At 40.9% G+C, this 72089-nt stretch overlaps 1 protein-coding gene across 4 annotated transcripts; it reads right to left on the bottom strand.

The window, feature by feature from the left end:
* Positions 1-7929: 7929 nt before the first annotated feature.
* Positions 7930-14971, bottom strand: MRPS33 (mitochondrial ribosomal protein S33). Of its 4 annotated transcripts, none has more exons than XM_080818536.1 (3): positions 14899-14971; positions 12196-12374; positions 7930-8689 (listed from the first exon to the last, which is right to left on the bottom strand). In XM_080818536.1, coding segments are annotated over exons 2-3 (153 nt in total). In that variant the 5' UTR covers positions 12348-12374; positions 14899-14971; the 3' UTR covers positions 7930-8688. The 4 variants fall into 4 exon arrangements, with proteins under 4 accessions (XP_080674662.1, XP_080674661.1, XP_080674659.1 ...); XM_080818535.1 differs by having other exon boundaries at positions 12133-12374; XM_080818533.1 differs by lacking the exon at positions 14899-14971 and adding an exon at positions 14118-14877 and having other exon boundaries at positions 12133-12374.
* Positions 14972-72089: the final 57118 nt, after the last annotated feature.

A 72089-nucleotide genomic window follows, 5' to 3' on the forward strand; every position in this document is an offset into this window, starting at 1 on the left:
GGCATTTCCAGGCAGAGAGAATGGACTGCATGAGTAAAGGCAGAAAGACTATATCCAGGTTCCTGGTACACCTTTAAACACTCTGCAGGTTAATGCATATCTAAACTAGTGATTCTCCTGCTTTCAGGTGCGTACAAACCACCTGGGGATCTTGTTAAGACGCAGATCCTGATGCAAAGGGTTTGGAGAGGGCCTGTGGCTGTGCGTGTCTAACAAGCTCCCAGGGGGTCCTGGCAGCACACTTTGAGTAAAAAGGCTGGAACACTGTCAACTGTTGTCTCCTTCAGCTGTGCCCGCTAGTTAGGACAACCTAAGAGCAAGGTGGACAGCACAGATCTGCCTTTCGCTGGGAACAGTTAATTAAAAATATTAGAGGCCTCTCTTTTTCAGAAACAGATTCTTCATTGTACCTGAACCAGCCAGGGGTGTGAATAAGAGTGACTCACCCTGTGGAGGTGACACAGGAGCAGGCAATGCAGGAGAGGGAGGGGAGGGGTCCAGGCAGGCCAGTCAGGGGCTGTGGGTCAAGGACGGCAGAGGGCAGTGGTGACCTCCTTGGTCTGAGGGTCTTGGGTGGGAGACAAAGGGGAAAGCAGGACACGGAGGGTTCGCACAAGTTTTCAACTGATTGGGGTTCCTGGAGAACAGTGGCAATTAGGAAAACATAGCTCCAATGGCTGTTCTGAGTTAGTTTGCTGCTTTGTCAGGTGCTTCGTATTTAGTAAGAACATAGCTGCATCCGTCAGCATGCTGTGCTAGGAATTCGTGCTCTTTCTAAAAAAATAACCTTTTGGGGACTCACTGAAGTAATACTTGTTCTTTGCGAAACATTTGACAATGTTTTTGGGTGGTCTTTGTTGTGTAGAAGATCTGGATTAATTTTCTTTTATTTAAAAAATTTTTAAATTAACATACAATGTGTTATTTGTGTCAGGGCTATAATAAGACTGTGATTCATCAATCTTACACAATACCCAGCACTCACCATAGTACATACTCTCCCCAATGTCCATCACCCAGCCACCCCATCCCTCCTAGCCCCCTCCCCTCCAGCAACCCTCAGTTTGTTTCCTAAGATGAAGAGTCTCTTATGGTTTGTCTCCCTCTCTGGTTTCACCTTGTTTCATTTTCTTCTGGACTAATTTTCTTCATTCCTATTTTCCATACATCACCTGGTCACCCTGCCCTCCTTGGGGACCTGATGTCTGAGTGGCTTTGCCATGTGGCAAACAGAATCCTGGAGGGCCCACCTGTTGTGCTAAAGACAGACTGTGATCTCCAAATGAGATCACTGAGCTTTTCTTCACTTTCATCTTCCCTGCTATTTATGCTGGTTGTGAAATGCAATGGGAGACTTCATAAGACTAATAAAAGAGGAGGAAAGATCAAGTGATTATTTTTCACAAGAAGAATAATTCTGGTCATGCCTTCTTTTCTGTGATGAAGTTTACAACCTGCACAGATGGTCTCGAACAGCCCACATGTCTGTAATTGAGCATCCGGGGATTGCGATATCCTTGCTAGCTCTGTAACCTTGGACCTGCCCCCACAAAGACCACTACAGAGATAAGATCATTCTAGATCATACTAGAATAAGCGATTATTAACCCTAAGGACTCGCTAAGAATAAAATCAGACAAACATGTGCGCTGGTTGGAGAATTATAAAATCAGAAGCAGAAGGAGGCTGATGATGCTATGTATTACAATTCAAGGTTGATTCAAGACATTGTTGATATATTTACAAGCACAAGGTCATCTGGATGCTTCTATCTCATGGTTCACTAGGGATCTTGGAACCAGGATTTTTCTCTTTGTCTTTACGGGTTCCATCAGAATGCCAAAAGTAGGGATTCTCATGCTTTAGATTGTGTGTTTATCACCTGGAAGGGCTTGTTGGAAATGCAGATGCCTAGGCTGCATCCCAGCATGCTGACTCAGGAGTCTCTGGTGGTGATCTGCTGCGGGCAGGCTGAGCCAGTCTTCTGAGCCTTAAGCCTTAACTTGACTGACAAGGGTAGGTCTTGTGCCCCTGGGAAAGACAGTTTTGTTTTCACTCCCACTAGTCTCCCACCAAAAGCTAAGAGTAAAGACTAAAGAAAGGTAAAATGTCCAAAGAAAGAAACACTGAACAGACAAATCCCAATTTTTATATTCTTTGTATATTTCTAAAAGGTTGTATACAAATCGGATTTATGTGAGTTCATTTTTACTTCCCCTTCACTGAATCCTAACATGTCAGATCCACTTTTGATATACCCGTGGCAGTGACTTTGCCACCCTGACTTTATTTTCCAGCTTCAAATAGTCTTTCCACCAAGACTTTTTTTTTTTTTTAAGATTTTATTTATTTGAGAGAGAGAAAGAGAGAGAGCATGAGAGGGGGGCAGGTCAGAGGGAGAAGCAGAGTCTCCACTGAGCTGGGACTAGGGATCATGACCTGAGCCGAAGGCAGCTTAACTGGCTGAGCCATCCAGGTGCCCTTCCACCAAGAATTTACCTACCTGTGAATTGAAGAAGTGCAGTAAGCACAGGTGGTTACCGGCTCTCACAGAGATACAGCCCCTCCTTTTCCTAATGCTCCCCTCACCACGCTGATGGCTGCTGCCACCCCTTCTCTGTCAGGGGTTCACACTGCTGGTGCTTTCCTACATCCTGGCTGGGATTTGCACTGTGCCTGCCGCCTTGGCTCTCCCTGCACTCTGCCCACAAGCCCCCTCAATGGTCCCTGGCTGACCTGTTACATGGCTAGAGTCCCAGAGGGACCTAGCCCTTCCCACTCCTTCAGACCAGTTGCCCTAGTCAGCTGGTCACCAGCCTGGTTCCATTCCGCTTTAAGCCAGTGATTCTTTTTTATTTTAAGATTTTATTTATTTAAGAGAGAGAGCAAGCACACAAGAAGAGGGAAGGGGCAGAGGGAGAAGCAGGCTCCCGCTGAGCACGAAGCCCAAGGTGGGGCTCCATTCCACTACCCGGGGATCATGACCTGAGCTAAGGTCATGACTGAGCCACAGGTGTCCCTAAGCCAGTGATTCTTAACCTCAGCTGCACAGTAGAGCCACCTGAGGAGCTTTTCAAAAATACCAGAGCTTGGGGTGGTTGAGCGTCTAACTCTTGATCTCAGCTGGGTCTTGATGTCAGGCCCTGTGTTGGACTCCTCCACACTAGGCATGGAACCTACTTAAACAACAACAAAAACAAAACCCAATGCTGAAGTTATTTCTCTCCCTGCCCCAACTTGGATTGGTCTGGAGCAGAACCAGGCACAGGGTTCTAACCTCCCCCAGGTGATTCTCATGCATAGGCACGACTGAAAACCACAGCTCTAAACTTAAGTCCACCTGTAGAATGGGGAAGATAATACCCATCTCGTACAGCTGTTGTTAAGAATTAGGTGGTATAACTTATAGAGTTACACATGTATACACACACATATATATAGTATAGTATATACACATGTATATAGAGTTTCCCAGCTAATGGGAAAGCACTGGACAAATGGTAGTTACTGTTATAATCATCTTCAAACTCAGTTCATTGCTACACTGTCAGGTCAAAAGGACACTGGGAACTTTAGGGATCATTTGGTCATGGCTCTGAAGTGGCAAGGCCATGCTCATTATAGCTCTTGTCAGCCAGAGTTCCATTGTTTGTGGGTCTTTGCACATACCATCTGCGGTAACCCTCTCTCTGCTTGAAGACCCCACCTCTAACAGTGTGGTGGATTGGTGGTACAGGCTTTGAAGTCAGGTGGCTTGGATTTAAACCTCAGTCTGGACACTTAGACTTGTGTGATCCTGGGCACAAGACTTAAGCCTCAGTTTCCTCATCTGTAATATGGGGATACTTATCATATGGAAGTAACATCAGGCCTACAAAGCTCCATGCGGGGGGTGTGGTAGGTGCTCCAAAAATGCGGACATTACTTGTATTCATTGCTTCCTTTCCCGGCTTGTAAAATCAATCCTGATGATTCCACTGCATTGATCTCTCTATTAAGAATTTACATTTGGGGGTGTCTGGCTGGCTCAGTGGGTTAAAGCCTCTGCCTTCGGCTTAGGTCATGATCCCAGAGTCCTGGGATTGGCCCCGAATCGGGCTCTCTGCTAGCAGGAAGCCTTCTTCCCCCTCTCTCTCTGCCTACAAATTGACATTTGTTTGGTGCTTAATGCACTGATCTGTTCTTATACTAGATACACTCAGACTTTTAGATTTGACCTGTGTCCCAAGACTTAATTTGTTGAGAATGCTGTTTTTATGCTAAACTCAATAGGTCAGTTAGTGTTGGCTCTTTTGGGAAGGTATTTTGGACTAAGCACTGATTTAGATGGTCAATAACGAGCTCTTATTTTCTGTAAAAGACAGAGAAAACTCTCCATCAGTCAATCTATCCTCTGTCTCAGAAAGCACCTTTATGTAGAATGAAAAAGGCCTTAGGATCTACATTGGTTTGGTTCTGGTTTCTACTTTCCCATGAACTTATAATATTGCCAGACCTCCAATTAAGTGAGAAACTGCATCTGGGTAGTTTCTGTGGTCACTTCTTCCCCTAGTTTCACGGTCCTCCTCTTTTGCTGCCTTCCTGTCATTTAAAAAACATTTCAGTTTTAAGTTCAGCATAAATGTTTTACAGGTTTCCTAGTTCTTGACATCCCGGGCTTTATGGTTTATTTCCCTGTTTTACTAAGTCTTCTTGAATGTTTTTACTGTTTTATTGATTCTTTTTCTAAAAGAAATGTTTTCTTTTGAACTTGTGAGTACTTAAGAAAAAGGACTGTGAAGACAAGAGTTGGCAGTTTAAAAGACATTTCCCTCTATCTGTTTCCTTTGAAGTTTGTTCCTGCCTCTAAATCTCTAAAATTAGGCACTTAGAAGCTTTGGGGGAAATGTGTGAGGAAAAAAGTAAAGGGTGAAGAGGGTGGAATTTTTAATTTTGACTTACTCTTTTCCAGAAGGTGCTTTACAAGTAAAAGCATTTTGTTTATATGCTCATACATATTTAGATATATGTACACACATAGATATGATGCTTTTTAAAAAGTGTGTTTCTGGAACCCAAGATTATGTAAATAATAAAATGCATCTCCCACCTACTGCTTCCTGAACCTGCCGTGTTTCATGTAAAAGTGGAGAATTATGTATTTTTATTTTTATTTTTTTAAAGATTTTATATATTTATTTGACAGACAGAGATCACAAGTAGGCAGAGAATCAGGCAGAGAGGAGGAAGCAGGCTCCCCGCTGAGCAGAGAGCCCGCCCCGGGGCTCGATCCCAGAACCCCGGGATCATGACCTGAGCCGAAGGCAGAGGCTTTAACCCACCTGAGCCACCCAGGCGCCCCGAGAATTATGTATTTTTAGCATCTCTTTGTCAATACTACCTCAGAAGAATCTATTGGTAAGACGTAGTAATTCTTACACATCACACAAATAACTGTATATGAAAACATCTGATTAATCTTTCACGATTCACGTGGTACTTTTCACAAATCTTACTATTCCATGAATCTAGTGAAGTGTTAGTATGATTTTGCAGAGATGGAAGGAAGCTCAGTGAAGATAAGTGACTGAAGGTCACAAAGCCAGTAAGTAGAACCGCATCCCAGTCCGTGACTTTGAAATCCCAAACCCAGTCTGTTTTACTGAGCCACATCGAAATCAAGGGCAAAATCCTCCATGCACGCCAAACATTTGAGGGAAAACACAAATAGTTTTGGGCTTGACCAGAAGAAAATCGTTACACATCTGGCTAGGCTACACCTACAGCTAAAGATTTTTTTCCCTCATTGCACTGAGTTCTTGTCTTAAACGTCAGTTGCTGGTGTCCTGACCTGGGTTGCTTTTGTGACATCAAGATTACCCCCTTTCTTATCCTCCATGTTCCATCTGGTCCTCCACGGTCAGTACAGGCTATTTGAAGTTAGGTAGCATTTGCTGTGACAGGTGTGTTTCAGGGTACAGCTTACATACAAATAAATTTTAGTCGGAGTCTCTGATTCTCAGTAGCACGCTCATCTGCTGCTCATTTGTCCGCACGCTTCCCTGTCAGCCCGTGCTAAGGCCCCTTGCAGGTTCAGCGGCTGTCAGTAAACCAACACGCGGATTGCTTGTTTTCGGACTCAGGTCAACTATTGGTACCTGAGGCAGTTTCTCTTTAAAATACCATGCTAATTCGTTGAAGGTCCTCTCACATTCAGGCCTCTCCACGAGTTGGAGATGGCATCATTCAGAACATCCATTGGGTGGTTCTTTACTTTGCTCAGGCTGAGAGCCTGTTTCTCGGCCCGACGTCCTGGGTTCATCTTGTACCCATCTGGCTCAGCTGCACTGGCCAAGAGTAACAGAAAGTGTGCACTTTTCTAAGCAAGTCCCTGGCATCTTGCCTATGCCTTACAACACAACCGTCCTTCACACAATCCTGGGGACTAAGCCTATTTGTCTGTGTCCTCTACAACTAGCACGTGGCTGGCACAGGGCAAGCACTCCGAAAAAAGTTCTAAATGAATGGATTCTCGGGCCCCTGCTGAAGTCACATCTGTCAGACACAAATTACCCGATTTTAAGTAGTTTTTAAGAGTGTAGTATGGGCCTTAGTCATACCATCTGGATCATGTATCTTTAAAACTATAATTTATCAAAACATATATAATGGGATTCTTACTAATTCAGGGATTATTTGCAGGGCAATTACTGTCAGCACTTCTAATGCTGCAGGGAAAGGAAATCATAGCTTCAGGGGCTGCTGTGTGTCCTCTTGCTGTGCACTCTGCTCTTTTCCTGAGAGGCAGACACAGGGTTAAAAAGTACTTTAGCAGGACAAGGTGCGTATGGTTAACATTCCTGTACTATATGCTTAAAGATGGTTAAGATGGTAAATTTTACAACAGAAAAGAAAAAGTACTTTAAAAAATTTACTAAACAGTGTTAGATTTTTGGAACTTGAGAAAAAAAAAATCAAGAAGCCCTCATAACCTCATTGAAAATTCACTGTTAGAATTCACTTAAATGAGCAGCTAGCTATTTGTGTATATACAAGAATCCTCTCTCAAAGAAATAACACTTCACACACTGGCTAAGTTGGTTAAGTCCAAGCTTTTTCACTGAAACTGCAAAGCTCTAGGTCACCTGGGTGGCACAGTCAGGTAAGCGTCTGACTCTTGATATCAGCTCAGGTCATGATCTCAGGGTTGTGGGATCAAGCCCCACCTCGAGCCCCACATGAGGCTCTGTGCTCAGCATGGAGTCTGGTTGTCCCTCTCTCTCTGCTCCTCTCCCCACTTGTGTACATGCATGTGCATTCTCTCTCTCTAATAAATAAAATCAATCCTTAAAAAAAAAAGAACTTGGAAAGCCTTTCATTGTCTGGCCTCTTGTTTCCAGGTGAAACACATATAGTCATCTTTTTTCAGTTCCTCAAATAGGATGCTTTCTTGTACTTTACACTTTGCCCATCATTTTTATCTTTTAAAAATTTTTAATTATTAAGATTTTTCCTATTTTTAAGTAATTTTTATACCCAGTGAGGGGTTTGAACTCACAACCCTGTGATTAAGAGTCACATGCTCCTCGAACTGAGCCAACCAGGCACCCTGATGATTTTGTGTGTTATTTTTTAAGTAGCTCTGTGCTCAATGTGGGACTTGAACTCACAACTTAAAGATAAAGAGTTGCACGCTCTACCGACTGTGCCAATTGGGTGCATTAATTTTAAGCCAACTCTACACCACATGTGGGGTGACCCCGAGATCAAGTCATGCTTTACTGACAGCCAGCCAGGTGTCCCCTCTTCTCTTATTCATCCTGCAGAACTCAGATGAAATGCCATCTCTTTAGGGAGGCCTTTAAACTCTAGAGGTTTGAGTCTCTTGCTATCTCTGGACTGAGCCACTGATTGATCCACACTCTTGCAGAAGTCTGGATTTTTCCTCTGTAGCATTTAATACAATTTTATTTATATAATGATATTAGTCTTTCCCACAAGCCCGAAAGTTCCATGAGGTAGGGGCTGTTTTCTCAGCTTGCTAACCATGGTATTACTAGGGCCCCAGCAGGTACTCACTCAGTACTCTTATTGGGTAGATACTTTCCCGCAAATCTATCTTAGAAGATACTCTCCAAGGAGGAGGTGGAAAGGAGGTACATGAAGTTTGTAAGCTTGGTGGTCAGACAGTGGCTGAACGGCTAGAGGGATGGAAGAGTTTGGGGCTGGTGTCGTGGGGAAGCAAGAAGGGATCCTGGGGAGACTAAAAGATGCTCATTCAATGAGTTTTCCCCAAGTCCCCAACATCCCATTCCCACCCCAAATGAGTCATTCTTCAATCAAGTCTATGCAATTCATTTCTTTAGAGAAAGAGGTGAACCTCAGGGTATAAAACCAAGGCCAAAGTAACTTTGCAGAATTCGAATGTGTGCAGGAAACCAGTCACTATTCAACTGGATGGGACTTCAACACAGAAATGATCGTGTTCCTCCAAATCATCTTCAGTTTCAGAAGCTTACATTCCTCGAATATGTGGAAAGGTAAATACACCTTCTTCTGCTGTCAGTTGCTGAGAAAGAGCTTTGTTCTCCTGATGGACCAACACTACTTCTTTTTTGTTGCTCTTTTCCCTTCTCCCTTCTTTGGTTTCCCCTTGCCACGAAGCTTCTTTAGGCGCAACTGCTCATCCCTGAAGTCCTGGTGCTCATCTCTGAGTGGAGAAAGAAAAAATAATTAGCCCGTATTTTGACCTGATGGGAACAGCACACCAACCTAGCCCTGTTCCCTCAGGCTGCTCTGCTTATCAGTCCCTGACTTCTCAGGGCACATGCTCAGCTTGGTGAACAGAAAGGACAGAGAGTCCCCAACATACACACGAGTTGTGTTCCAAAAGTTCACTTCTAAGTCACAGTGTCCCCTCGCAGAAACAATGCCACAAGCGACTAAAACTGCAGTCCAGTCCATATAAACTGACGCAACAATGAGACAATGCTAATAATTACCTCAAATTTCCCTATAACGCTAACACTGACCACAAGGAAACAGAAAGTGGGTCTCAGCCTGAAGAGCTACACAGAGACCCTGAAAAGCCCCAGGAATTAACACCTATTATGAGGGGAAGAGGTCTGAAGGAAGCTACCTTCATGGCCGTGGATAATCCAGACAAAAAGGCTGCTGGGGAAGGCTCAGGTAGAATGAAGCCAAATCGACAGACATGTACTCTAGAGATCAAGGCGGCCAGGGCTGTTTGTACATATGGCTGGGGTGGACTGCCTGTACTCTAGAAAAACGACCGCATTCTAAGATTAAATGCCTAGGAACAGTATATAGCATTTAAATATGTAAGGTTTGGAACCCATTTCAACCTGGGTTCCGATCACAGCTCCGTCTACCATTTAGTAGCTGTGTGACCTTGGATAAATGATTTTTCCTCTCTGTATCTTAGTTTCCTCACCTGTCAAGGATGGATAATAATGGCATACAAATGAAATATAAGAGGGAGTTGTGCTGGGCCCAACTGTTAACTCCTTAGGTAGTTTTAAAATAGACTGGTTTTGTAGGGTACACTGTTCCATTCCGTGAACACGATCGATATATATGACCTCTTCTCAAGTAGCTATGAACACCCCCAAATCACCTATTCTCAACAGAGCAGCCAGAGTAATTCTTCTCAACTGTGACATCACGTCACTCCTCTGTTCACGGGCCTAGAGACGGTTCCCCATTTCACCCAGAGCAAAAGCCAGGACCTTGTGTCATGGCCCTCAGAGCCCTTCATGATCTGCCTGTGGCCTTACCACCCTCTCCCTCTTGGTCGCCTGCACTACTCCTAGAACCCGCCAAGAGAACTCGCACCTCAGGGCCTTTGCTCTGCTCTTGCCTCTGCCTGAACAGTTCTTCCCCAGATCCCACTTGTCTCACTCACCACCTTCAAGTGCTTAAACCTCTTCTTCTCAAAAAGGCTGACTTTGTCCTGTTTAATACTGAGGCCTGTCCTCTTCCCGCCCACCAGGTGCCCTGTGAATATTCTTCCTGCTCAGGCAGCTTTACTGTTCCTTCCCCACGACACACTCAGCTTTATAGCATACCACATCATTTACTCATCCAGTACGTTTGCTCTCCTCTGCTTCCCTCCCTCCTGTTCCCATCAACCCTCTGCCAGAAGGAGCGCTCCAAAGGCAGGGGTCTTTGTCTCTGATACAGCCAAGCACCTGTGTGTCTGAGGGACCAAATGAGTCAGTGCTTGGAAGAACCTGTGCCGCCCTCCCCGGCTTGCAGGTGTTTGAGTAATATTTGCTTTACTGAAGATTGTCTAGTTTCACCCTGCCTGATGCCACAAGAGGCCTTCCATTAGAGCCACCATTTACCATAACTAGTGACAAATACATGAAAATCATTGTGCTTTTCCATGGATAACTAAATGCTAAGTATTTCTCCCCTCCATCCCCAAAGATAGTCAGGGTTTATTTTTCAAACAAATGGAGAGTGGCACCAAACAGGTAAACTAAAATAGCTGAATGTGACTTTGTGAATGGGTTATACTTTTCTACTCAGGATTTCTGCCTTCCAATGATATTTTACTTGGGGTCATAATAAAATCAATTTTTATTTTCTGAGCTCAGACTAACAGCAAGGGAGAAAGTCCCAGAGCGAGACCAGAAATTCAAAATATGTTATGGATTATAATCTCTATTATAATATATTAACTGAGAAAATCTATTCTATTTTGCTCACTGCTGTTCTCCTAGTGTCCATCTTAAGTGTCTGTACATGGAAGGTACTTAAAAATATCCACCGGATGGATGAATGTACCAATTTTTAGCTACGTGGAATTAACTATTAATTTCATTATATTAGAGTGAATAGTACCAAATTAACTTTTGTATTGCTGTCCTAAGACAAGTCCAATTAAAACACTTTAAATCTTAAAAAGTAGATTTATTTATTTTTAAAATATTTTATTTTTAAGTAATCTCTACACCCAACACAGGACCCCAAGATTGAGAGTCATGTGTTCTACTGACTGAGCCAGCCAGGCACCCAAAAAATAGATTTAACTTTGCACTATTATGCACTGTTTGAATGCTTTTATAGTGAGCATGTATCAGTTTGGTAATTAAGACTTTCTTTTAAAGAAAATGATCACATAGGTATTTGATCTTTTCTCTTTCTAGAGGAATAGATAGTCCCGAGCACCCATTTCCTATACATACACAAACATACAACACATGGTGTTAAGAGCCTGTGCAATCTATGTATTACTCTTTTGCAGGGCTTGAGTTCATGTCTCTGAGATCAAGACCTGAGCTGAGGTCAAGAACAGGGTACTTAGCTGACTGAGCCACCGAGGTGCCCTCCCATATTATTCTTAAAGGTGAACTACAACTTATTTATACCAAATTAATATATCAAAAAGGGTACAAACTGGGGCGCCTGGGTGGCTCAGGTGGTTAAGCAACTGCCTTCAGCTTAGGTCACGATCCTGGAGTCCCGGGACCGAGTCCTGCATCAGACTCCCAGCTCCACAGGGAGTCTGCTTCTCCCTCTGACCTTCTTGCCTCTCATGCTCTCTCTCAAATAAATAAAAAAAAGTTAAAAAAAAAAAAGGGTACAATCTAAAAATGCCAGAAAAAAGGTCGAAAGAAATAAGAGCTCCAATAAAACTGCCACTTGGAAGAAAAGAGGCTCCTATAAACCAGCTAGGAAGGAGACTGGTTGTGGGGCAGGGACTCTCTTCATCTGACCAATGAGAACCTGTTGCTCTGGCAGCCTGCCAGGGGTGGGGGGTGGTGGTGGTGCAGGGAGGGGGTGAGGTCTTCCTCTGCAGCATTTGGATCAATTTTCCTCTGCATCATTTAGAGTGCTCTTAAATTAATAAATAATTACACATATATGTAGCTCAGTATCTCGTCAATCTTAGTCCAGTTTTAGACATAATTAAAATGTCTTCCAATACATGTAGGTTTCCTTTTTAATTTTTTTCAGTGTGCCCATTATGAGCATTTTAAAAGCCTTTCCCCCCAAAACTATGCCTTTTGAGCCATCTGGGCACTATTAGAAGAATCACAAAACTGTAGGGAAAAAAGCCTAAATTTTTCCTTTTCTGATCTACTAGAAAAATCATACAGGTTACTGTGTGGTTTTTGCCATTACCTATAGAGGCCAAGAAAACGCAGTGTCCCCATGAGTGCAAAATAAGTGTTGTGATTTGGGTACCAGTCATAAGTCTCTTTCCTCTTGGCCAGAGGCTGCTCACTGAACAGTTTCACCACTTTCATGGATTTGGAATCAGTAGGCCTGGCCACTTCACCAAACAGCCGGGCACTCAGACGAGTCATGCGCAAGGCATATTCTGAAAGTGAAGACATTTCTTGAGCAGCAAGGAGCAAGAGTCCCTACAGAAAATGAGAAGATAAACAGGTTAGTGTGTGAAATTCCAAGATTATCTAATGAACACTTTACAAAATAAAAACAACAAGCCACATGTGAATCAGTCATGTGGCTGGCGGGACATGCCTTCGAGTTGAGAACTATCCACAGCCCAAATGGTGCCTTCCTTTGCCCACTTTACATTTCTTATTTCTACATTCGATGTTCTCACACTACCACCTTGCTGCACTGCCCTTTTTAGGGCGAACCATTTTGTTATTTACTGATAGTTTACCTATTTGTAGGCTAGATGAGGACAGGCAAATGAGTTATCCAACCATATTATTATACCTTCAGAAAACACCCACCTCAGCACTCTGTAGAATAAAAATGCTGACTGCTTGCCATCTAAAGGTTTAATCATGGCAGAGAAATAATTATCCTGTTGTCTTTATTATCAGCCCTTTGAACACTGTTCTCCTCAAGGGCTCCAGATGGCTCTGAGAACTGCTAATGAGTTATGAGGTCATTTAGCCTCTAGGCTGCTGGACTGAATTCTGCCTAGAGACAGAGCCATTTGGGAGAAACAAAACAGAGATAGTAGTCTTATAGAAATAAACTCAACAGCCCTTAAGATTCATTTTATTCCTGAATAGAAGGACTTATGGGTTATAAGGTATGTCTTATCTTCCATCTTATATATTCTGCTTTAATGCATGCTAAGTTCTTATTAGCTGTAAACAGTAACTTTTTCTTTGGAGGCACAAGCTCAGAATGTTGAAATAGGTATAAGGATGATATCTGTAATAGGCAGAAATCACAGCAACATGTATCAAACATTATATAGGCAATACATAAAAATCAATAACACTGCTGGTGAAATAACTGTATCATTTCAGACCAGATGTAGGGTTACTGCTGGCAGAATATGCTACTTTAAGTGAAATTTTGTAGTGAGATGAGAATCTTTGCTAAGAGACTGTCCAGGAGACAGTCCAGTGGAGATGAAAAAGAGTTGCTATCTAAACAGAAAAAAGGTATAAACTTATTTTGAAAAAACAATGTGAGAAAAACAAACCCAAAACCCCAACCCTCGTAGGGTACCTGGCTGGCTCAATCAGTAGAGCACATGACTCTTGATCTCAGTCAGGGTCATGAGTTCAAGCCCCATGTTGGGCACCAAGTTTATTTAAATAAATCAATCTTAAAAAAAAAAAAAAAAGTCCTCCTAAGCAAGAATGGGGCCAAGTAAATTTCAAAATAGCTCTTGCAAGAAAAAAAAATACAAAACCCCAAACCTTATTTAAATTAAGGAATTTTTCATGTCCATTTCTAGATCCATTGAAAGAGCAGAGGCGGGACCTCAAACCAACTGCAGGATGCCAATCTCAAACCATTTACCAATCTGAACACCCACCAAACAGGCCAATAGTGCCATCTGAAGGTCAGCAATGGGAGAACTGTCAGGTCCAGGGTCTTCCCTGCCCCTGCAACCTGGGGATCACCTGCAAACATTTTTCCTTTCACCCCCACCCCCACCCCACCTTAAAAATCTGCTTCTCTCTCAACTTGCTTCATTGTGTGGATAGGAATGGGTTGGGCTGGGTTGTTAGGGGTAGGGTTATATTTTCATCAATGAGGAAAAAAAAGGCATTAACAGTTTAATGTATAAATAGGAAATACTAGCAAATCAGTGCTATAAACCTTTAAAAGCTTTATAGAAGCCCACGAGTTGCCTTCAGAGGCTACAGTTTCTTTGCATGTTTTACCTTTTCTCTTCCTCCAGTTGAATTATCTTTTTCCATACACCATATAAAAACTAAAAACGGTTTCTTAGTCAACTTTGCTTTGTTTCGCTTAATTGCTATAATGGCATTCGAATAGATTTCTGTTGCAAGTGCACAGTATTTCTAGTTATACGGTGGCCAGGGAACTGTTGTTTTTGTTCTCAGACAAATGTGTTCCAACTTCCATCACTTTATTTTTTAAATGACGAGGCAGCACAGAGTCCTGAGGCCTAGGTTTGCATCCTGGCTCTGCCATTTACTAGGGGATTGTCACTTTTTACTACCTTAAAATTTTTAATTGGAAAGCGTTACTTAGGATTTTTTTCAGGACCCTAGTATGCCTCCTTACAGAATATTTCAATTTTATCCTAAAAAATAAATATGACTATGTTGAAGACATTAAAGTAAAAGGCAAATAACTTAATCCATCTCCCCCCCCGCCCCCCGCCCCCCCAAGCCACGATGCAGAAATGCCGTCTGATGAGCTGAGAAACAGGCCTGCACGCGACTAATCAGGGAAAGAGTAACTGCGCCGGAGAGGAAACTATGCTAGCGTCCCTCCTTTGGTAAATTCCCCAATTTACGCAGGAAAAGGCCAAATGGTTTGTAGGATGGTTAGTAGCTGGTTAGTAATGAAATCGATTTATCTCATTCTAGGCGACTGTAGAAGGTTGGAGATCCTCGCAGGGCTTCTCTAGCGACCGCCCGTGTCTCACTGCAGGAGAGCCCCCCCCCGCCCCCCAAAACTCTCGGACAACCTTACCTACTCGCGACCTTCCTCTCCCGCGCGACCCTCTCCCGGAAGGCCCGCCCCCGGCCGGGCTTCAACCTCCGGCGGGAGTCTGCGACGGAGAGCAGTGGAGAAACGGAAGCTCGCGGATAGAGGGGAGCCGTAGTGGAACCCGGAACTACTAGCGCTCTCTCTCGGAGGCTTCAAAGGTCACACCTGGCACCCTGCGCAATGAGGACAGTGAGTCGTGTCTGCGGACTGGAGATGGTTGTTCAGGGAGAAAGGCTGACTTTAGGGGAATGTCTTGCAGCGTTCGCCAAATATATTTTGTTGGCAAATGCCTACAGAGCTGCCCTCTAAACAATGGTTATGCGCGTGCCGCGTAGTGGAGGATGAAATGCATTTTATTCTTTATTTTTTCTGTTCCATCCTCTGTTTCTTTTCTTCCAGCCGAGACCTTGACGTGCTCCAAGGGCATTGCTTGATTTGAGGCTGAAGGGTCTTCTGGCCCTGCTGGGATGCCATTTCCTTCTCTTTCCACTTATCCACTCCTCTAATGGTCGATTAGTATCATCTGTGGGAGACTGTTCTTTGGTACCCTTTTGCTGGATTAGGGCGCCAATTGAAGCACCCTGTGTGGGCGGGGGCCCGGAACCTTCTTCGGGGGGGTAAGGAGGGGATATTTGTCAGACTCCTCAGTAGTAACCTAGATACCGCTTGGCAGACAGTAGAAATGCTGGAAGTATGTCCCTTCATGATGAATCGGCTCGCAAGCACGCCACACCTCATAGGCATTGTATGAAGCATTTACTGACTGAAAACATAGGCCTGAAAACACTATTTTCTGAGCATTACTCAAGACCTTTCATAAATACTCTAAAATGTACGCTGGAAATAAGTAAGGCACATCAGCAGCAAGCCATATACCTAGAGGATATTCTGTTGACACTCTCTTTCCTCCTACAGAATTGTGTTATTTATTAATTTTTTGGACATTTTTAAAAAGGGAAAAAGAAAAAAGCCTCAAATAGAATCATTCCTCTCCACCCACAATCCCCCTTAGCAAACCAAGACTTAATCACAGTCTTGAAGTCCCAGGAACTTGACCTTTTAACAGTCAGTCTGAAAATTTCTGATCAGCACTAGTGAGGTAAACTGTATGATAAAAAGATTGCCTTCTGGGGGTGCCTGGGTGGCTCAGTTGGTTCAGGTCATGATACCAGTGTCCTGGGATAGAGCCCATGTTGGGAGTTGACAGCTTTGAAAGCTGACACATTGTTTCATGTGATAATGAGTATCTCACCACAGTGCTGGAGGCTATCAGAGGTCAGAGTGGGAAGTCTTACCGGATGCATTATAACCTGAAGCCCTTGTGATCTTTTGAACTGGCTAGCAGTAGGGTATAGAGGCTACTTCTATAGTTTCCTTATATGCAGTTTCTTTATGTATAATTTTTTTGGCTTTTTCATTTTCTTTTCTAGTTTCCTACAAAAATACAACTTTTTAGTAAATAAGTAAAGCATTAAAAAAAGAAACCCTCAAAACAACAACAACAACAAAAAGCTTGCTTTCCTATACCACCCACAAAAAAATGCCCTGGCTTGAGACAATCCTTTCCTTTAATTTGCTAATAATTTTCTTGCCCCACCCTGCTACCATTTTGTACAACTCCTCAGGGTCCCTTTCTACATGCTAGATGGGCGGCTGCCCCATTCATAAATTGTTTAATAAAGCCTATTGGATCTTCAGGTTTATTCAGTTGAATTTTTAAAATTTTGTTTTTTAGCAAAATCTTATTAATCTGTGCTATAGAATTTGCTTTTATCAAGTTGTTTTGACATGTTATCAACCTATGATACAGTAAGTAGCCTTCTAAACTTGGCCTGGTATGAGTTTACTACAGTTACATTTACACACAATGTGATGAGTATACCTCATTCTTTCTTGCATAGCTCAGTCCAAAAATAACATTCTGGGTAGAAATTCTACCTTGTCTTTGCATTTTTGTGTAGTTGGCTGTATTTATCTAATAGCCACAAAATCATGTAAACAAGGAGGCTCACTTTGCATGTTAGAAAGTTTAAAGCCAAATTGGCAGTGGACCCATGGCAACAAGTATTATATGTATATTTGCATAAACTTTGCCATTGGTCCATTTATATATCTATTTTTTATTTTTCCCTTTTCCCATATTATTTGTGTTATCAGTATGTTTGTGAATCACTCTATCATCTACCATAACTCTTGAAACATACAAAGGTATAAAGAGTTATAAGTAGCTACTCTTGAAGCTGCCTCTTCTGTCCTTCTGGCCAACCTACTATTCTTGAAGCTTTAGCAACCACCCATATCCTATGTGATTGATTAACTAAACCTTTTTTTGGGGGGGGGGGTCTAAGATCATGCATTCTTTCCTAGAAAGGAATGAGCCCTTCTGCATGTCTCAAAACAGAAATCAGACCCTCTTGCATACCACCCCCCCCAACTCTGATGCCCTGCAGTAAGGAACCAGACTCCCTTGCACAATCTCTGAGCACTGTGAAAGTATCTGTAGCTGGCACCATTAAGTCTGCACAGTAATCAAGAAATGTTACAGACCACTGCACTCCCTTTACTGATTAACTTTTCTAAACTCCTTTAAAAATCCTTGGGCCAAGAGAAGCCTCAGAGTTGGCCTTTGGGCAAGAGTCTGCCTTCCTCTAGGTTGCCAGCCTCCTGAATAAAGCTCATATTCATTTCCAATTAAAACTCATCTCTTGAATATTGGCTTTTTGAGTGACAGGCAGCTGAACTTGGGTTTTGGTAGCACACTGGGCATTTAGCAATATGACTCTCATTAAGTCAAGCTTAAGGAGTTCCACAAACTTGGTGGCTTAAAACATCAAAACTTTATTCTCTCATGATTCTGGAGGCCAGAAGTCTAAAGGCAGTGTCACTGGGCCAAGATCAAAATGTTGACAGGGCCATACTCCCTCCAAATGCTCTAGGTAACAGTTCTTTCACTCTCCCGACTTACTGGTGGTTGCTGGCATTCATTGACTTTTGACCACATCAATCCAATCTTCAAGGCCATATCTCTCTGCCTCCTCTTCACACCATCTTCTTCTCTACTTGTGTTGGAACTCCTAATGCCTCCCTCTCAGAGAGATACATTTAATTGCATTTAGGGTGCACTGGATAATTCAGAATAATCTCCCCATCCCAAGGTCAAAATTTAACCACTTATAGACATTGACTTCCAGGCTTTAGTTTACCCACTTATACTTCGAGGTTAAGGTGGCTTCTTCTTCTTCTTCTCCTCCTCCTCCTCCTTCTTCTTTTTTAAAGATTTATTTATGAGAGAGAGGGAGGGAGCAAGCAGGGGTAGGGGCAGAGGGAGAGGAAGACAAGCAGACTCTCCACTGAGTAGGGAGCCCTGACACAGAGCTCAATCCCAGGACCCTGGGATGGTGACCTGAGCTGAAGGCAGATGTTTAACCAACTGGGCCATCCAGGCAACCCCCCAGATTAAGGTTTGTTTAGGGGTACTTCTTATAATCAGAGATTGCATTATAAGTTTCTATTTCTAATCCTCAGTCTTTTAAAATTGTGGGCTGCTCAGTGGGGAGCCTGCTTCTCCCTCCTTCTGGTTCTCCCCCCTACTTATGCTCTTTCTCTCTCTGTCAAATAAAGAAAATCCTTAAAAAATAAAATTGCGGGCTATGAATCATTAGTTGGTTGTGAAATCAATTTAGTAGCTTGTGATCAGCCTTTAAAGACATTAGAATAGGGACTATCAGAGTGCATCACATGTAATGAGGGTAATTTTTTTTTAAGATTTTATTTGTTTATTTGAAAGACAGAGATCACAAGAAGACAGAGAGGCAGGCAGAGGGAGAGAGGGGGAAGCAGGAGCCGGATGCGGGGCTCGATCCCAGAACCCTGAGATCATGACCTGAGCAGAAGGCAGAGGCTTAGCACACTGAGCCACCCAGGTGCCCCAAAGATTTTATTTATTTACTTGAGAGAGAGAAAGAGAGTGAGAACATGAGAGGGGAGAAGGTTAGAGGGAGAAGCCGACTCCCCATGGAGCTGGGAGCCCCATGTGGGACTTGATCCCAGGACTCCAGGATCATGACCTGAGCCGAAGGCAGTTGCTCAAGCCACTGAGCCACCTAGGCGCCCCTTGTAATGGGGGTAGTTATTGTTTCATGAAATAATATATATGTATTGGATCATAATGTAAAATATACTTCTTATTTTATGTGGTGGCAAAATGGAAAGCTTCTGTTGTATACAGTTTCGCTACTCATCATACTCAATGGCAAATATTCCTTACCATTAGACACAGCAAGAATTAAAACTCACATCATCTTCAGGTTCTTACTGTGTAGCCTAGTCCAAGGGGTGGGTAGATACTTATTCCTTTTGGTAAATTAATTTACAGATTCCCTATTTCTGTAAGTACTAATTCCCAGCATTATCTCCTATCTTCTATTTCTTTTTTTTTTTTAAAGATTTTATTTATGTATTTGACAGAGATTACAAGTAGGCAGAGAGGCAGGCAGAGAGAGAGAGAGGAGGAAGCAGGCTCCCTGTTGAGCAGAAAGCCTGACACGGGGCTCAATCCCAGGACCCTGGGATCATGACCTGAGCCGAAGACAGAGGCTTCAACCCACCGAGCCACCCAGGTGCCCCCTATTTTCTATTTCTGCATTTACAGTAGTTCTTTTCTCACTTTACACACACACACACACACACACATGCACACAAGTGTATCCCTCACCTAGAGTATAAAACCCTCCAGGATGACAAACAGAGGGTCCATTTAATGTTTTTTGGGGAAGCTTCCTTTAATGACAAATCAAGGCACCATAAACCCTTGTTAGGCTTCCGGTCTTTTCCTGTCTGATGTATATTCCAGGTAAGGGTGATGTATGATTGTTAGAAATGCGGTAATTGGATATTTGTTGTGATTTTCTGAAATCGATATGCTATGTGAGTGTGAGTGGTGGGAGTGATAGTAAATGTCCTTTAATCATCATCCTCTGTAGCTAAAAAGTGCATAGTTATTGAAAGAGAGTCTGGTGAAAGCAAAGCCAAGACAGTGTTGAAGAATATCGAACCCGCAATTTTCCCCCAGTTGTTTAAACATAAGCAATTCTTTTCAGCTATTCTTAATTCTTATGTGTAGGATGTGTCATTATCTGGAAAGGAAAGCAACTTTGAAGCTGAAGTAATAGAGGTTAGTAATGTTGATTATTTTATTGATTACTTTAAATATAGAATGGATTATTTTAAGGGACCTTCATTTTTTCACATCACACTGGATAATCTACAAAAAAGTCATCGTAATTTTATTTTAGATTTGGTATGTATTAGTCAATAAAAGCTAAAACATACTGTGGGGATGAATGTGCCTGGCTGGCTCAGTATGCAGAGCATGTGACTTGATCTCAGGGTCATGAGTTCAAGCCCTATCTAGAGCTTATTTAAAAGAAAAAAGAAACAACTACTGTGAAATCACTGATACAGTTTACCAAATATTTAGCATTCCTCCTCTTTCCAGGCCTAAGGTTGGAATGCATTTCATGGCAATCTTGGGATTCAATAAAGCCAAATGTCTATTTCTGGCCAGTGAGTTGTGAACAGAAGTGAAGCATCACCTTCACCCATATGAAACTCCTCAGACCTCTTTTCCCTTTGGTGCTGAGGGTCCTTGTCTGTCAGTCTAGGCCCCTGAGTGGTTATGAGGAGTGGATCCTGCTCTGTCAGCCACAGTGTGCACATAGCTTAGGTGAGAAATGAGCTTTTGTTGTTTTAAGTCTTACAATGTTGTTTGTTACTGCAGCATGACCTAGCCTATCCTATCTGATACACTTATTTTATAAAAGTCTGTCATAGAAGTGATGTAGGGGTGGGAGAAAATGGTCAAGAAAAAAGTCTTGAGACATTTTTGGTGCAAAAAGTGCTTTTATTATAGCATGGGGACAGGACCTGTGGGCACAAAGAGCTGCCATTTTGCCGTGTGAAGCTAGTCGTTATATGCTTAGTGCTCAAGGAGGAGGGAACGTGCAGGGAGTATTAGGTCATAAATGTCTTCTTCAAATTTCTACTTGTAAAACTACATTTGCAAGATTCCTTTGGTGCTTAGCATTCAGCTTGATGTTAACTATCAGTGAGAGGTACAGGCAGTCATGAGACCCTTTAAGAATATAACAACCAGGGATGCCTGGGTGGCTTAGTTGGTTAACCATCTGCCTTCAGCTCAGGTCATGATCTCAGGGTTCTGAGATTGAGTCCCACATTGGGCTGCCCTCTCAGCAGGGACCTATGCAGGCTATGGGTCAGCCTTCTGGGCTAACAGTGAACATTTTTCTGCTTCTATCCTCATCAGGAGTATATAAATGCTACAATCCTGAACTTTTGTCACTTTTTAACATGTTTAATAGTGTGTCTGTCTCTTATTAACAAAAAATGAAATTATGTGCTGGCTGCTGGACTGATTAATTTTAAACAGCATATACTTTTATTCTTCATTAAATACATAGGAAAACATTTTATTTTGATTTCAAAGGAACTGATTATGCAAGAGGACTTCATCTATCTCCATTTCTCAGTCTGTACTTAAAAAAAAAATTATTTAGTTAGGGGTGCCTGGATGGCACAGTCAGTTAAGCAACTGACTCTTAGTTTTGGCTCAGGTCGTGATTTCAGGGTTGTGAGAACCTCTGTGCTCAGCACGGAGTTTGCTTGGGATTCTTTCTCCCTCTGCCCCTTGCTTTTGCTGTTTCTCTCAAAAATAAATAAATAAGTGATGCCTGGGTGGTTCAGTTGGTTAAGCATCTGCCTTTGGCTCAGGTCATTATCCCAGGGTACTGGGATCTGAGTCCCACCTTGGGCTCCCTGCTTAGCGGGGAACCTGCTTCTCCCTCTGCCTGCTGCTCTCCCTGCTTGTGCTCACTCACTCTCTCACTCTTTCTCTCTCTCTGACAAATAAATAAAATATTTAATAAATAAACAAATATATAAGTATTTTAAAAATATGTTTATTTTACATAATCTCTACATCTAACATGGGGCTCGAACTTATGACCCCAAGATCAAGAGTCACATGCTCCTTGGAATGAGCCAATCAGGCGCCCTAGTCTGTACTTTCTAATTGATTAAGTTCTTCTTTCCAGGCTATTTCCAGCCTATCTCTTAACTCAGGCAAAAGACTCTGTGGGCAGGGTGCCTGGCTGGGTTCAGGGACTAACCTGTGACTCTTGATTTCAAGGTTGTGACTTCAAACCCCACCTTGGATGTAGAGCCTACTTAATTTAAAACGAAAACCAAAAACAACCTTGCAGGCAGAGCGTCCCATAATGGAACCGAAACGAACCCCTCAAGCAGAAAGAACCGCCCTGAGCCAGCAAGACTCTGCGTGACTGACTCCAGCACAAGGATCGCCTTGACCTTTACTGCCCACCTGCCCATACCCACCAACCTTTGTCGCACAATATCCTTGTATAAACCTAGGAGTATTTTCAGCACTTTGGAGACAGTCTTTGAAATGTGTGTCTGCTGTCTTCCGGATGTGGGCCTCTCTGAAATAAATCTCTTTCTTGTTTGACTGCCACTCGTCTTTCTGCCTTTGCATTTCGTCAGCAGCGAGTGGCCAGACCTGGTGTGTTTGGGACCCCTGGAGCCAGTGCTCTTGTACCCCGGTGCCTGGTTACAAATTTGAGCTATTACCAAATTTGTATATGTGATTCCTCTTTAGTTACTTCTGATGGATGAAAACCAAAGTTCAGTACGCACCTAGACATACTTACTGAAGGAACGCTGTGTCTTTATCATACCCTAATTTATACATAATATTTGTTTCTTATGTTTTACTCTTAGGGATTAATGAGGAAAACCACATAGTTTTATTCTTATAAAAGTGTATAAGCTAACTTTATTTTAACATCATTTTACTCTTGATTGCTTATGATAATTGAGCTTATGAAGATACATTTGGTAGTCTTTCTCAGTTTTTATGAACATATACATCAAAGGACATATTTTAACACATTTACTTGAATTGAAAATTGTCAGACTTTTTCTTTTCTTTTTTTAAAGATTTTATTTATTTATTTGAGAGAGAGTGAGAGAGAGAGCATAAACGGGGTGGAGGGGCAGAGGGAGAGGGATAAGCAGACTCTCTGCTGAGCAGGGAACCCGACGTGGGACTCAGTCCTCGGACCCTGGGATCATGGCCTGAGCTGAAGGCAGACACTTAACCGACTGAGCCACCCAGGCGTTCCCCACCCCAGACTTTTTCTTAAAGTGAACTTTATTTAGATGATTGATTTGACGATGAGGATTGACTTTTTTTTTTTAAGTTTTTATCTTTTTTGGTAGACAGAGAAAGCCTTTTTAAAATTTTATTTTGAATCAATTAATTACCATACAGTGTATTATTAGTTTCAGAGGTAGAGTTTATTAATTCATCAGTTGCATATAACACCCAGTGCTCATTACATCAAGTGCCCTCCTTAATGCCCATCACCCCGTTACCACATTCCCCCACACACCTCCTCTCCAGCAACCCTCTGTTTCCTATAGTTAAGAGTCCCTTATGGTTTGTCTCCCTCTCTGATTTCATTTTATTTTATTTTTCCCTCTTTTCCCCTATGTTCATCTATTCTGTTTCTTAAATTCCTCATAGGATTGAAATTATACAATAATTGTCTTTCTTTGACTGACTTATTTTGCTTAGCATAAAACCCTCTAGTTCCATCCACATTGTTGCAAATGGTAAGATGTCATTTTTTTTTTGATCCCTGAGGAATATTCTATTGTATATATATATGCCACATCTTCTTTATCCACTCATCTTTGGTGGACATCTGGGCTCTTTCCATACGTTGGCTATTGTGGGCATGGCTGCTATAAACATTGGGGTGCAGCTGCCTCCTTCGAATCACTATGTTTGTATCCTTTGGAGTAAATATCTAATAGTGCAATTGTTGGGTCATAGGGTAGCTCTATTTTTAACTTTTTGAGGAACCTCCATACTGTTTTCCAGAGTGGTTATATCAGTAGGCATTCCCACCAAGAGTGTAAGATGGTTCCCCTTTCTCCAAAGAGGATTGACTTCTATATTAAAGAGATTATGAGGCCAGCAGCACATTTTCTATAAATAGTATAAGTTATATCTGCAGCTCCAAGGTTTGGTGAAAATATATAAAGCACATGATAAAATAAAAGTGTTTCATCAAAAATACTTTATATTAAATTGGGGAGCCTGGATGGCTTAGTTGGTTGAGTATCCGACTCTTGATTTCAGTTCAGGTCTTGATCTCAGGTCATGAGTTCAAGCCCCACACTGGGCTCTGCCCTGGGTATGGAGCTGACTTTATTTTTTTTATTTTTTAAAGATTTTATTTATTTATTTGTCATAGAGAGAGAGAGCGAGCACAGGCAGACAGAGTGGCAGGCAGAGGCAGAGGGAGAAGCAGGCTCCCCGCCAAGCAAGGAGCCCAATGCGGGACTTGATCCCAGGATGCTGGGATCATGACCTGAGCCGAAGGCAGCTGCTTAACCAACTGAGCCACCCAGGCGCCCCTGGAGCTGACTTTAAAAAAAATTTTATGTTAATTTATATTAACACAATGTTTCCAATGTGCTAATCCTTTAAGAGTTATTTCAGGTAAAGCAAGGTGCTTCTAAATGAAAACAAACAATATATATATTCAGTAAATCTTAGTATTGCCTTTTTGGTATATCTCCCAGACATTGTGAAAATGAATGATTATATCATAATGTAATAATAATAATAAATAGAATAATAATAATAAGTTTTTTGAACTCAAATTTTAGTTTCTTTTTTGGAATAAGGAGCATTATTTTTGAGTTGCAAAAATTCTGTCTTCTCTGGTATACTGTTTTTTTTTCCTACATTCCCCACCCAGTCATAGTATAATAGTATAATCAGACAGAAGGCATGAGGGCACTTTCTTCTCCCATCTATAGTGGAGGGTTTAGCAGCTGACAGTAACTGTTCCAGGTCAATGGATTCTTTTAAAAGTCAGGTTGAAACAACTGTATGTTTTCAGGAAAATCGAGGGTGAAACTAGTCAAGGTATCAGCTGGTACAGATTACAAGTAAATTTTGTGATAGACTTCTTTTTTAAAAAGGTTTTATTTTTAAGTAATCTCTACACCCAACATGGGGCTCGAACTCACAACCCTGAGATCGAGAGTCATATGTTCTGCCAACTGAACCAATCAGGTGCCCCTATGATAGATTTCTATGTAATTTTTGGCATAGAACATGGAATGAGTTCAAAGAATTGTGTGATATTGCTATAACCTAGCTTTTCCCATTCCCATCTGCTTACTAATGTGAGCAAAGTTTCCCAGTGCTTACATCCAGGTAACTGAAAACAGGAATAAAATTGATGCTGGCTCATCCAAGCAATAAATAATAGTCATACATGGATACATTGAGCAAATGGGGAAAACTCTGTCAAGAGATGTATTAAATTTTATGTTTATAAACATCAAAATTTATAATAAAGTTGTTTTGATATTTGTGTACAAAAAATTTATACTGATAATCCAAAGTAAAAATATTTTTAACCTATTGTTTTTTAGTCACAAGGGTTTAAAAAAATTGAAATTTAACTGCAAATATTATGTTGCAGAGAAATATTTTGTTGCAGAAAAGATCAAGAAGTGACTTTGAAGCCTAGAAATATATTAAGAAAAGATAAAATTTCATGAGGTGAGTAATGTATCTTCAAGGAGAAAAAGGAATAGTATAAATTTTCACACTACTAAAGAAGGTCTTATTCCTATATTTTTAAAACAAATGATGATTGATGTGAAATTATTATTACATTGGACATTGAAAAAGTGATGTAATGGTTTAAAATTACATTTAAAAGTTCAACATGGTAATACACTATTATACTTTGCTACTCTCTAAATTTATGATATAAACTTCCAGATGCCCAGTGAAGCTGTGTGAAGGAGCACATAGTTTTGCAAATTCTCTTGTTTTATGAGCAAGAGTTTGAAGACTATTGGTATTATATTTTACACTATATTTTCTAAGGCTGTTTCCACAAGTGCTAACTAGAAAATTAAGGCAATTGCCTAGGATTAAGTTCTCTTTCCTGATACCTTGTGTGTGTGTGTGTGTGTTTGTGTGTGTGTGTGAAAAATAATTGCAGGAAAAGGAGTTGTTTATCTATCATTTATCTGAATAGTTGTTTCATTTTCATATATATGGAAATATATACTAGTTCTAATTTACGTTATGGATACAGGAAAGCAAAATTCCTTTCTGGTGGCACATACTCTGCAGCTTCATCCTTCCTTGTTGATTGTGTTACTTCATTCTCATGTTTGTTGTGTGTTGTTTCAAAGAAGTTGATAAATAAGGGAGAAATAAATCTTAGCAATATAAGAAAATTTATTGTCCCGCATTGGGTGTAGAGATTACTTAAAAATAGAATCTTTTTAAATTTTCTTTTTATTTTTTTAAAAAGATTTCATTTATTTATTTGACAGATAGAGATCACAAGTAGGCAGAGAGGCAGGCAGAGAGAGAGGAGGAAGCCGGCTCCCCACTGAGCAGAGAGCCCCATGCGGGGCTCGATTCCAGGACCCTGAGACCATGACCTGAGCCGAAGGCAGAGACTTTAACCCACTGAGCCACCCAGGCTCAAATTTTTTTTTAAAAGATTTTATTTATTTATTTGACAGAGAGAGAGAGCAAGCAAGGGGGGTGGGAGAGGGAGAAGCAGACTCCCTGCTGAGCAGGGAGCCCCACGTGGGACTCCATCCCAGAACCCTGCAATCATGGCCTGAGCTAAAGGCAGACACTTAGCCTATTGAGCCACCCAGGTGCCCCTTAAAAATAAAATCTTAAAAAAATTATCTCTTTATCAAACTTATTTAAATACATATCCCCTTACATCAACACATTTAAAAATGTCAAATTTCTGTGCTTGCTTCGGCAGCACATATACTAAAAATGTCAGATTTCTGTGCTTGCTTCGGCAGCACATATACTAAAAATGTCAAATTTCTGTGAAAGTGTTTAGGAGCACATAGATATCATATGAGAACACATTATCAAAGGATCTCTACACCCTCCTAGTTCCTTTGTTTTCTGGGCTTCCCCAGCCCTATATTTCAAGCCTAAAACCATATATTATTCTCTACTCTTTATGTTACAGTTGTTTTGACAGAGAATGTTACAACTTTTGTTCTCAACAGTCCTGAATATTTTAAATAAATTAAGAGAGAGTCTATTTTATTTACCCAGATATTTACCATATGTGCTATTTTTCTTCATTACTGAATTTCCAAGTGTCCCTCCTGTATAATTTCCTTTTAGCCTGAAGAACTTCTTTTATGACTTCTCTTAAAGCAGGCCTGATGGTAACAAATTCTCTTATTTTTCCTGTATGTGAGAATGTCTTTATTTTACTGTTATTCCTGAAGATATTCACCTGATGTAGAATCCTGGGTTGACAGTTTTTTTTAATAAAGATTTTATTTATTTATTTGAGAGAGAGAGAGTGAGTGAGAGAGAGCATGAGAGGGGAGAAGGTCAGAGGGAGAAGCAGACTCCCCGAGGAGCTGGGAGCTTGATGCGGGACTCGGTCCCAGGACTCTGGGATCATGATCTGAGCTGAAGGCAGTGGCTTAACCAACTGAGGCACCCAGGTGCCTGACAGTTCTTATTCAACTCTTAAAAATGTTATTCCACTGTCTTCTGGTCTCCGTGGTTTCTGATGTTCAAGTAATTGTTCATCTATACGTAACGTGTCATTTTTTTTTTTTCCCTGACAGCTGTCAAGATTTAAGAAAAAAACTTTGGGAGGCGCCTGGGTGGCTCAGTGGGTTAAAGCCACTGCCTTCGGCTCGGGTCATGATCCCGGCGTCCTGGGATTGAGCCCCGCATCAGGCTCTCTGCTCAGCAGGGAGCCTGCTGTCTCCCTTCTCTCTCCGCCTGCCTCTCTGCCTACTTGTGATCTGTCTGTCAAATAAATAAATAAAATCTTTAAAAAAAAAAAAAGAAAAGAAAAAAACTTTGGGGTTTAGAAATTTGATTTTGACATGTCTGTCATGATTTTCTTTGCATTTGCCCTGTTTGGGGTTCCTTGGGTTTCTTGAGTCTGTACATTTGCATCTTCGACATATCAAGGCCATTATTTCTTCAAAAGATCTTTTTGTACTAATTTATTTCTCTTATCCTTGGAGGAGTCCAGTGACACAAATGTTAGATTATTTGATAATGTTATACTCATTTTTCTTCCTCTCTGTTCTCACACTGCATGACTTCTATTTATCTACCTTCAATCTAATCTTTGATTTCACTGATTTCTTTCCTTTGTCCTTGTCTCTCTTCTGCTGTCAAATTATCCAATGACTTTTTGATTTCAGATATTTTACTTTTCAGTCCTAAAATTTACATTTGAGTTTTTCTATTTTTTCTATTATCTTGTAAGAACTTCTGTATTTCTGTTCACTTGAAAAGTATTTACCTTTGGGGCATCTGGGTAGCTCATTCAATTAAGCATCCAATTCATGACTTTGGTTCATGTCATGATATCTGGGTTGTGAGATCAAGCCCAGTGTTGGACTCTGGGCTGGGTGTGAAGCCTGCTTAGGATTTTCTCTCTCCCTCTCCCTCTGCCCCTCCCTGCTGCTATCTCTCTCTCTCTCAAAAAAGTATTTACCTTCATGAAGAATCAATATAATGGCTACTTAAAGTCTTTAATATTTCCAAGATCTAGGTTATCTTGGGGTGGACATCTCTTGATTTTCTTTTCCCTTAAGAATGGATCAGTTTCCTGGGTTTTTTGTATGTTACATAACTTTGGATTCAGTCAAATATTTAGATATTCAGACAGAATTCTGTGTTGCCTTCTATGTCATTTCAGTTTTCAAAGTCTTTGCAATGCTGCTTTGGGTCAGTTCTAAGCATGTGCAGATTGGGGGATGAGCCCAGGAATGGGGTCTGTTCATACAGAGAATTAGGAATCCCTTTCACTATGTGCTCTCTAAGATTTCTCTCACTCTCTATGGCTCCTAGGGGCCTCTTTTCCTTGTGCTCAGGCTCTAAAGATGGTTTCTCTCAGAATTTTAGCCACTTGCACTGTTAAGCAGTTCTGTATGAGTAGGGCCATACCTGAGGCCAAGCAGTGAGGAAAAAGAGATAAATGACAAGGATTTCTGCAGTCTTTAGATGACAAGGCCCTTTCCCCCACTTCCTTCATTCAGAAGGATAGGTTATCCTTTGGGGTTCTAGATGCCCGCTCCACCACAACCACTGTAGTTCAGCCTAATGACTGAGACCAGTCTTGGGGCAAGGCTAGAAAAGAAAAGAAAAAAGAAAGAAAAAGAAGAATCTCTCTACACTTTGTGGCTCAGTGCCCCTTTTCCCAGTCCACAGACAATAAGATAGTGTTTCTCTTAGAGCTTTTTGTTGCCTATGCCCGCTGCACAGTTCCTTCCTTGGGCCACTCTTGGGTGAAAGTTTTGAGATAAAAGAGAAAAACTATGGGGAAAGACCAGTGGTTGCTAGGGGCTGGTGGTGAGGGGAGGGGATTGACCTCAAAGAGGTGTGAGGGAATTTTTGGTAATAGAATTGTTTTTTTGAGTATGTCAGTGGTTACATAACTTTATGTTTGCCTAAAACTCATCATAGTCTAAACCTAAAGATGCTAAATTTTACAGTATCTAAATTATACTTTAATACATCTAAGTTATAAAAATAGAGATATTCTTTAATGGCTTTTTGAATTAATGGTTTCTTTACTTTTTCCTTTTTAAAGTTTACATTTTGCTCAGTAAAAACACTGTACAGATATAGCTAAAACTCTGTCTGTCCTACTCTTTCTTTCACTTTCCCACTTCCCAGAGATAACCAGTGTTCTGAAATTGGGATGTATCATTTCCATGCATGCATTTTTATTTTTAGGAACACATATGTGTGTGTAACTATTTTTTTAAGATTTTATTTTATTTATTTTTAAACTTACTTATTTTAGAGAGAGAAAGAGTGCATGAATTGGGGGAGGGGCAGAGGGAGAGGGAAAGAATCCCAAGCAGACTGCACACTGAGCACAGAGCCTCATGCAGGGCTTGGTCCCACGGCCCTATGATCATGACCTGAGCCAAAACCAAGCATCAGATGCTCAGCTGACTGAGCCATCCAGGCACCCCTAAGATTTTTTAAAATTATTTTTATTAACATTATAATTTGTTATTTGCCCCAGGGGTACAAGACTGTGAGTTGTTGGGCTTACACACTTCACAGCACTCACCATATCACATACCCTCCCCGATGTCCATAACCCAACCACCCTCTCCATACCCCCCCCCCAGCAACCCTCAGTTTGTTTTGCTAGATTAAGAGTCTCTTATGGTATATCTCCCTCCCGATCCCATCTTATTTCATTTTTTCCTTTCCTACCCCCTTAACCCCCCCACTTTGCCTCTCAAATTCCTCATATCGGGGAGATCATATGATAATTGTCTTTCTCTGATTTACTTATTTCACTCAGCATAATACCCTCTAGTTCCATCCACGTCATTGCAAATGGCAAGATTTCATTTGTTTTGATGGCTGCATAGTATTCCATTGTGTATATATATACCACATCTTCTTTATCCATTCATCTGTTGATGGAAATCTAGGTTCTTTCCATAGTTTGGCTATTGTGGACATTGCTGCTATAAACATTTAGGTGCACGTGCCCCTTTGAATCACTACGTTTGTATCTTTAGAGTAAATACCCAGTAGTGCGATTGCTGGGTCATAGGGTAGCTCTATTTCCAACTTTTTGAGGAAACTCCATGCTGTTTTCCAGAGTGGCTACACCAGGTTGCATTCCCACCAACAGTGTAGGAGGGTTCCCCTTTCTCCACATCCTCACCAACATCTGTCATTTCTTGGCTTATTAATTTTAGCCATTCTGACGGGTGTGAGGTGGTATCTCATTGTGGTTTTAATTTGTATTTCCCTGATGCCGAGTGATGTGGAGCACTTTTTCATGTGTCTTTTGGCCATCTCGATGTCTTCTTTGCAGAAATATCTGCTCATGTCTTCTGTACATTTCTTTTTTTTTTTTTAAAGATTTTTATTTATTTATTTGTCAGAGAGAGAGAGAGAGAGAGAGTGAGCACAGGCAGACAGAGTGGCAGAGGGAGAAGCAGGCTCCCTGCAGAGCAAGGAGCCCGATGCGGGACTCGATCCCAGGACGCTGGGATCATGACCTGAGCTGAAGGCAGCCGCCCAACCAACTGAACCACCCAGGCGTCCCTCTTCTGTACATTTCTTGATTGGATTTTTTGTTCTTTGGGTTTTGAGTTTGATAAGTTCATTATAGATTTCGGATACTAGCCCTTTATCTGATATGTCATTTGCAAATATCTTCTCCTGTTATGTTGATTGTCTTTTTTTTTTTTTTTTTGACGATTTCCTTTGCTGTGCAGAAGTTTTTGATCCTGATGAATTCCCAATAGTTCATTTTTGCCCTTGCTTCCCTTGCCTTTGGCGATTTTCTAGGAAGAAGTTGTTGCGGCTGAGGTCGGAGAGGTTGCTGCCTGTTCTCCTCAAGGATTTTGATGAATTCCTTTCTCACATTGAGGTCTTTCATCCATTTGGAGTCTATTTTTGTGTGTGGTGTAAGGAAATGGTCCAGTTTCATTTTTCTGCATGTGGCTGTCCAATGTTTGCAACACCATTTGTTGAACAGCCTGTCTTTTTTCCATTGGACATTCTTTCCTGCTTTGTCGGAGATTAGTTGACCATAGAGTTGAGGGTCTATTTCTGGGCTCTCTATTCTGTTCCATTGATATATGTGTCTGTTTTGTGCCAGAACCATACTGTCTTGATGATGAAAGCTTTGTAATAGAGCTTGAAGTCTGGAATTGTGATGCCACAAACTTTGGCTTTCTTTTTCAACATTCCTCTGGCTATTCGGGTCTTTTCTGGTTCCATATAAATTTTAGGATTATTTGTTCCATTTCTTTGAAAAAAAAATTGATGGTATTTTGATAGGGATTGCATTAAATGTGTAGATTGCTTTAGGTAGCACAGACATTTTCACAATATTTGTTCTTCCAATCCATGAGCATGGAATGCTTTTCCATTTCTTTGTGTCTTCCTCAATTTCTTTCATGAGTACTTTATAGTTTTCTGAATACAAGATTCTCTGCCTCTTTGGTTAGGTTTATTCCTATGTACCTTATGGTTCTGGTGCAACTGTAAATGCTCTTTCTTCTGTCTTGTTGTTGGTGCACAGAAATGCAACTGATTTCTGTGCCTTGATTTTATATCCTGACACTTTACTGAATTCCTGTACAAGTTCTAGCAGTTTTGGAGTGGAGTCTTTGGGTTTTCCACATAAAGTATCATATCATCTGCAAAGAGTGAGAGTTTGACTTTTTCTTTGCCAATTCAGATGCCTTTAATTTCTTTTTGTTGTCTGATTGCTGAGGCTAGGACTTCTGTACTTCTAGTACTCTGTTGAATAGCAGTGGTGATAGTGGACATCCCTGCCATGTTCCTGATCTTAGTGGAAAAGCTCTCAGTTTTTCCTCATTGAGAATGATATTAGCTGTGGGTTTTTCATAGATGGCTTTGATGATATTGAGGAATGTACCCTCTATCCCTACACTTCGAAGAATTTTGATCAAGAAAGGATGGTGTACTTTGTCAAATGCTTTTTCAGCATCTATAGAGAATATCATATGGTTCTTGGTCTTTGTTTTATTAAGGTATTGTATCACATTGATTGATTTGTGGATGTTGAACCAACCTTGCAGCCCAGGAATGAATCCTACTTGGTTGTGGTGAGTAATCCTTTTAATGTACGGTTGGATCCTATTGGCCAGTATTTTGGTGAGAATTTTCACATCTGTATTCATCAAAGATATTGGTCTGTAATTCTCTTTTTTGATGGGGTCTTTGTCTGGTTTTGGGATCAAGGTAATGCTGGCCTCATAAAATGAGTTTGGCAGTTTTCCTTCGATTTCTATTTTTTGGAACAGTTTCAGGAGAATAGGTATTAATTTTTCTTTAAATGTTTGGTAGAATTCCCCTGGGAAGTCATCTGGCCCTGGGTTCTTGTTGGGAGATTTTTGATGACTGCTTCTATCTCCTTACTGGTTATGGGTCTGTTCAGGTTTTCTATTTCTTCCTGGTTCAGTTGTGGTAGTTTATATGTCTCTAGGGATGCATCCATTTCTTCCAGATTGTCAAATTTGCTGGCGTATAGTTGCTCGTAGTATGTTCTTATTATTGTTTGTATTTCTTTGGTATTGGTTGTGATCTCTCCTCTATCATTCATGATTTTGTTAATTTGGGTCCTTTCTCTTTTCTTTTTGAGAAGTCTGGCCAGATTTATCAAACTTATTAATTTATTCAAAGAACCAGCTCCTAGTTTTGTTGATTTATTCTACTGTTCTTTCAGTTTCTGTTTCATTGATTTCTGCTCTGATCTTTATTATTTCTCCTCTCCTGCTGGGTTTAGGCTTTCTTTGCTTTTCTTTCTCCAGCTCCTTTAGGTGTAGACATAGGTTGTGTACTTGAGACCTTTCTTGTTTCTTTGAGAAAGGCTTGTGTGGCTATATGCTTTCCTCTCAGGACTGCCTTTGCTGTGTCCCACAGATTTTGAACAGTTGTGTTTTCATTATCATTTGTTTCCATGAATTTTTTCCATTCTTCTTTAATTTCCTGGTTGACCCATTCATTCTCTAGTAGGATGCTCTTTAACCTCCATGTATTTGAGTTCTTTCCAACTTTCCTCTTGTGATTGAGTTCTAGCTTCAGAGCATTGTGGTCTGAAAATATGCAGGGAATGATCCCAGTCTTTTGGTACTGGTTGAGACCTGATTTGTGACCCAGGATGTGATCTATTCTGGAGAATGTCCCATGTGCACTAGAGAAGAATGTATATTCTGTTGCTTTGGGATGGAATGTTCTGAATATATCTGTGATGTGCATCTGGTCCAGTGTGTCATTTAAGGCCTTTATTTCCTTGTTGATCTTTTGCTTGGATGATCTGTCCATTTCAGTGAGGGGAGTGTTAAAGTCCCCTGCTATTATTGTATTATTGTTGATGCATTTCTTTGATTTTGTTATTAATTGGTTTATGTAGTTGGCTGCTCCCATGTTAGGGGCATAGATATTTAAAATGGTTAGATCTTCTTGTTGGACAGACCCTTTGAGTATGATATAGTGTCCTTCCTCATCTCTTATTATAGTCTTTGGCTTAAAAATCTAATTTATCTGATATAAGGATTGCCACCCCAGCTTTCTTTTGATGTCCATTAGCGTGGTAAATTCTTTTCCACCCCCTCACTTTAAATCTGGAGGTGTCTTCGGGTCTAAAATGAGTTTTTTGTAGAAAGCATATTGATGGGTTTTATTTTTTTACTCTATTCTGATACCGTATGTCTTTTGATTGGGGCATTTAGCCCATTTACATTGAGGGTAACTATTGAAAGATATGAATTTAGTGCCACTGTATTGCCTGTAAGGTGACTGTTACTAATATATTGTCTCTTTCTGATCTACTACTTTTAGGGTCTCTCTTTGCTTAGAGGACCCCTTTCAATATTTCCTTTAGGGTTGATTTGGTGTTTGCAAGTTCTTTTAAGTTTTATTTGTCCTGGAAGCTTTTTATCTCTCCTTCTATTTTCAGTGATAGCCTAGCTGGATATAGTATTCTTGGTTGCATATTTTTCTCATTCAGTGCTCTAAATATATCATACCAGTTCTTTCTGGCCTGCCAGGTCTGTGTATAAGTCTGCTGCCAATCTAATATTTCTATCATTGTATGTTACAGACTTCTTGTCCCAAGCTGCTTTCAGGATTTTCTCTTTGTCACTAAGACTAGTAAGTTTTACTATTAGATGACAGGGTGTGGACCTATTATTTTATTGATCTCTTTGCCTCCTGGATTTTGATGCTTGTTCCCTTTGCCATATTAGGGAAATTCTGTATTATAATTTGCTCCAATATACCTTCTGCCCCTCTCTCTTCTTCTTCTGGAATCCCAATTATTCTAATATTGTTTCATCTTATGGTATCACTTATCTCTCGAATTCTCCCCTCGTGGTCCAGTAGTTGTTTATCTCTCTTTTATTCAGCTTCTTTATTCCCCATCTTTTGGTCTTCTATATCACTAATTCTGTCTTCTGCCTCACTTATCCTAGCGGTAAGAGCCTCCATTCTTGATTGCACCTCATTAATACCTTTTTGATTTCAGCTTTGTTAGATTTTAGTTCTTCGATTTCTCCAGAAAGAGATTTTATTTCTCCAGAGAGCGTTGCTCTAATATCCTCCATGCCTTTTTTGAGCCCAGCTAGCACCTTTTGGATTCTCATTCTGAACTCTAGATCTGACATATTACCAATGTCTGTATTGATTAGGTCCCTAGCCATCGGTACTGCCTCTTGTTCCTTTTTTTTGTGGTGAGTTTTCTGCCTTGTCATTTTATCAAGATAAGAATATATGAATGAGAGAATAAAATACTAAAAGGGAGGCAAATATCCCAGAAAAATGTATGCTAACCAAATCAGAAGAGACCCCAAACTGGGGGTAAAAGAAGAAAGGGGTAAAAATATATATATATATTAGACTGGTGAATAGAATAGAGACACCCACTTGATTTTGGGTGTATTTTGGTCTCTTAGAGAAACTACCTCCCAAAATTTTAAAGAAAGAAAACTTATATATATACAAAAATATGGGTAAACACAATGAAGGGATGGAATATGACTGTAAAGATGAAAATTTAAAAAAAAAATTCTAAAACAGGAATTGATAAGATAAGTTGGTTGGAAAAAGAAAGAAGAAAAAAAAAGGGGGTGAGAATGTGCTCAGGCTGGAGACTAGACTAAAGCCCTGTGCTAGATTTAGGGTGTATTTTGATCCATTAGAAGAAATTGTGTCCCAAAATTTTTTAGGAAAAAAAAAAACAAAACACAATACCTTATATGTATACAAAAATAAAGTTAAATACAATGAAGGATAAAATGTAACTATAATAATGAAGATTTTAAAAGTTTTTTTAAAAGGTATTAAGATAAAGTAGTTAAAAAACATTAAAAGAGGAAAGAGGAAAAGTTTAAAAAATTATAATAAAAAAATAAAATTTAAAAAATTTAATTTAACTTTGCAAGACTAAAGGATCATGGGGAGAAAGCCATGAATTCCATGCATTGCTTTCCTCTAGCTCTGGAGTTCTGCTGTTCTCCTTGCTTAGTGAGCTTGGTCTTGGCTGGATGCTCTTGCTGATCTTCTGGGGGAGGGGCCTGTTGCAGTGACTCTCAAATGACTTTGCTTGAGGTGGAATTGCACCACCCTTGCAAGGGGCCAGGCTAAGAAATCTACTTGAGTTTGCTCTTGGGAGTTTTTGTTCTGTGAACACTTTCCATAGAGCTCTGGAGGACAGGAATGAAAATGGCAGCCTCCCAATTTGCAGCCCGGAGGAGCCAAGAGCTTGGGGCCCCACTCCTCAGTGTGCCCTCAGAGAAAAGGGGTCAATCACTCCCGTCTCCCTGGTCTCCAGAAGCTCTCTGGGCTCACCCAGCCTGTGACTGAGCATATCTGTCTCTGGCACACAGCCCCGTTTGGAGTCTCCAAACCCAGCAGATTCCTGTCTCCAGAGGAGGAAGGTGAGTCTCCCCGGATCTGTCACTTGTGGGGTCCCTATTTGAAGAGCAGTGGCCCGACTGTGCCATGGACCATGGTTTAAGGTAAGCCCGAGCTGAGAGCTCACTCATCAGCTCCATCTCTGTAGCCGGCTTCCCAACTCCGATACCTAGGAACTTGCCACACTTAGCCACCCCCGGTCATTCAGTGACCCTGTGGGTCCTGAGACCACACTGTCCCTGCGAGGGCTCCACCCCTGCTTAGCCCCTGGAGTGATATCCCTCAGTGGAGCAGACTTCTTAAAGTTCTGATTTTGTGCTCTGCTGCTTGCCGGGAGCCGGCCCCTCCCCACACGGTCTGTCTTCCTGTCGCTTTGGATTCACTTCTCCACATGTCCTAACTTTAAGAAAGTGGTCGATTTTCTGTTCCTAGAATTGCTGCTCTTCTTCTCTTCAATCTCCTGTTGAGTTTGTAGGTGTTCAGACGGTTTGATAACTATCTAGAGGAACTCCTGTGACCTGATGTCATTTCAGTCCACTACTCCTCTGCCATCTTGCCTTTCCTCCTAAGATTTTATTTTTAAATAACCTCTATATCCAACATGGAGCTCGAACTTACAACCCCAAGATCGAATCACATGCTTCACCGACTGAACCAGCCAGGGGACCCACTATTTTTTGTTTAAAAATTACATAGGTGGTATTATTCTGTATGTATCTTTTGCAGCTTGCTTTACAACTTGTAAGTGTGTTTTTGAGATTTATCCATGATGACATATATACATCTAATTTATTCATTTAAATTTTAGTATTCCACTGTATGAATAAATTACAGTTGTTTAAGCAATTTACATTAAGGGACATTTAAGTTGTTTTGAGTTTTTTATTTTTTGTTATCAGAAACAGTGATCCAATGAACATGCTTGTGCAAATCACCTTCAGCACATGTACAAGGATCTCTTTAAATGAGGCACCTGGAAATGTTATTGCTGGTTATTGCTTGTAGTGGCTTTCAACTTTATCAGACATCACTAAATGATCTCAAAAAATCCTTGCACCAATTATATCCTACTAGTGATGTATAAATGGCCCTATTTCTCCACATCTAATATTTCATATAATCAGATTTATTAATCTGGGGAAGAAATAACATGTACAGTGCCTACACCACAGTACTAGTAAGATTGGCCATCCTTTATCTCTGTGACTCCTCTCCCCTCCCTTTTTCACTTGAAGCTGTTCCTTCTTCCATATAATTTATCTGAATAAATGACACCAGTATTATTCCAGATGTTCAAGCCAGAAATCTGGGTGACATCACTGACTTCTCATCCCTCCTCTCCCACATCCATCCTCCAAGTCCCCTTTGCCTTTATTTCTTGTCCACAATATTATAATAGCCTCCTAACTGGTCTCCTTACTCCATTGTTTTTCTTTCCAGTTAATTCTCCTCATTGTAGGAAGAAGCAGCTTTCTGAAGCACAAATCTGATTGTGTCATCACCCACCTTCTCCCCAGCATCCTGCTATGGCTTCCCATTGTCCAGACTCTGGCCCGGCTTGCGGGTCTTCCTCCCCTGGCCTCTGTGCCTGCAGCCTCACACCTCTCCACTCCTGTCCTCACGATCCCTCTCCAATTTCTTAGAGTCAATCTCAGTTTCAGGGTGTCTCTCTGCCCAGAACACTCTTCCTCCTTTCTCCTCATGCTAATCCCCACTTGTCCTCAGCAGACACATCACTTCCTTCAGGAAGGCTTCCCTGATGCTCTCAGACTGTGTTTGGTGACCTTTGTGTCTGTGTCCTTAAGGACAGCATAGCATAAAGGGAATGACGGTGAGCTCTAGAGCCAGAGGGCCTGCATTAGAATCCTCGCTCTGTCATCTCCTAACTCTGTCATTCTGGGCAAGCTCATGTCTTCAGACTCAGTTTTGTTACCTGAAAAATGGCAATAATAGCAGTACTCCCCTCAGAGGTTGCTGTGAGAATCAAATAAATTAATATGCATAATAAGCTTAGAATGGTTCCTGTCACAAAGTGAGTTCTTAATGAATATTAGCTACATAAAAAATAGCACTCATTCCTTTATATTTATTTGTTTACTTGTTTGTATTCTGCACTTTAGATTCCATAGGGTAGAACTTTAGGTATTTTGTGCATGGTGTTTGTCACTGTACCCTTTAAGGCTAGTACAGAGACTGATCCCTAGTAAAACTTGGGTGGGAATTTACAGATTGATTGAAAGAATGTGTGATTAAATGAAGAAGGTATTTTTGAACCCAATTTGACAAAAAAATGGTGTTCTGTAGCCATTCCTAATTTTATCAATTTTAATGAATTGCTTTCGTTTCTGTGTCTTTAGCCAGCTTCTCTTAATCAAGCACTGTGTGAACAGCACGTCATAGATTCTTTTTAGCATTTGCTTGTGAAGTGTTCATCCCTGTCTCTTTTTCTTAAACTTCACTAATGGGATAATTACCTCAGCCCCTCACAGGGAGTCTTGTCTTCTATCTGCTCACAGGAATTCTAGAAGCCCAACTTCCTCCTCCTCCTTAAGGCATTCTTTTGCAATCCCACTCACTGCTAATTAAAACAGGAGAGATGTCATATAGCTTAGCTTTAGCAGACCAATTTTACTATTCCAAAATAATCCTGTTCCCAAGCCTGTACCTGTTCTTATGGTGGTTCTTATAGTATAACAGAGTGGTTAAGAGCATAGGCTGTGAAGCTAGACTCCATGGATTCGAATTTTGGTTTTGCCCTTTACTAGCTGCGTGTTAAGCGAGTTACTTAACCTCTCTGTGCCTAAATCTTGAGAATGTTATTTAAACTCTCTGTACCCTAATTTCCTCATCTTTCAAATTGGCTCTTGCTAATACCTATTTTATAGGATAATGCTGAGGAATAAATGTAGTATTATATTTAAAGCACTTAGAATAGTGCTGACACATAATTAACAATTAGTTAAAGCTGATCACAATTATAATTATGTTGTTGTTTCCTTTCCTAGAATGTCCTGTCCTTTCCTTTCTATTCAGAAGGCTCAGATTAAGTTCTGTGTCTGATCCAAAACCATCCTATTTGGGTTCTTTTTAAAAATTTTATTTTAATTCCAACATAGTTAATATACAGTGTTAAATTAGCTTCGAGTGTACAATATAGTGATTCAACAATTCTATATATCACTCAGTGCTCATCAAGATAAGTGGACTCTTAATACCCTTTACCTATTTCACCCATCCCCCTACCCACCTACCGCTGGTAACCATCTGTTTGTTCTTTATAGTTAAGAGTCTGTTTTTTGGTTTCTCTCTCTTTTTTTCCCCCTTTGTTTTGTTTCTTAAATTCCACATATGAGTGAACATATATGGTATTTGTCTTTCTCAGGCTGACTCGTTTTCCTTAGCATTGCTCTCTAAGTCCATCCGTGTTGCAAATGGCAAGATCTTGTTCTCTTTTATGGCTGAATAACATTTCATTGTGTATATATACCACCTCTTCTTTATCCATTCATCTATCAATGGACAGACACTTGGACCATTTCCATAATTTGGCTATTATAAATAATGCTGCAATAAACATAGGGATGCATGTATCCTTTTGAATTAGTGTCTTCATGTTCTTTGGTAAATCCCCAGTAGTGTGATTATTGGATCATATGGTAATTCTATCTTTCATTTTTTGATGAGCCTCCATACTTTTTCCCACAGTGGCTGCACCATTTTGCATTCCCACCAACAATGCAGGTAGGTTTCTTTTCCTCTATATCCTCGTCAACACTTACTTGTTTCTTGTGTTGTTGACTTTAGCCATTCTGACAGGTGTGAGGTGATAGCTCATTGTGGTTTTGATTTGCATTTCCCCCGTGATGAGTGATGTTAAGCATTTTTTCATGCACCTGTTGGCCATCTGGATGTCTTCTTTGGAGAAATGTCTGTTCATGTCTTCTGCCCATTTTTAAATTGGATTTTTTCATTTTGAGGGTGTTGAGTTGTGTAAATTCTTTATATATTTTAAATGCTAACCCCTTAACAGATTTGTCATTTGCAAATACCTTCTCTCATTAAGTAGGTTGTCTTTTAGTTTTGTTGATGGTTTCCCTGGCTGTGCATAAACTTTTTATTTTGATATGGCCCCAATAGTTTATTTTTGCTTTTGTTGCCCTTGCCTGAGGAGACATACCTAGAAAAATGTTGCTGTGGCTGATGTCAGAGAGATTCCTGCCTATGCTCTCTTCTAGAATGTTTATGGTTTCAGGTGTCACATTTAGGTCCTTGTATTTTTAGTTATTACTTGTGTCCCTTTCCTGTACATTCATATGCTACATATAATGTGATCCACATCATTTAACCCAAGTAGGTATTAAAGTCTCCCCCTTCCCCAGCTGCAGAGTGACTTCTCTGAGAGCAGGAGGTGTGTCTTGTTTGAACTCTCTTTGAGTCCCAGTCTCATGCATACTACGTCCCTTCACCCTTCACCCAACTGCTAGGCAGTCCTCTCCTATAGCCACAACTCTTGCTGAGTTGTTGTTGTTGTTGTTGTTGTTGTTGTTGTTTTAAAAGATTTTATTTATTTGATAGAGAGAGATCACAAGCAGGCAGAGAATCAGGCTGAGAGAGAGGGAGAAGCAGGCTCCCTGCCGAGCAGAGAGCCCAATGCAGGGCTCGATCCTAAGACCCTGAGATTGTGACCTGAGCCAAAGGCAAAGGCTTAACCCATTGAGCCACCCAGGCACCCCATTTTTTGTTTTTTTAAAGGCTGAGTTCTGATAACTTCTACACCCTCCTGCAACTGTCAGGACAGGGGCTGATAACAGCTTTGTACTTTGCCATTTTGGGTGCTTCTTCACCCCTTGTTAGTTTTCTTAACAGCCCGTACTTTTGTGCCTTCATTTATACCACTTTAAATTCTCTTCAGTTCTCTCCATCGTGCCAGTGTATCCAGCTGAGGTGCTCGCTGATGGGCACAAGTATGGATAAAACTTGAACCCAGCTGCTTCTCCTATATTTCTATAATTTCTGCCAATGATATTATCAGTGCTTGGCTCGTATAGACATTTTATTTATTTATTCATTCATTCATTTACAGAGGGGGAAGGACAAAGGAAAGGGAGAGAGAGAGACTTTTTTTTTTTTAAAGATTTTATTTATTTATTTGTTAGAGAGAGGGAGAGAAAGAGAGCATGAGCACAGGCAGGCAGAGTGGTAGGCAGAGGCAGAGGGAGAAGCAGGCTCCCTGCCAAGCAAGGAGCCCAAGGTGGGACTTGATCCCAGGACACTGGGATCATGACCTGAGCCGAAGGCAGCCGCTTAACCAACTGAGCCACCCAGGCGTCCCGAGAGAGAGACTCTTAAGCAGGCTTCACACCCAGCACAGAGCCCCACATAGGGCTAAATCTCATGACCATGAGGTCATGACCTGAGCTGAAATCAAGAGTCCGTTGCTTAACCAACTGAGCTATCCAGGCGCCCCTAGGCATGGTGTTTTAAGATCACATTTCTCTTCCTCTGCTCATCAAATCTTTCTGTTGGTTCTTTCCACTTAATAGCTTCTATATCTTTTTGCTATTATTGTTGTTTTTACCATTTTTTTAAACGTTTCATGTATATAGGTAATCTGTGCACCCTATGTAGGGCTTGAACCCATGACCCTCACTGAGATCAAGAGTCATATGCTCTTCCAACTGAGCCAGCCAGTTGTGCCAACTATTTATTTTTGACAAACACTCCACATCTATGACACTAGTCAGAAGTTCTTTGAAATGTTGCTGTATGCCTTGGCCAGTGGGAGAATGGAATTACCTGACTCACCCACCCGGCACGTGGCCCCAGAGATAGCAGAGGTTTCAGACTTGACTGTTGAACTTGTCTGTGACCTAGTTAGCCTTGGCCATGTTCTGGATGGGTGCAAGTGTTCTTGGTGCTGAGGATGGAGAATCATCAGTTGGAGAGGACTTCTGCTGCATTTGCAAGTCCATAAACTTGCCAGTGTCTGTGCAGGTTGAGGCTATGCCTGATGCCCCCGGGAAGGACATGAACAGGGAATACATTTCTTTTTCTTTTTAACTCTTCTATGGTGAATTATAACATATACAGAAAAATGGACATAATATATATAGCTTAGTGACTTATTACAAAGCAAACCATGGTGTAACTACCTCCCAAATTGACTTTTTTTTTTTTTTAAGATTTTATTTATTTATTTGAGAGAGCAGGGAGGGAGAGAGAGCGAGTGAGCACAAGTAGGGGGAACAGGAGAGGGAGAAGCAGACTCCCTTCTGAGCAGGGAGCCCTATGTGGGGCTCAATCCTAGGACCCCTGGATCATGACCTGAGCTGAAGGCAGAAGCTTAACAGACTGAGCCACCCAGGTGTCCCGACCCCCTTTTTTGACAAATATAATGTTGCCAAAATTCCAGAAGTCTCCTTCATGCCCTATCCTGATCACTACACTTTAACTTTCCCAACAATGGTAATCAGTAGCCTAATTTTAATAAAATCTCTTTCTTAGCTTTTTAAAATAGTTTTACCACATAAATACATGCCTCTAAACACTGTTGAATTGTGCCCATTTAATAAACCTTATATAGCATCATTATGTTCACTTGTGTCTGGCTTCTTTCCCTTAGTATTATTTTCTTGCATGTAGCTGTAGCTTGTTCATTTTAGTTGCTGTGTGGGATTCCATTGTGTGACTATACCATTTGCCCTGGATCCATTTATTGAAACCGCCATTTTTTTTTCCCTCCACTGGTCCTCGTGTACCGTTATGTAAGTCAAATGTCAAAATATGCATGGGTTTGATTTTGGACCCTGTATTTTGTTTCAGTGGGCCTTCAGTTCATTCTTGAATCAGTATCACAGTGTTATTGTAATTTTTTAATAAGTCTTAATAGCCTGTAGGGGAACTACTCCAACCTTTTATTCTTTAAGAGTGTAATTAGTTATTCTTTTAAAAAAAATATGTATTTTTAAAGATTTCATTTTAAGTAAGCTCTACACCCAAAATGGGGCTCTAACTCACGATCCTGAAATCAAGAGTCACGTGCTCTACCAACTGAGCCAGCCAGCTTTCATAATTATTTTTAGACCTTGCATTTTTGTATAAATTTTTTTTATGAGTGTATAAATTTTTATAATTAGCTTGTTAAGTTACATGCACACATACATTTGGGATTAGGGGCTTTAATCCAGTCTATAGAATTGTGTGTGGAAAAATTGACATCTTTGCTATATCAAGTTTACAATAAATAAACATTTTTTTCTACATTGATTTAGACTTTAATTTTTCTTTACACTGTTTTTGAAATTTTTGTTTGCCTTACATACCTTTTGTTATATTTATTTATGCACATTTTATTTTTTAATTCTCTTAAGAATTGTATCTTATGTTAAATTTAATTTTCTGTTGATGCTGGTATAGGAAAATAGAATTGAATTTTACAATATGACTTTTCCCCAGCAATCCTGATACACGGAATAAATAATTTATGTATAAAGATTTTTTACATATGTAATTGCATTACATGTAAATAACTTTGAATTTACATATGTTTAATTTCTTCTTTTTTAATCCTTATGTTGTTAGGTTTTTTTGCCTTAATTTATCATCCAGGAACTCCAGTAAAATGTTAAATAGAATTGGTGTTTATGGGAATCCTGTTTTGTACTTGATCTCTAAGAGGTGGTTTCCAGCTTTCTGCCATTAAGTATAATGCTTGCTGAGGTTTACTACAGACATCATTTATCTGATTACATTTTTTTGCCTTTATTTCAACTTTCCTAAGAGTGTTTTTTTAATCATGAATCTATGTTGAAAGCTATCAAGTATTTTTATGCATTTATTGACATAATCATCCTATTTTTTAAATTCTTTTTTTCTGTTAATGTAATAGATTACACTAATTGATTTACTTTTCATTTCTGTAATAAATCTAACTTGGCTATGACATATAGTTCTTTTTCTGTGTTTTCTGTATCTCTGTATTCAGTTTACAAATATTTTGGGTAGGAATTTTGTATCTGTAGGAATGCCTGGGTGGCTCAGTTGGTTAAGTGTCTGACTCTTGATCTCAGCTCAGGTCTTGATCTCAGGATCATAAGTTCAAGTCACACTATGCATGGAGCCTCTTTTTTTTTAAAAAAAAAAGAACTTTGTGTCTATATTGATGAATGTAATTTGACTATACTTTTTCTTCTTAAAATGTATGGGAGGTTTTGGTATCAAGTTATGGTAGCTCATAATACAACAGAGTTTATTTCCTCTTTCTCTATTCCCTGTAAGAGTTTTGAGATTGGCATTATTTCTTCTGCAGATGCTTGGTAGAATTTGCTGGTGAGATCATCGGGGCTTAGAATTTTCTTTGTGGAGAAGTTTTAAATTACATATTCCTTCTTTTGATCGTCATTATTCTTAAGCTATTTTTTGAAATTTTGCTCACTGACCATCTGATGCAGGAGACTGGATTTTTCTTTATTCTTATTCTGTTTTGATAAGTTGTATATTTTCTAGAAGTTGTCTATGTAACCTAAATGTTAATATTTATTATTGTAGTAGGCCATGGGTTATCAGTTTTCAAGAACCAATTTTTGACTTAGGTAATCTTCTCTACCATATGTTTTCTATTTTATTTTTTCTGTCTCTTGATTATCATCTTTCTATTCTATTTTGGCTGACTTTGCTGGATTTTTTTTTTCTAACTTATTATGTGGATGCTTAGCTCATTGATTTTCAGCTTTTTTTCTTTTCTAATATGCGTTTTAGAGAAATGATAACTTTTGGGGCACCTGGCTGGCTCAGTCAGTGGAGCGTGTGACTCTTGATCTAGAGTTGTGAGTTCACCCACACTGGGTGTAGAGATTACTTAAAAGCAAAATCATTAAAGAAAAAAAGAAAATGGGGAGGGTGAGGATTTCTTTGGGCTGGAGTAGCTAGAGAAAGAATCACAGAGAAGATGGGAGCTGAATTTTCAAAAAAAAAAAAAAGAGAGAGAGAAGTGCATAGCAGGCTGAAGGAAAGTTATAAACAAAAGGTTGGGGGGCGCTTGGGTGGCTCAGTGGATTAAAGCCTCTGCCTTTGGCTCGGGTCATGATCTCAGGGTCCTGGGATCAAGCCCTGCATCGGGCTCTCTGCTTAGCGGGGAGCCTGCTTCCCCCTCTCTCTCTGCCTGCCTCTCTGCCTACTTGTGATCTCTGTCAAATAAATAAATAAAATATTTAAAAAAAGCACAAAACTTGGGGGCGATAGTGTACTTAAAATGTTCTGATTGTAGAAGGTTTCAAACACATACACAAGTAGAGAGTGTGATACAAAGAACCTCTATGTACCCACCCTAGTTCAACTAATATTGACTGGTGGTCTATCTCCCTCTCCAATATTATTTTGAAGCAAATCGTGGACATCATAAAATTCACCTGCAAATATTTCAGTCTACATGTCTAAAAGATTGGGACGCATTTTTATTTATTTAAAATAAAATGTGCCTGTTTGGGACCTTATAATGAGGTGCTGATAAGCAGTGACATCATCACCATAGTTTGGCCTGAGGATTCATGAATGTCCAAATGCGTGGAGATGTGGTCTTCTTACTCCCAAATCCAAACTCGGATCTTGACATTTACAAGTGTAATAGAATAAAAAGTCCCACTTGTCAATATCAGAGAAAAAGGATACAGATACGTTGAGGTCATTGAAAGGATGTCCCCATCAGTGTCCAGCAGTCTTATCATTTAGATCACCTGGGTAGGAGGCATTGCTCCAGAAAATCAACACAGCCTAGAATGGCCAATGGACGATTTAGAAGGGCTCTTTTAAAGGGGCGTAACACTTTGTGTAAATTATGGACACACATTCTCATGGTACTTTGGCCCAGTCTCTTCTGACCTGACTGGCTCCTTCATTCACCCTGGTTTTTGGTAGTTCATCTTTGTATCCCACAGTTGGTGTAGATTTTGTGATCCTAGGAGAGGCAAACTCTTTTTCTCTGTTTTGGGGGGAAAGCATGGTTAGGAAAAAAAAAGTGGTCTTTGGAATCACATAAAACTAGGTGTGAATCCTATCTCCCCTACTACCAGAGAGACCTGGATACTCTTTTAGCCATTTTCCTCAACAGTAAAATAGGTTGGTAATGGCTACTGAGTAAGGAAATTATGAGAACAACATGGTGTTTGCTATTAGTCCTTCCTGTCAGTTTCAGGTCCAACATACTCTCCTTGGAGTTACTGCAGTCTTTTTTTTTTTTTTTTAAAGATTTTATTTATTCATTTGTCAGAGAGAGTGAGCACAGGCAGACAGAGGCAGAGGGAGAAGCAGGTTCCCCGCTGAGCAAGGAGCCCGATGTGGAACTCGATCCCAAGACCCTGGGATCATGACCGGAGCCGAAGGCACCCGCCCAACCAACTGAGCCACCCAGGCGTCCCGGAGTTACTGCAGTCTTAATGTCACTGGACTTGGTCAACAGGAATTCCATAAATTAACCTCTGTTTTGGATTTCTTCCATCAGATCAGACTCTCTGAGTTGTCTGCTCTTAAAATGTTCTCTATATTTTAAAATTTCTAAATCCAAAGGTCTCTCAAAGTTCCCAGTTCCTCCACTCTTCTGCCCTAGGGTGCAGGAGTTCGTCCTGGGCTACACATCAGAATGTTGGAAATTCTCATTTAATGGAAACGTCCTGCCTTTGAACTGCCCACCACCAGCATTAGCATTCTTAGAACTCCACATTTATATTGCATCATATCCTTTCTAACCCATTTTGAGTTCTTAACTGAGTTATAGTAATTGGGAGAGAATATATTATTTTCCAATAATACCACAGGGCTCAGTGTCATTAGGGTGAAAGAAAAGTGTTCGCAAGGGAGTTTGGAAACCCCAAAGGAAATATGGATTTGCTTCACAAATTTGCCTGTAGTTAGCTTTCCCAGTAAGTAGACAGAGCCCCTTCTCTGGGGCAGCTGAGGATCTATTTAGTCTGCGGCTTCGTTTTCCTATCTTCAAAGTGATAGATAATGGTGTCAGTGGTCAGTATCCACTGAATGGATTTCGGATAAATATTTATGTGATTTATTAATAGTAATAGCAACATAATAACTATACCACAGGGTCAGGGAGATTGGAAAGTATTGTCGTTAAACATAAGAGTTTAAGAGCCAGGCAACCTGGGTTTGAAGCCCAGCTTCACTACTTACAACTCACACAATGTTTGGCGAGTTACTTAAGCTTTTAAAACTTCACTTTCTTCATCTGTAAAATGGTAATAACAATAGCATCTACTTTGTAGGGCTGTTAGAGGATTAAATGAAGTAATTTCTGGTATCTAAGTGTTCTATAAAAATCTTTTTATGGTAGTTCTTAAAAAGTACTAATGGTGATTAAAGTATTGAAGTAAGTAGGTGCGAAAGTCCCAGGACAGGAGGTGCTTAATAAATGTGAGAAGTTGATAATTATTTTTCTCTTTTAACATTTCCTTCTCTATCAACTGAACAGCAAAGATGTAAATTAAATGACAGGGGCGCCTGGCAGTCTCAGTTGGTAGAGCATAAGACTCTTGATCTCGGGGTCCTGAGTTTGAGCTCCATGTTGGGTATAGACTTTACGAAAAAAAAAAAAAATCAAATGGCAAAGCAGTTAAGGACCTGACTCTAGAATTAGACTCTCAGTATTTAAATCCTCAATCTACTGTTTACTAGCTGTGCAACCTTAAGCAAGTTACTTAGCTTTTCTGTGCCTCCCTCTCCTCATCTATAAAGTTAGGGTAATAATAGAACCTACCTCATCAAATTATTATGAGGATTAAATGAGTTGATATTAGTAAAGTTAATTATAGCCTCCACACACAGGGTTGTGTACATGGTATTAAATAAAAGACACTGTGTTTGTTAATTTTTAATCCCAAATTCCAGGTGCATAAGTCCTTATTATGTAAAAACAGATGGTGGGTGATTGACACATTGCCAGTTGGGTGAACCATGGTTTAGTTATATTGTAACAGCTAGAGTTTGAAAGGAAAGGAAAGAGAAACACAGAAGCCAAGTGTATACAGACTGACCCCAAACTATGGTTTTTTACCTTTGTGATAATGCGAAAGGAACACACATCCAGTGGAAACTGTACTTGGAATTTTGGATTTGGGTCTTATCCTGGGTTACTGGATGTAGGATGAGCCTCTCTGGATGCTGGGCAGCTGCAGCCCCAGTCAGCCATGCAACCACAAGGGTCAACAACTGATATACCTACAAATATTCAGTACCTATGAAGTCATTCTGTTTTTCACCTTCAGTATAGTAGTCAATAAATTTTTATGACATATTCAACACTTTTTTATAAATTAGGCTTGTGTTAAACTAAAAGGCAACCTATGGAATGGGAGAAGATATTTGTAAATGGCATATCCAACACAGGCTTAGTATCCAAAATATATAAAGAACTGATATAACTCAAACATCCAAATGAAATAATCCAATTAAAAATGGGCAGAAGACATGGAATAGACATTTTTTTTTCCAAAGAAGACATCCAGATGGCCAACAAACACATGAAAAGATGCTCAACATCACTCATCATCAGGGAAATGCAAATCAAAACCACAATGAGATACCACCTTATATCTGTCAGAATGGTGAAAATCAACAACACAAGAAACAACAGGTGCTGGTGAGGATGTGGAGAAAAGGGAACCCTCTTGCACTTTTGGTGGGAATGCAAACTGGTGTGGCCACTGTGGAAAACAGTATGGGGGTTCCTCAAATAGTTAAAAATAGAACTACATTATGACCTAGCAATCGCACTACCTGGGTATTTACCCAAAGAATACAAAAATACTAATTCATGGGGCACCTGGGTGGCTCAGTTGTTAAGCGTCTGCCTTCAGCTCAGGTCATGATCTCAGGGTCCTGGGAACGAGCCCCATGTCAGACTCTCTGCTCAGCGGGGAGTCTGCTTCTCCCTCTCCCTCTCTCTCTCTGTTCTCTTTCTCTCTCTCTCTCTGTTCTCCCTCTCTCTCTCTCTCTCAAATAAATAAATAAAATCTTTAAAAAATACTAATTCAGGGGCTCCTGGGTGGCTCAGTTGGGTGAGCATCTGCCTTTAGCTTAGGTCATGATCCCGGGGCCCTGGGACTGAGTCCTGTGTTGGGCTCCCTGCTCAGCAGGGAGTCTGCCTTTCCCTCCACCCCTCCCCACTGCTTATGATCTTCTCTCTCTCCCACTCTCACTTTCAAATAAACAATATCTTTAAAAAAAAACCCCACAAAAACAAAAATACTAATTCAAAGGGACACATTCACCCCAATGTTTATTTCAGCATTATCTACAATAGCCAAATTATGGAAACAGCCCAAATGTCCATTGACCAATGAATGGATAAAGAAGAGGTGGTTTATGTATACAATGGAATCTGACTCAGTCATCAGAAAGAACAAAATCTTGCCATCTGTAATGATACAGATGTAGCTAGAGTGTATTACGCTGAGTGAAATGAGCCAATCAGAGAAAGACAAATACCATATTATTTCACTCATATATTGAATTTAAGAAACAAACAAGCAAAGGGAAAAAGAGAAAGTGAGGCAAATCAAGAAACAGACTTTTTTTTTTAAGATTCTATTTATTTATTTAACAGAGAGAGATCACAAGTAGGTAGAGAGGCAGGCAGAGAGAGGGGGAAGCAGGCTCCCCGCTAAGCAGAGAGCCCGATGCAGGGCTCGATCCCAAGACCCTGGGATCATGACCAGAGCCAAAGGCTTAAACCCACTGAGCCACCCAAGCTCCCAAGAAACAGACTCTTAACTACAGAGTACTGACGGTTACCAGAGGGGAGGTGGGTGGGGATGGATGAAACAGGTGACGGGGATTAAGGAGTGCACTTGTCATGATGAGCACCAGGTGTTGTATGGAAGTGCAGAATTACTGCACGGTACACCTGAAACTCATATTACACTGTATTTTAACTAACTGGAATTTAAACACTTTACAAAAATAAATTGGGCTTGAGGTTGATGGTTTTGCCCAACTTCAGGCTAATAATGTAAGTGTTCTGAGCACGTTCAAGGTAGGCTAGGCCTACCTATGATGTTCATTAGGGTTTATAGTGTTGTAACGCCATCCTAAGTTGAAGAAGATCTGTGCAGGTATAATATTAATGAATATTGAGCACTTACTACATATATTACTGATTTATATACATGACACGCATTTTCTTGTTTTACTGTTACCCAAGTCCTTTGAGGTAGCAGTTAGTTTATCCCTATGTTACAGATGAGAGAATTGAGGCTGAGAGACTGTGTACCTTGCCTAATGTCAGAGTAGAGCCGGGTCACCTCCGAGTCTGTCTCCATAGCCCCGGCGTGCCACTGTCTTGCCCTGTGGCTTTCCCAGTGAAACGAGCAAAGTAGTGCCCTGCAGCTCATGGGTTAGGCTGTGGTTCTTCACAATTTCAGTCACTGATTCCTCTGAGATACAAATGAACTCTCAGAAAAAAATGCATACACCAGGTTAAGTTTCCCTGGTTGAGGAAGGGATGTTGAAAGCACGGGGCCGGTCTGCTACATTTGGAGTTCAAATAATATAAAAAAGCTTTTCCTAAAATTTATTTGACTGTTTATAGAGCACAAAAATGAACACTTAATCAAAACATAGGTACTCCTGGATCTTGCTATTAATACAAAAATACATGTATTAATGAATAAATTTAGAGGAGCTTAAGACTGGCTCAGTGAAGAGTGCGGTCATCCCTTCAGGCATACAATGCTGGACTGACAGCAGATTTCTCTAACAATTACATTCATAGTTAAGTCTCCAAAGTAGAGAGGCAACAGATACGAAGGTGTGTTAGTATGTTTTTGTTGAGGAAGTCATAGAACAACTACACTTTGCCACAGTACCTAGAAGACTTACTTTCGCCAGAGTCCTCAGCCTTCCAGAACTTTCCCAACAGAGTTTCATATCGAGACTTCATTTGCTTAGGATCCAACTCTTACACACAGAAGGCACAGGTTACTTCAGTTTTATCTGAAACATCTACTGTTTTGGTCGCCCTCTGTACATTTACTCTTCTTCTGGGTCAGAGCACCTTGACTTTCCTTTGATGAACCAGTTCTTCCATAACTTAATCCATATGGATTGTGGACTGAATGGGCCTCCTTTCTTTCTCCAGAGGTGGAACCTATGGCCTAGGCCTGACTGATCAGGGTTGGGCACTGATCCAAACTGATTCAATTAGCATGAATCCAGGGACCATAAGAGGGTATTAGGAAAAGGTGCTCTTGTCTGTGCTGGAATACCACGTGGGAGGATGAGAGCCCAGAGAGCCTCTGAGTAGCCGATGAAAAGGAAGCCAACACAAATAAAATCTTTAAAAAAAAATTTGTTTATTAGAGAGAGAGAGAGTGCACTCATGAACGGGGGGAGGGTGAAAGGGAGAGGGAGAAGCAGGGAGCCAGACGTGGGGCTTTATCCTAGGATCCCAGGATCATGACCTGAGCCGAAGGCAGACACTTAACCAACTGAGCTACCCGGGTACTCCAATAAATAAAATCTTTTTTAAAAATTCTTTTTTTTTTTTTTTTTTTTTTAAGATTTTTATTTATTTATTTGTCAGAGAGAGAGAGAGAGTGAGCACAGGCAGACAGAGTGGCAGAAGGAGAAGCAGGCTCCCTGCGGAGCAAGAAGCCCGATGTGGGACTCGATCCCAGGACGCTGGGATCATGACCCGAGCCGAAGGCAGCCGCTTAACCAACTGAGCCACCCAGGCGTCCCAAAAATTCTTTTTTTTTTTTAGAAGATTTTATTTATTTATTTGACAGAGACATAGCGAGAGAGGAACTACAAACAGGGGGAGTGGGAGAGAGAGAAGCAGGCTTCCTACTGATCAGGGAGCCGATGTGGGGCTCAATCCCAGGACCCTGGGATCATGACCTGAGCTGAAGGCAGATGCTTAATGACTGAGCCACCCAGGTGCTCCCAAATTTCTTTTTTTATCCTAAAAAATCTACTTACTTTTTAAAATATAGTAATCTTGGGGCACCTGGATAGCTCAGTCATTTAAGTGTCCAACTCTTGATTTTGGCTCAAGTCATGATCTCAGGGTCATGAGATCTAGCCCCATATGGGGCTCTGTGCTGGGCATGTAGCCTGCTTAAGATTCTCTCTCTCCCTCTCCCTCTACCCTGCCCCCTGCTCTCTCTCTTTTTCTCTCTCTAAAATAAATAAATATCTTTAAAAAAATATAGTAATCTTTTTTCCAATGGGTTTCTGGATTTTTTTAAAAGCAGGCTCTATACCCAACTTGGAGCTTAAGCTCACAACCCTGAGATTAAGAGTCACATGCTCTATCAACTGAACCAGCCAGGTGCCCCCCCAAATATAGTAAATCTTAGTGATTTTTGAGAACTTCTAGAGACCTCCACAGATCCCTAACGATTAATTGCCATTGTTGCATATATCGCCTTCCCATAAGCATCTATAAGAGGCAAGGACAGAAGACGCTGCATAGAATTTGGATTCTGGGATTATGTACCTCTGCCTGGGGCATAGGATTCTGAAAAGTAATGTTTTGGCAAAATTATCATTTATTACATGATGCAGACTTCAGAATCCTTAAAAAGTAGACAAAACCTTGAGTGCTAAATCCCCAGTACCAAAGATTAACTATGTTGCCTTACTGTATTGTGTTAATTTGCCCAAACTGCAGTTTATTTCATTTTCCTTCCATTTCATTGAGTCAGATTTTTTTCTTTAAAAGCCTTCGTATCTAATATCCATGTTCTTGAGTGAACTTTGGGTCCAAATACATTTGGTAGCCACTAAAGCAAAATGAAAATATTGGAAACATTCCAGCTCTCTGTTTACTTTAGAAGGGTTTTTGTTTGTTTGTTTGTTTGTTTTTTAGATTTTATTTATTTATTTGACAGACAGAGATCACAAGAGACAGGCAGAGAGAAAGGAGGAAGCAGGCTCCCCATGAAGCAGAGAGCCCGATGTGGGACTTGATCCCAGGACCCCGGGATCATGACCTGAGCTGAAGGCAGAGGCCTCAACCCACTGAGCCACCCAGGCGCCCCTCTCTGTTTACTTTAAAGCAAACATTTAATCTTTCCCTCAAGTCCCCAATTTATTGACCTTTACATTTTACATTTTTGTGTACTTACTGAAACAGGAAAAGCGGAGACATTTAAATGGGCTTCAGTTTAAGAGAAGCTGGTATTTGAGGAGCAAGATTTATGAAAAGACTATTTGAGGGAGTGATTATGCATATTTAAAAAAAATTCACTTTAAACAATACTTCCTCTACATTTCATATTAATAGTCATCCTACCAAGGAAGCTGTTGGACTTAATGTATAAAATTTTACGTAGAATTTTAGAATTTCAGAGCAGGAAGAATACTTGAAGATAATTTCACATTTGTGTAGGCCAAGGAAAGAGAGGAGTTAATTTGTCCAGTCAGTGGTTGGTTGTTTCGTAGCAGTTGGGAATTTGTTGCCTACAGACCCAGCTTATTGCCCCTCCCCCCCTCCTCCCTTTCTTTCTCCTCCCCTCCCCCCCCCTCCCTTTCTTTCTCCTCCCCTCCTCCTCCTCCTCCTTCTTCTTCATCTTCGTCATCTTCTTTAAAAGATTTTATTTATTTATTTGAGAAAAAGAGAGAGAGTGGGTATGAGCAGGGGCTGGAGGTGGCAGGAGAGGCAGAAGGAAAAGCAGACTCCCTTGCTGGGCAGGGAGCCCGACGTGGGGCTCCATCCCAGGACCCATGAGATCATGACCTGAGCTGACATCAGCTACTTAACTGACTGAGCCACCCAGGTGCCCAAACCACCTTCTTTTTAAAAAAAGGTTCTTCAGGGGGTGCCTGGCTGGCTCAGTCAGTGGAGCTTGCGACTCTTGATCTTAGGGTTGTGAGTTCAAATCCCACATTGGGTGTAGAAATCACTTAAAAATAAAACCTTATTTAAGAAAAGAGGTTTTTCAAGCACTAACCCAAAAAGAAGGTGTTTTTTGTGTGTGTGATTTTTTTTTAATGATGTGTTTGAGAGAGAGAGAGAGTGAAGGGAGGGGCAGAAGGAGGGAATCTTCAAGCAGAGTCCCCACTGACTGTGGAGCCCAGTCTGGAGCTTAATCCAACGACTCATGAGATCATGATCTGAGCTGAAACCAAGATTCAGATGCTTAATTGACTGAGCCACCTAGGTGCCCCTATGATTTTTTAAAAAAGTAATCTCTACACCCAAAAAGAAAGTTCTTTAGAAGAAGGAAAATGATATAGGTTAGAAACTCAGGTCTACATAAAGAAAGGAAGAATATTAGAGAAGGAATAAAGGTAAAGCAAATCCTTTATTTTCTTTTTCTTAATTGATTTATTGGATAATAGTTGTTCAGAATAATAAGTAGAAACAATGCATATGGAGAGTATAGTTCATAGATAAGTAAAATGAATGCCAGTAAAATGAATGGAATGGGAGGGAGGGATTGGGAATACTCTGTTATAATGCTCCCATTACCCATGCAGTAGGATAGTGTCATTTGGAAGCGGACTTGGATTAGGTGTAAATAGATTTGATAAAGTCTATGGCAAACATTAAAAAAACATTAAAAAAAAGTTGAAAAAACATGTATAATTGATATGCTAAGAAACTGGAGAAAATGGAATCAAATAAGATGCTCAAATAAAACCACAAAAGACAGAAAAAGAATGGAAAACAAACAAAAAGAAACACAGAATGGGGTAATTAATAGAAAACAGTAACAAATATGGCAAATGAAACCTTATAGCAATAATCACTTTGAATGTCAGTGATCTAAATAAACCAATTAAAAAACAGATAGTCTGGGGGCATGTGGGTGGCTCTGTTGGTTAAGCCTCTGCCTTCCGCTCAGGTCATGATCTCTGTCCTGGGAGCCCCACATCAGGCTCCCTGCTCAGCAGGGTGTCCTCTTCTCCCTCTTCCTCTGCCCCTTTTCTCTGATTTCTCTCTCTCTCAAATAAATAAGTACATAAGTAAATCTTAAAAAAAAAAAAAAGATAGTCTGAGTGGACTAAAAAAAAAACCATGGCCCAACTATATGTTCTCTACAAGAAACCCACTTTTTTTTTTTTTAAAGATTTTATTTATTTATTTGACAAACAGATCACAAGTAGGCAGAGAGGCAGGCAGAGAGAGAAGGGAGGAAGCAGGCTCCCTGCTGAGCAGAGAGCCCGATGCGGGGCTCGATCCCAGGATGCTGGGATCATGACCTGAGCCGAAGGCAGAGGCTTTAACCCACTGAGCCACCCAGGCGCCCCAAGAAACCCACTTTCAATATAAAGTGGATAGGTGAAAAGATAGATTAAAAATACAGACAGATTTTAAAAAGTAAAGACAGATTTAAAAAGATGGAAAAAGTTATATCATGCTAACCCTAATCAAAAGAAAGCTAAGGGCGCCTGGGTGGCTCAGTGGGTTGAGGCCTCTGCCTTCAGCTCAGGTCATGATCCCAGGGTCCTGGGATCGAGGCCCACATCAGGCTCTCTGTTCAGCGGGGAGCCTGCTTCCCCCTCTCTCTCTGCCTGCCTCTCTGCCTACTTGTGATCTCTCTCTGTCAAATAAATAAATAAAATCTTAAAAAAAAAGAAAGCTAAAATAGTAATATTAATTTCAGACAAGCAGATTTCAGAAAAGGAAAATTAATAGGTATAATGTGAGAGATTTTAATAATAAAGGGATCAATTTACTAAGAAGACATAACAGTCCTTAATGTACATGTTTCCAACAAAATATGTGCAGCAATTCTATTAGAGCTGCAAGGAGAAACAAACGAATCCACTATTACACGTGGAGACTTCAACATCTGTCTATCAGTAATTGGCAGAAAATCAGTCAGGATTTAGTTGAAATGAACAGCATCATCAGTCAACATGATATAATTGACATATATAGACTATTTTATCTAACCACAGGAGAATACACTTTTTTCTCAAGGTCACACAGAACAATTACTATGACACATATCCTGGGCCATAGAAACACCTTAACACATAAAAAACACTCAGATATCATACAGTGTCTGTGCTTGGTCCACAAAGGAAGTGACTAGAAATCGGTAACAGAAAGATAGCTGGGAAATCCTGAAATGCTTGGAGGTTAAACGACATACTTCTCAATAACACATGGGTCGAAGAAGAAGACTTACAAGAAATTAAGAAATATTTAGAACTAAATGAAACGGAAAATATAACATTTTGAAATTGGTGGTATGCAGTAGAAACACTGCTTAGAGGAAAATGTATAGCATTGAATGCATATGTTAGAAAAGCAAAATAATCTAGAATCAATAATCTAAAGCTTCTATTTTAGGAAACTAAGAAAAAAGGGACAAATGAAATATAAAGTAAGCAGAAGAAAGGAAATAAAATTAGAGCAAAAATTAGTGAAACTGAAAATGGGAAATGAATGAAAGAAAAAAATAGTTTTTAAAAAGATTGATAAAAATTGATAAACTTCTAGCCAAGCTAACTAAGAGAAAAAGAGAGAAGGCAAAATTACTAGTATCAGAAATGGTGGGGCGCCTGGGTGGCTCAGTGGGTTAAGCCTCTGCCTTTGGCTCAGGTCATGATCTCAGGGTCCTGGGATCGAGCCCCACATTGGTCTCTCTGCTCAGCAGGGAGCCTGCTTCTCCCCCCTGACCCCATCCCCGCCTGCCTCTCTGCCTACTTGTGATTTCTCTCTCTCTGTCAAATAAATAAATAAAATATTAAAAAAAAAAGTAAAAGAAATGGAAGAGGGACATCACTATTAAAAAGAGAATGAAGAAGGGGCATCTGGGTGGCTCAGTTGGTTAAGCGTCCAACTCTTGATTTTGGCTTAGGTCATGATCTCAGGGTGGTGAGATTGAGCCCTGCCTTGGACTTGATGCTCAGTGTGGAGTCTGCTTGAGATTCTCTCTCCCTGTCCTTTTGTCCCTACCCTCTTCTCTCTTTCTCTCTCTCTCTAAAATAAATAAATAGGGTGCCTGGGTAGCTCAGTTGGTTAAGCAACTGCTTTCAGCTCAGGCCATGATCCTAGAGTCCTAGGATTGAGTCCCGTATCGGGCTCCCTGCTCAGCAAGCAGTCTGCTTCTCCCTCTGATCTTCTCCCCTCTCATGCTCTCTTTCTTTTCTTTTTTCTTTTTTTTTTTAAATTTTAATAAACATATAATGTATTTTTATCCCCAGGGGTACAGGTCTGTGAATTGCTAGGTTTACACATTTCACAGCACTCATCATAGCCCATACCCTCCCCAATGTCCATTTCCCCCCACCACCCTCTCCCATCCCCCCTCCCCCCCGCAACCCTCAGTCTGTTTCTTGAGATTGAGTCTTTTATGGTTTGTCTCCCTCCCAATCCCATCTTTTCATTTTTTCTTTTCCTACCTCTCCCCAACCACCCCCCCGCCTTGCATCTCCACTTCCTCATATCAAAGAGATCATATGATAGTTGTCTTTCTCCGATTGACTTATTTCGCTAAGCATGATACCCTCTAGTTCCAACCATGTCATCGCAAATGGCAAGATTTCATGTCTTTTGATGGCTGCATAGTATTCCATTGTGTATATATACCACATCTTCTTTATCCATTCATCTGTTGATGGACATCTAGGTTCTTTCCACAGTTTGGCTATTGTGGACATTGCTGCTATAAACATTCGGGTGCACGTGCCTCTTCGGAGCACCACATTTGTATCTTTAGGATATATACCCAGTAGTGCAATTGCTGGGTCATAGGGTAGCTCTATTTTCAGTTTTTTGAGGAACCTCCACACTTTTTTCCAGAGTGGTTGCACCAGCTTGCATTCCCACCAGCAGTGTAGGAGGGTTCCCCTCTCTCCGCATCCTCGCCAGCATCTGTCATTTCTTGACTTGTTAATTTTAGCCATTCTGACTGGTGTGAGGTGGTATCTCATTGTGGTTTTGATTTGTATTTCCCTGATGCCAAGTGATATGGGGCACTTTTTTTTAAATTTTTTTAAAATTTTATTTATTTATTTGACAGAGAGAGATCACAGCAGACAGAGAGGCAGGCAGAGAGAGAGAGAGGGAAGCAGGCTCCCTGCTGAGAAGAGAGCCCAACGCGGGACTCAATCCCAGGACCCTGAGATTATGACCCGAGCCGAAGGCAGCGGCTTAACCCACTGAGCCACCCAGGCGCCCCGATGTGGAGCACTTTTTCATGTGTCTGTTGGCCATCTGGATGTTTTCTTTGCAGAAATGTCTGCTCATGTCCTCTGCCCATTTCTTGATTGGATTATTTGTTCTTTGGGTGTTGAGTTTGATAAGCTCTTTATAGATTTTGGATACTAGCCCTTTATCTGATATGTCGTTTGCAAATATCTTCTCCCATTCTGTCAGTTGTCTTTTGGTTTTGTTAACTGTTTCCTTTGCTGTGCAAAAGCTTTTGATCTTGATGAAATCCCAATAGTTCATTTTTGCCCTTGCTTCTGTTGCCTTTGGCGATGTTCCTAGGAAGAAGTTGCTGCGGTTGAGGTCAAAGAGGTTGCTGCCTGCGTTCTCCTCAAGGATTTTGATGGATTCCTTTCTCACATTGAGGTCCTTCATCCATTTTGAGTCTATTTTCGTGTGTGGTGTAAGGAAATAGTCCAATTTCATTTTTCTGCATGTGGCTGTCCAATTTTCCCAGCACCATTTGTTGAAGAGGCTGTCTTTTTTCCATTGGACATTCTTTCCTGCTTTGTCGAAGATTAGTTGACCATAGAGTTGAGAGTCTATTTCTGGGCTCTCTATTCTGTTCCATTGATCTATATGTCTGTTTTTGTGCCAGTACCATACTGTCTTGATGATGACAGCTTTGTTATAGAGCTTGAAGTCTGGAATTGTGATGCCACCGACTTTGGCTTTCTTTTTCTATATTCCTTTGGCTATTCGAGGTCTTTTCTGGTTCCATATAAATTTTAGGATTATTTGTTCTATTTCTTTAAAAAAAGTGGATGGGATTTTGATAGGGATTGCATTAAATGTGTAGATTGCTTTAGGTAGAATAGACATTTTCACAATATTTGTTCTTCCAATCCATGAGCATGGAATATTTTTCCATTTCTTTGTGTCTTCCTCAATTTCTTTCATGAGTACTTTATAGTTTTCTGAGTATAGATTCTTTGCCTCTTTGGTTAGGTATCTTATGGTTTTGGGTGCGATTGTAAATGGGACTGACTCCTCAATTTCTCTTTCTTCTGTCTTGTTGTTAGTGTAAAGAAATGCGACTGATTTCTGTGCATTGACTTTATATCCTGACACTTTACTGAATTCCTGTACAAGTTCTAGCAGTTTTGGAGTGGAGGCTTTTGGGTTTTCCACATACAGTATCATATCATCTGCAAAGAGTGATAGTTTGACTTCTTGTTTGCCAATTTGGATGCCTTTAATTTCTTTTTGTTGTCTGATTGCTGAGGCTAGGACTTCAAGTACAATGTTGAACAGCAGTGGTGATAACGGACATCCCTGCCGTGTTCCTGACCTTAGCAGAAAAGCTTTCAGTTTTTCTCCATTGAGAATGATATTTGCAGTGGGTTTTTTCATAGATGGCTTTGATAATATTGAGGTATGTGCCTTCTATCCCTACACTTTGAAGAGTTTTAATCAGGAAGGGATGCTGCACTTTGTCAAATGCTTTTTCAGCATCTATTGAGAGTATCATATGGTTCTTATTCTTTCTTTTATTAATGTATTGTATCATATTGATGGATTTGCGGATGTTGAACCAACCTTGCAGCCCTGGAATAAATCCCACTTGGTCGTGGTGAATAATCCTTTTTATGTACTGTTGGATCCTATTGGCCAGTATTTTGGTGAGAATTTTCACATCTGTGTTCATCAAGGACATTGGTCTGTAATTCTCTTTTTTGGTGGGATCCTTGTCTGGTTTTGGGATCAAGGTGATGCTGGCCTCATAAAATGAGTTTGGAAGTTTTCCTTCCATTTCTATTTTTTGGAACAGTTTCAGGAGAATAGGAATTAATTCTTCTTTAAATGTTTGGTAGAATTCCCCTGGGAAGCCGTCTGGTCCTGGACTTTTGTTTGTTTGGAGATTTTTGATGACTGTTTCAATCTCCTTACTGGTTATGGGTCTGTTCAGGTTATCTATTTCTTCCTGGTTCAGTTGTGGTAGTTTATATGTCTCTAGAAATGTATCCATTTCTTCCAGGTTGTCAAATTTGTTGGTGTAGAGTTGCTCGTAGTATGTTCTTATTATTGTTTGTATTTCTTTGGTGTTGGTTGTGATCTCTCCTCTTTCATTCATGATTTATTTGCATCCTTTCTCTTTTCTTTTTGATAAGTCTTGCCAGGGGTTTGTCAATCCTATTAATTCTTTCAAAGAACCAGCTCCTAGTTTTGTTGATTTGTTCTATTGTTTTTTTAGTTTCTATTTCATTGATTTCTGCTCTGATCTTTATGATTTCTCCTCTCCTGCTGGGTTTAGGCTTTCTTTGTTGTTCTTTCTCCAGCTCCTTTAGGTGTAGGGTTAGGTTGTATATTTGAGACCTTTCTTGTTTCTTGAGAAAGGCTTGTACCGCTATATATTTTCTTGTCAGGACTGCCTTTGTTGTGTCCCATAGATTTTGAACCGTTGTGTTTTCATTATCATTTGTTTTCATGAATTTTTTCAATTCTTCTTTAATTTCCTGGTTGACCCATTCATTTTTTAGAAGGATGCTGTTTAGTCTCCATGTATTTGTGTTCTTTCCGAATTTCCTCTTGTGATTGAGTTCTAGCTTCAGAGCATTGTGGTCTGTAAATATGCAGGGAATGATCCCAATCTTTTGATATGAGTTGAGACCTGATTTATGACCCAGAATGTGGTCTATTCTGGAGAATGTTCCATGTGCACTAGAGAAGAATGTATATTCTGTTGCTTTGGGATGGAATGTTCTGAATATATCTGTGATGTCCATCTGGTCCAGTGTGTCATTTAAGGCCTCTATTTCCTTGCTGATCTTTTGCTTAGATGATCTGTGCATTTCAGTGAGGGGAGTGTTAAAGTCCCCTGCTATTATTGTATTACTGTTGATATATTTCTTTGATTTTGTTATTAATTGGTTTATATAGTTGGCTGCTCCCGTGTTAGGGGCATAGATATTTAAGATTGTTAGGTCTTCTTGTTGGACAGACCCTTTGAGTATGATATAGTGTCCTTCCTCATCTCTTATTATAGTCTTTGGCTTAAAATCTAATTTATCTGATATAAGGATTGCCATCCCAGCTTTCTTCTGATGTCCATTAGCATGGTACATTGTTTTCCACCCCCTCACTTTAAATCTAGAGGTGTCTTCGGGTCTAAAATGAGTTTCTTGTAGGCAGCATATTGATGGGTTTTGTTTTTTTATCCATTCTGATCCATTCTGTGTCTTTTGATTGGGGCATTTAGCCCATTTACATTCAGGGTAACTATTGAGAGATATGAATTTAGTGCCATTGTATTGTCTGTAAGGTGACTGTTGCTGTATATTGTCTCTGTTTCTTTCTGATCTACTACTTTTAGGGTCTCTCTTTGCTTAGAGGACCCCTTTCAATATTTCCTGTAGAGCTGGTTTGGTGTTTGCAAATTCTTTCAGCTTTTGTTTGTCCTGGAAGCTCTTTATCTCTCCTTCTATTTTCAATGATAGCCTAGCCGGATATAGTATTCTTGGCTGCATGTTTTTCTCGTTTAGTGCTCTGAATATATCATTCCAGTTCTTTCTGACCTGCCAGGTCTCTGTGGATAAGTCTGCTGCCAATCTAATGTTTTTACCCTTGTATGTATGTTACAGACTTCTTTTCCCAGGCTGCTTTCAGGATTTTCTCTTTGTCGCTAAGACTTGTAAATTTTACTATCAGGTGACGAGGTGTGGACCTATTTTTATTGATTTTGAGGGGCGTTCTTAGCATCTCCTGGATTTTGATGTTTGTTCCCTTTGCCATATTAGGGAAATTCTCTCCAATAATTGTCTCCAATATACCTTCTGCTCCCCTCTCTCTTTCTTCTTCTTCTGGAATCCCAATTATTCTAATGTTGTGTCGTCTTATGGTGTCGCTTATCTCTCGAATTCTCTCCTCGTGGTCCAGTATTTGTTTGTCTCTCTTTTGCTCAGCTTCTTTATTCTCTGTTATTTGGTCTTCTATGTCACTAATTCTTTCTTCTGCCTCATTTATCCTAGCAGTGAGAGCTTCCATTTTTTATTGCACCTCATTAATAGCTTTTTTGATTTCAACTTGGTTAGATTTTAGTTCTTTTATTTCTCCAGAAAGGGCTTTTATCTCTCCAGAGAGGGTTTCTCTAATGTCTTCTATGCCTTTTTCGAGCCCGGCTAGAACCTTGAGAATCGTCATTCTGAACTCTAGATCTGTCATGTTACCAATGTCCGTATTGATTAGGTCTCCAGCCTTCGGTACTGCCTCTTGTTCTTTTTTTTGTGGTGAGTTTTTCCGCCTTGTCATTTTGTCCAGATAAGATTTGCTTTCTCCTCCTATAGAATTCTGCTGTTCTTGGTGAGTGAAGGTGGTCTTGACTGGGTTTCTTGTTGATCTTCTGGGGAGGGGCCTGTTGTGGTGATTCTCAAGTGTCTTTGCTGCAGGCAGAATTGCACCACCCTTGCCAGGGGCCAGGCTAAGGAATCCGCTTGGGTTTGCTTTCGGGAGCTTTTGTTCCCTGAGCGCTTTCTGTAGAGTTCGGGAGGACGGGGATGAAGATGGCGGTCGCCCAGTCTCCGGCCCGCAGGATCCGAGAGCTTGGGGTTCCGCTCCTCATGCACCCTCAGAGAAAAGTGCCCAACCGCCCCGCCTCCCTGGCCTGCGGTCGTGCCGGTAGGAAAGCAGTCAATTGCTGGCACTTGGAGAAATGCGCCCGGTCGCTTCTATCTCCGTGGCCTCTGGCCACGCTCCGAGCCCACCCAGCCTTCGACCGGCACAAGGTAACCCCGGGCTGAGAGCTCACTCCTCGGCTTTGTCGCTGTAGCCGGCTTCCCCGCTCTAATACCTGCGAGCTCTGTGGCACTCAGACACCCCGGTCCTTCTGTGACCCCGCGGGACCTGGGGTTACGCTGACCCCGCCTGGGTTTCCCCCCGGTTTAGCCTCTGGAGCGATGTCCCTCTGTGGAGCCGACTTTTAAAAGTCCCGATTTTGTGCTCCTTTGCTCCGCCGCTTGCCGGGAGCCGGCCCCTCCCCCCGTAGTCTGTCTTCCCATCGCTTTGGATTCACTTCTCTGCAGGTCCTACCTTTCAGAAAGTGGTTGATTTTCTGTTTCTAGAATTGTTGCTCTTCTTCTCTTCGATTTCCCGTTGGATTTGTAGGTGTTCACAATGGTTAGATAAGCTGTCTAGCTGATCTCCTGCTACCTGATGTTGTCTCCTGGACAACATCTCCTGGACTTCGATTCTTGACAGTGGCTGCAGCTTTTTCAAAGAAAGAGACAATCCATAACGATGAACAAATCTAGTAATCAGATCATGGTTTCTAATACCATTCTCCAATAAAAGGAACCAGGGCTTCTTGGAGAAATGACTGCATATAGGACCTGGTAATCGAGGTGACCATCTGTGTTAGCTAGTCTGCTCTATCCAGAGGAGAAAAGCACACTTCATGCTCTCTTTCTCATTCTCTCTCTCACATCAATAAATAAAATCTTTTAAAGAATAAATATTTTTTGAATTTATTTTTAAAAATTTTTAAATATTTTATTTATTTATATGACAGAGAAAGAGTGAGAGAGTACAAGTGGAGGGAGCAGCAGAGGGAGAGGGAGAAGAAGGCTCCCTGCTGAGAAGGGAGTGCGATTGGTGGGGTCTGCGTCCCAGGACCCTGGGATCATGACCTGGGCAGAAGGCAGACACTTAACTGACTGAGCCACCGAGGTACCCCATAAGTCTTTTTTTAAAAAGGAAAAATAAAGGAATGTTTTGAGTAATTCTATGTTTACAGATTTGATAATCTAGGTGAAATGGACTATATCCTCAAATCTATCAAAATTCATACAAGAAGAAAGAGATAATCTAATTTTGCCTTTGTCTAAGAAAGAAATTCAATCAGTGATTCATAACCTTCCAAAACAAAGCACCAGATGTATTCACTGGTGAATTTTCCCAAACATTTAAGAAAGAAATGATGTCAATTTCTTTGAGACAATAGAAGTAGAGGGAGCACTTCCTAACTTACACTATGAGGCAAGTATTACCCTAATACCAAGACCAGACAGACTTAAGAGAAAATTACAGACTGATATCTCTCATGAACATTGAGGTAAAAATCCTCAACAAAATATTAACAAATCAAATCTGACAACATGTAAAACGAAGTACACACCACGTTCATGTGCGATTTATTCCATATGAAAAATCATCTGAGGGGCGCCTGGGTGGCTCAGTCGTTAAGCATCTGCCTTCAGCTCGGGTCGTGATCCCAGGGTCCTGGGATCAAGCCCTGCCTTGGGCTCCATGCTTGGTGGGAAGCCCGCGTCTCCCTCTCCCACTCCCCCTGCTTGTGTTTCCTCTCTTGCTGTGTCTTTCTCTGTCAAATATATAAATAAAATCTTTAAAAAAAAGTGAAAAACCCTCTGATCATATCAGTAGATGTAGAGAAAGCACTTGACAAAATAATACATGGAGAATGATTTTTGTATATATCTACTTGTAAATATCTATTTTGTACATCTGTCTAAAGTTTGTACAGCAAAATTCAGATGAATTTTTTGTACAGCAAAAAAACAGATGAGTTTTATTTTCTTTTTGCTTCTCAGAATTTTCTAAGTTTTCTGTAAAATTTTCTAGAAAAGAGCACTAACCATGACTTTAAAAACCTTTATTGGTGGGACACCTCAGTGGCTCTGTGGGGTAAGCTGCCAACTCTGGATTTTAGCTCACGTCCTGATCTCAGCGTTGTGAAATCGAGCCCCACGTCTGAGCTCTGCACGCAGTGGGGAGACTGCTTAAGATTCTCTCTCTCCGGGGAGCCTGGGTGGCTCAGTGGATTAAGCCTCTGCCTTTGGCTCAGGACATGATCTCAGGGTCCTGGGATAGAGCCCTGTATGGGTGTGTGTGTGTGGGGGGGGTCCTTGCTCAGCAGGGAGCCTGCTTCTCTCTCTCCCTGCCTGCCTCTCTGTCTACTTGTGATTTCTCTCTCTGTCAAATACGTAAATAAAATCTTAAAAAAAAAAAAAAGATTCTTTCTTTCCCTCTCCCACCCTGCTCTCTCTTACTCTGAAAACAAAACAAAAACAAAATCTTTTATTGATTTGGCAAGAATCCACTACTAAAACATTTGTTAAAAGAGTGCTGCTAAAGGGAATAAGGTCACAAGTCTTCTATGCCCTGCTGATGGGGGTGAAATTGGGAACTGGAATGAGCTTCCCCTGGTAGAGTGCTCAAGTGGCCAGATTTGGTATTTCCAAACTGTAGTCAAAATACAGACAACAGAGCAGCACAGAAACCTGTCCCCATCTCTTCCCCCACAGTCTCATCTTATATGAACCCTGGTAATTGCTGTCATCGATGGAGAGAGATCAGTTTCTTTTTGAGGTCCATCCTTAATGTCAACCTAAGCAAGTGAACCTGTCAGTCATACACACAGACATGCACACACACACTTGACTACAATGCTGAAGATTCAAATACAGGTGTTTGTAGTATTGACTCTTTTTTCCCCCCAAGATGGGGCTATATGGTTTTGTTTCCCCCCCAAATGGGGCTATATGGTTTTGTTAAAGCCTAAACCAACTTTATTTTCATTGAAATGTCTGTCCACCCCCCGTCTGGTCTCTGGAAAGAGGTTTTCCAATTTGGAAATTTGACTTCAGGTAGACTTGTCATCATATTCATACACAGCCATGCATCTTACTACCTCAGATTATTTCCTTTTAGTTGGTTGCCCATCAGGAATATTATTCTTATTATTTTGAGAGAGTGAGAGTACGAGAGTGAGCTGGACTGGGGGTGGGGTGGGGGTGGGGTAGGGGAAGGGCAGAGGGACAGGGAGAGGGAGAATCTCAAGCACGCTGCATGCACAGTGCAGAGCCCAACGCTGCACCCATCTCATGGCCCTGAGATCATGACCTGAGCTAAAATCAAGAGTCAAACGCTTTGGGTGCCTGGGTGGCTCAGTTGGCTAAGCATCTGACTTTCGCTCAGGTCACAATCCCAGGGTCCTGGGATGGAGTCTTTGGTCAGGCTCCCTGCTCAGTGGGGAGTCTGCTTCTCCCTCTCCCTCTGTCTCTTCCCTCTGCTCATGCTCCCTCTGGCACATGGTCTCTCTCTCTCTCAAATAAATAAAATCTTTAAAAAAAAAAAAGAGGGTGCCTGGGTGGCTCAGTGGGTTAAAGCCTCTGCCCTCGGCTCAGGTCATGATCCCAGAGTCCTGGGATCGAGCCCTGCATCAGGCTCTCTGCTCAGCAGGGAGCCTGCTTCCCTTCCTCTCTGCCTACACATGATCTCTGTCCGTCAAAAAAATAAATAAAATCTTAAAAAAAAAAAAAAGACTCAGATGCTTAACTGACTGAACTACCCAGGCACCCCATCCGTCAGGAGAATTTTAAGCACACACTTACCATGGATCTCCACCTCTGACCCTAGGAAATCACCTTCTTTTCCATTGTTTCTTACTTCTAGGGTCTGTGGCAGATTGGCAGTGCCGAAAGATTGGCATTTGGAGTTAGCTCTATCTAGATTTAAAACCCTGCCCCAATATTTACCAGCTGGGTGAACTTTGGCAAGTCATTCTCTGAGTAACTCCCTTCATCTAATAAATGTGGGTAATCCCGGCTTATGGAATTGTCATGACGATTAAATCAGAAGTCCTCTGTGTAATGCCTAGCACGAACCAGGCAACCAACAAATGGAGGCTGGACGCTCATAGCCATTCTTCTGACCTGCCCTCCTTCCCGTTATCGGAGTTGATTCTAGAGGTTTTCCAGACAGGACTATCCTTGCCCAGCTCCAGAATCTTGCTTTTAGTCCACAGTTCCTGCTGCTTCTCTGGCTACTTGACCTCTCATTTTGTGGACATTTTGGGTCCCATTATCTTGATTCTACATTCTGTTCTTGTGATTCTAGTTCTGGGTGGTAACTCACCCTCTCTACCTCTCCCACTTGACTCAGGTTAGAGACCCACCTGTCAGTTGCTCCACAGTTGGCCTTGTAAACTTGGCAAAACCATTTAAAGTCCTGACCACATCTGTGCTTCTTTATAGCACATGCCTGTGGGATCAAAACATAATGATCCAGATGAGGGAGGCGATGGCTTTTTGCTTGCACATGTCAAACAGAGATGGAAAATTAAAAGCAATGAGCAGAGAACCCTGGAAAAACCATGACTTTTTTTTTTTCTCTTGAAAAGAATCTTCACTGTCAAAAAGAGTAAGGCGAAAATATACAGTTCGAAGCCCTTAGAGGCAGAACTATCTCTAAGGAGAACACTTTTAATTTTGGATGTCAGTGATTCTTTCATAGATTTTGTGCTTTTGAATGAATTTGTTCAGTTGGAACCTAGGGAAGCCTGGTTGCATGGGGAATTAATCATACACATCAAAGTTTGAGCATGAATAACTTTATTATCTTAATACAGCTATTGTTTTTAGACAAGTAGTACATGTTCATTATATAAAATCTAGAAAATACAAAACCCTTTATTAATTTTTATGATTTTTTAAAGATTTTTTAAGATTTTATGTATTTATTTGAAAGAGAGAGTAGAGAAAGAGGGAGAGTGAGAGAGGGAAGGGTGGGGGGAAGGGCAGAGGAAGAGGGAGAAGCAGACTCCCCACTGAGCAGGGAGCCCAACCTAGGGCTGGACAGCAGGGTTCAGTCCCAGGACCCTGGGATCATGACCTTAGCAAAAGGCAGATGCTTAGACAACTGAGCCACCCGGGTGCTTCAGAAATACAAAACCCTTTAAAGAGAAAGTAGTCCAGAAATAATCCTAACATTTTGGTGTATTTCCTTGTTATTGATTTTTCTTTATGAAATTTGGATCATATTTCATCTACAGTTTTAGATCCTTTATATACTTTTGCACCTATTGGCATTTTTTTTTTAAGATTTTTTATTTATTTACCCGACAGAGAGAGAGGGAGAGGCCACAAGTAGGCAGAGAGACAGGGGGAAGCAGGCTCCCCGCTGAGCAGAGAGCCTGACACGGGGCTCGATCCCAGGACCCTGGGACCATGACCTGAGCCGAGGTAGAGGCCTAACCCACTGAGCTACCCAGGCGCCCCATGCACCTATTGGCATTTCTTGAGTGTTTTTCTACATCCTTAAATATAAATACTCCTTTATTTATTTTTTTAAAGTTTTATTTAAATAACTTCTATATTCCATGTGGGGCTCAAACTCACGACCCCAAGATCAAGAGTCACATGCTCTTCCTATGGAGCCTGCTGGGTGTCCCCTTAAATAGTTCTTTACATTTTAAAAAATAATTTTAAATTTAAATTTTAATATTTAATATTTAATTTTTATTAATATTTAATATTTAATAATTTTAAAATCAAATTTAAAAATTTAAAAATTATATTTAAATAAAATTTATTTTTTAAATATAATTTTTTGATTTTTTATTAACATATAATGTATTATTAGCTCCAGGGGTACAGGTCTGTGAATCTCCAGGTTTACACACTTCACAGCACTCACCATAGCACATGCCTTCCCCAATGTCCATAACCCCACTAAAATGCTATTTTTAATGGCTTCTTATCATTCCACTGAATGACTGTACCATGCTTTATTCATCTAACCCCTGTTGTTGGACATTTGTGAATCCTATTACAAATAGTAATTCAGTGTAAATATTTGAACCTTCATTTTTGAGTACTTATCCAATTATACCCTTAAAATCGGTTCTTTTTGAGCATTCTGCATTTCCCAGGTCCTCCGGCTCTTTGTGGAGCTCTGCTGTCCATGCCGCATGGCCAGGGTCAGCTGCAATGGGCTAAATGACCACAGAGGCCTTGGGTGCGTGAGTCTCCCTGGCAGGAACTATTTTTATTCCCTTCTAGAAGAGGGCTCCTCCCAGTGAGTTTAGCTGCTCCGCACACAGGAAATGGTAAACTTGACAAAGGCTTGCTGGCTTGTTCTGAATGGGGGGCTTTCTGCAGCTCCTCCGGGCTGTGGGAGCTCCCTGCAGGGAGGTGTCCTGGCCAGGCCTTCAAGCAAAGGCCTTTGTTGGCAAGTAATCCCCTTTCCCAAGTAGGGCGCTTGCAAGGCCTGCCACTGTGGCAGAGGGTGGAGGAATGGAAATTCGTACCCTTGAGGCTCTCCCTTTGGGATGACTGGTCCTTGATGTCAAGGCTGGAGTTGGTGGTTGGCTGGGTAAGCCCTGGCCATGCTGTGGTGAGCCTGTGTGTGTGTTATGTGTGTGTGTGTGTGTGTGTCCATGTGGGTGTGTGGGTGTGTGGGTGTGTCCATGTGGGTGTGTGGGTGTGTGTGTGAGGGGGGTAGGTAGCTTTGCTGCCCCTGGTGGCAAATTCTCTGGTACCTTCCAAAGACTATCCACGTTTCTCTCTTTCATGAGAGGACTTCTCTTTGTATGAGTCTCCCAGGTGCCTAACAAAATACCATACACAGGGCGGGGGGTGGGGGTGGGAGTGATGGAGGGTAGGGGAGGGTTAGACAACAAAACTTCCTCATAGCTCTGGAGGCTGGAAGTCCCAGATCAAAGTGCTGGCCAGTTAGGTTCCTCAGAAGGACTCTCTTCCTGGTTTATAGAGGGCTGTCTTGGTTCTCAAATGGCCTTTCTTTTGTGGCCAAGAGGAAAGAAAGATGGAGGGCAGGGTGGGGGGAAGGGGATACAGAAACCTTTTTATTTTTTTAAGATTTAAAAAAAATTATTTATTTGACAGAGATCACAAGTAGGCAGAGAGGCAGGCAGAGAGAGAGGGGGAAGCAGGCTCCCCGCTGAGCCGAGAGCCCGATGTGGGGATCGATCCCAGGGCCCCGGAATCATGACCCAAGCCAAAGGCAGAGGCATTAACCCACTAAAACGCCCAGGTGCCCCTTCTTTTTTTTTTTTTTTTTTTTTAATGAGGCCACCAGTCCTATTGGATTAGGGCATCATCCTTATGACTTTATTTATCCTTATGACTTTATTTAAAGTCTTACCTCCTAAAGACCCTATCTAAAAAGACAGTCACCTTGAGGGCTGGGACTTCAACTTACAAAATTTGGGGGTTTGCAGACATTCAGTCCGTAACACTCTTACTCACTACTCTATTGTTTTCCTATAAGATTTATCATCTTCTACAATACTCCTTCCTTTCCTCTTTCTTTCTTTCTTTCCTCCCTCCCTCCCTCCCTCCTTCTCTCCTTTCTTTCTTTCTTTTCTCTCTTCTTCGATTATTACTTGTCTCCCACTACTATGAGGTCAGGCGTCTTTCTTTGTTTTTCACTGGTGTCTGCAAGAACCTAGAAGAGTACTCACGCATGAAATGTGAGCAAAGAAATGAATGAGGTCAGCCACCATGACTATCAAGAGAATGAGTGCTAGAACTGCTGGTAATACATGGGAAATCCCAGGAAGTTGCAACATCTAGGGAGGGAAATTGGGGCCTAACCTGTCTCAGGACTACTAATGCTTTGTCCAGCGACATGCAGATCATTTCACTTGATCAAGTATGATGAGGTGGAGACACTCCACTTTATGGTGCAAACTTGGTTCCCTTTGAGTTGCTGTGGAGTTTATGATGTCGTAATCTGCTTGGGCTGCCATAACAAAATGCCATCAAGTAGGTGGCCTAAACAATAGAAATTTAATTTCTCACAATTCTCTAGGCTGGAAGTCCCAGATCATTGTGCTGGAATGATGGCGTTCTTATGAGAGTGCTCTTCCTGGCTTACAGATGGCCACCTTCTCTCTGTGTCCTTGTGTGGCAGAGAGAGAAAGGAAAGCAAGCTTTCTGAGCTCTAATCCCATCATGGGACACCGCCCTTATGCCCTTGTCTAAACCTAATTACCTCCCAAAGGCCCAGCTCCAAATACTATCACACTGGAGGTTAGGACTTCCAGCTGCTGTCCACATAGATGTGAGTCCTCAGCCCTGGAGACAAATGCCTGGAAAACATCAGGTTATCATATTAGCTAAATGCCATCACAGCGCACGCAAACTGGTCAGAGCCAGGGAGGCTATTATACACTCATCATATTTCCAGATTTTGTGGAATTGTAGTCCCTAAGAGGTCTAATTTCATACAAATCGTATGTGCCATGATTAGATTGAATTCCTTATTCTTTTCATTTATAAAAAATTCTTGTGCCTTCTGGGGAACAAGTGCAGTGTCTGAAAAGTGAATATCATACTGTTTATTTTTTTACCTTTTAAAAATTATTTATATATTTATTTAAATTAAATTAATTAACATGGGTGTATTATTAGTAAGTTCAGTGATTCAGTGAATTAGTCTTATATAACACCCAGTGCTGATTACATCACATGCCCTCCTTAATGCCCTCACCCAGTTATCCCATCCCCCCTCCCCAGCAACCCTCAGTTTGATATCATACTGTTTTTAAAATACTGTGGCTTTAAAAAATAGTTTAATACTTACGAGAGAGAAATTATCAGATAAAAATATCTTAGCTATTCCCACTACTAGTTTTTTGCAGATGAGCTTTAGAAT

The sequence above is a fragment of the Martes martes genome, assembly GCF_963455335.1.
Source record: "Martes martes genome assembly, chromosome: 11".
In the NCBI taxonomy this organism is placed as follows: Eukaryota; Metazoa; Chordata; class Mammalia; order Carnivora; family Mustelidae; genus Martes; species Martes martes.

Coding starts and splice junctions, on each gene's coding strand:
- MRPS33 (XM_080818533.1), bottom strand. CDS start 14,153: ATGGAAAAAGATAATTCAACTGGAGGAAGAGAAAAG. Junction 12,375..14,117: donor CAACTGGAGGAAGAGAAAAG/GTAAAACATGCA, acceptor CATTTTCTGTAG/GGACTCTTGCTCCTTGCTGC. Junction 8,690..12,132: donor CGTTTTCTTGGCCTCTATAG/GTAATGGCAAAA, acceptor TTCTCCACTCAG/AGATGAGCACCAGGACTTCA.